General features: G+C 62.7%; 4 protein-coding genes across 6 annotated transcripts; 3 read left to right on the forward strand and 1 right to left on the reverse strand.

Moving 5' to 3' along the window:
• Nucleotides 1–252: 252 nt before the first annotated feature.
• LOC144273254 (Fc receptor-like protein 5) lies at nt 253–19,791 on the forward strand. Its single transcript, XM_077831758.1, has 14 exons — nt 253–321; nt 4,222–4,287; nt 8,339–8,635; nt 9,258–9,554; nt 9,952–10,239; nt 10,617–10,913; nt 12,634–13,212; nt 14,735–15,064; nt 15,400–15,501; nt 16,122–16,140; nt 16,455–16,502; nt 18,354–18,382; nt 18,832–19,007; nt 19,664–19,791. The coding sequence occupies exons 1-14, from the start codon at nt 291–293 to the stop codon at nt 19,769–19,771; spliced, it is 2,667 nt and encodes an 888-aa protein (XP_077687884.1). The 5' UTR covers nt 253–290; the 3' UTR covers nt 19,772–19,791.
• A 984-nt stretch (nt 19,792–20,775) lies between these two features.
• On the forward strand, nt 20,776–24,075 carry CIDEB (cell death inducing DFFA like effector b). Of its 2 annotated transcripts, none has more exons than XM_077832206.1 (5): nt 20,776–20,956; nt 21,395–21,539; nt 22,160–22,340; nt 23,378–23,568; nt 23,892–24,075. In XM_077832206.1, the coding sequence occupies exons 1-5, from the start codon at nt 20,916–20,918 to the stop codon at nt 24,021–24,023; spliced, it is 690 nt and encodes a 229-aa protein (XP_077688332.1). In that variant the 5' UTR covers nt 20,776–20,915; the 3' UTR covers nt 24,024–24,075. The 2 variants fall into 2 exon arrangements, with proteins under 2 accessions (XP_077688332.1, XP_077688333.1); XM_077832207.1 differs by having other exon boundaries at nt 22,191–22,340.
• Nucleotides 24,076–24,282: 207 nt separating this feature from the next.
• Nucleotides 24,283–29,135, reverse strand: NOP9 (NOP9 nucleolar protein). Its single transcript, XM_077832379.1, has 10 exons — nt 28,904–29,135; nt 28,338–28,739; nt 27,614–27,739; nt 27,304–27,445; nt 26,376–26,565; nt 26,059–26,199; nt 25,848–25,976; nt 25,411–25,641; nt 25,223–25,328; nt 24,283–25,025 (listed from the first exon to the last, which is right to left on the reverse strand). The coding sequence occupies exons 1-10, from the start codon at nt 29,067–29,069 to the stop codon at nt 24,868–24,870; spliced, it is 1,791 nt and encodes a 596-aa protein (XP_077688505.1). The 5' UTR covers nt 29,070–29,135; the 3' UTR covers nt 24,283–24,867.
• A 1,931-nt stretch (nt 29,136–31,066) lies between these two features.
• On the forward strand, nt 31,067–43,705 carry RABGGTA (Rab geranylgeranyltransferase subunit alpha). 2 transcript variants are annotated; one of them, XM_077832295.1, is made up of 17 exons: nt 31,067–31,316; nt 31,752–31,823; nt 32,222–32,332; nt 33,352–33,476; nt 33,960–34,147; nt 35,041–35,238; nt 35,887–35,970; nt 40,609–40,691; nt 40,762–40,863; nt 41,274–41,379; nt 41,462–41,513; nt 42,026–42,114; nt 42,233–42,321; nt 42,422–42,538; nt 42,927–43,040; nt 43,254–43,341; nt 43,471–43,705. In XM_077832295.1, exons 2-17 carry the CDS (start codon nt 31,821–31,823, stop codon nt 43,617–43,619), a joined length of 1,698 nt encoding a protein of 565 aa, XP_077688421.1. In that variant the 5' UTR covers nt 31,067–31,316; nt 31,752–31,820; the 3' UTR covers nt 43,620–43,705. The 2 variants fall into 2 exon arrangements, with proteins under 2 accessions (XP_077688421.1, XP_077688420.1); XM_077832294.1 differs by lacking the exons at nt 31,067–31,316; nt 31,752–31,823 and having other exon boundaries at nt 31,894–32,332.
• The last annotated feature ends 10,384 nt before the right edge of the window (nt 43,706–54,089 follow it).

Here is a 54,089-nt window from a genome sequence, read left to right on the forward strand (position 1 = left end):
GGGACAGCCTGTCCGGCGTTCTGTGTGGCTGGAGCTGTCAGCCCGGGCGGTGCAAAGCGGCTGGTCGCTGCAAGGCATGCTGGGATCCCCGAGGCTGGGCCGTGGTCAGCCTGGCTCTGAGCCCGCAGCGCTTGACGCCTCGGTGCCGGGGCAGGGCGGTGGCTGCATCCCTCGGACAACACTTCCTCTCGCTGCATCGAGAGCGGCCCCGGGGCCCCGGCTGCTGTCAGCAGAGAGCCAGGGCCGGGCGCAGGGGATGCAGCTCCCAGCCTCAGCCAGTTCAACCCAGTATGGAGCTAACTGGCCTTCTCCCAGTGCTGGGTGAGTGACCCCCCGACCCGGCTTCAGCCCCTGTCTCATTCCCCCTTCCCCTCTGCCCCCTCTTCAGCCCCTGCCTCGTTCCCCCTTCCCCTCTGCCCCCTCCTTCTGCCTCTGCCTCGTTCCCCCCTTCCCCTCTGCCTCCGTCCTTCAGCCCCTGCCTCGTTCCCCCTTCCCCTCTGCCCCACTCCTTCTGCCTCTGCCTCGTTCCCCTCTGCCCCCCTCCTTCAGCCCTGCCTCGTTCCCCCTTCCCTTCTGCCCCCTCCTTCAGCCCCTGCCTCGTTTCCCCTTCCCCTCTGCCCCCCTCCTTTTGCCTCTGCCTCGTTTCCCCTTCCCTCTGCCCCCCTCCTTCTGCCTCTGCCTCGTTCCCCCCTTCCCCTCTGCCCCCTCCTTCTGCCTCTGCCTCGTTCCCCCCTTCCCCTCTGCCCCCCTCCTTCAGCCCTGCCTCGTTCCCCCTTCCTTTCTGCCCCCTCCTTCAGCCCCTGCCTCGTTCCCCCTTCCCTTCTGCCCCCTCCTTCAGCCCCTGCCTCGTTCCCCCTTCCCCTCTGCCCCCCTCCTTGTGCCTCTGCCTCGTTCCCCCCTTCCCCTCTGCCCCCCTCCTTGTGCCTCTGCCTCGTTCCCCCCTTCCCCTCTGCCCCCTCCTTCAGCCCCTGCCTCGTTCCACCTTCCCCTCTGCCCCCTCCTTCAGCCCCTGCCTCATTCACTCTCTGCTCTTTGTCGCACTCTACAATTTGTTTCTGTCTTTCTCCTCCTTCACCCACTTTCATTCTCTCTCCATCTCTTCCTCCCACTCACACCCCTCACCCCTCTTCCCACTCCGGCCTGTTCACTCTTGTCTCCTTCTTCCTTCCACTCTGGTTCCATCCCCCAAACCAGGATACACTTCGGTGAGGGCTGTAAAATGACTCCGTTTCCTGCGAGTCTTTGCACCTTAAGCATCGCTGATAAGACGCTGTGGTTTGGCTGGACCCGATTGTGTCCACAAAACAATCAATAAATCCCACGCGACCTCCGCAGTCCTCCTCTTTCCTGTCTCACCCTCTCTGTGTCTGTTCTTTCTCTCGTCACCTTTGTTACCAGTTTTGCCTGTTACTTTGCGGTACACTCATTTATTAGGGTTACTTTTTTTGGGGGGGGGGCGTTCTGTATATCTATACAAAGTTCTGCTTCTCCCTGCTGCAAGTCCGCTCCCAATGGAGCCATCCTGCAGGACCGAGGTTCCCCAGGGCTGGGTTCTTCCAGCCCCAGAATCAGATAAACACACACAAACACACTAACAGAGCGCATCTGAGAGGACCCGGTTAATCAGCACTCCCGAGCTGACCCCTTATATGTCCCTGGACTCAGCAGGCTGGGTCGAGCAGCACTTCCAAGCTGCCACCCTCATACGTCCCAGGCTCAGCACGTTCCTATCTCCACTTTCACGTTACAATCGTTCTGGCAGGAACCCACTTGATGAGCAAACCCCCAGGATTTGTGGGCGCTGCAGGGATCTTTCAGCTTAGGTACGAGGAGCGTTGCTGCAGAGCAAATGAGGAAACCAAAAAAAAAAAAGCCACCCATGAGGGGAGAGAGAGACAGAAAGAGAGAGAAGCAACGAGCTTAATCATGAGAGTTATTTACTGCCAGGTAATAACCATCGGGGAGCCAAACAAACAAAACCGGGAAAAAAATAATATTAAATCTAACTTAAACTTGATTATAAAAATCATGTTTAGAAAACTATAACTGATCACACAAGTCAGGGTCAGAAGGCTACACCTCGAGAGAGAGAGAGAGAGAGCTGGGGTCTCACCACTCCATGAAGCTGGAATGGATCAGGGGTCCCAGGTGTTGGTGGTAGCTGAGGGTCCGGAGGGCTGGAGACAGGCAGAGCCCCCAGCACGATCAGTCCGGAGAAGATGAAGTCCCAGTGGAACTGCTGCAGAGTTTGGATCCAGGCATCAGAACACTTACTTGAGCGTGGGTAGGGGGGTTTCTAGGGAAAGAACAGTGGTTCAAGGGAGAAGACTAGATTTGTTTGTGTGTAAACTCATGGCTCAAGGGAGGATACCAAAGTTGTTTTGTTCAGGCTAGACAATGGGAGCTGATCATTCCTTGCTATGGGCGGTGTTCCTCGGAGGGAGCTCACAATGCAATTAGGGAGCTTTGCTATTTTGGATACCAATAAAGGATTGATTACTAGAATTGGTCTGATAACCACTGAGCTGGGTGTGTGCAGACATGGGTCCATTAACATCTGGAGCAGAGATTCCCCATCATGCAGTGCACTTCCCTGGTTTTCTGGTCCCAGCGTTCAGTGCGGTTCTTGCCTTGGAATCTCTGTTCTCCATTCTGTCGGCTAATGGAGATGCCTCCCTGTCCCATCTTCCACGCAAATGAGCCTAGGGGAGTTTCCCTAATATTGTCACCCTTTCCCCCGGGGTTTAGGTGTGTCTCCCACTGCCTTTTCATTGCTTTTTGTAAGCCTTTCTTCTGATGCACATTTGGTTCAAGCAGAGGCTGGGGGGTGGTCATTCGTGTGTCAGACAGGCTGGGTACTGCGCCCCAGTTCCCCAAGAACACAGAGCTGCTAGGTAACACCTTCTGCACCCCTCCTTCGGCACCTGTTTGATTCCCTCTTGTGTCTGTTCTTTCTCCCCTAGTCACCTTCTGCTCCCCTCCTTCGGCACCTGTTTGATTCCCTCTTGTGTCTGTTCTTTCTCCTCTAGTCACCTTCTGCTCCCCTCCTTCGGCCCCTGTCTCATTCCCTCTCTCCCTCCGTCAGCTCTCCGCACCTCGGACGCCTGGGTTCCTCAGAGATTAAGAGGACTGGAGCCTGTTTTCAGCATGTTCAATTCCCCACAGGCAGACTCTGGATGGTGCCCCTCACACCCACCTGGGTCCCCCTCCCCAGGGCTTTTCCCTGCTCCCCAAAGGCAGTGGTCCCTTCCTTGAGCTCATGGGGGCTGGCACCCCCTTCTGCAGTTGGTTATTCTCCACTGGGTGAGGCCCTGCCTCAGTTTCCCCATTGCCCTGCAGCACAGTGTGTGCTGCTGTGCAGGGAGCTGCAGCATGGAGCCTAAGTGTGTTGTTTGATGGGGAGTTTCCTAGAGCAACAGACCCCGTCAGACCAGGCTCTGCCCAGACCCTGGCCACAATCAGGGACCCCACCTTGTGCTGCGCTCTGCACAGACATGGATCAGGGCCCCCCTTGTGAATACACATAGTGAAACTGACAAAAATTGTGTCAGTTTCACACAGCAGGTCAGGAGGCCCTGCCAAGCAGGGGGCTCTTCCCCCAGAGCTCCTGGGCTTCAGGGCCGGCTGGTTCCCCGGCAGGCAGCGGGAAGGCCGGGCCTGGCAGGGCTGCCCCACATCTGCGGGCCTGGGAGCCCAGGATCCCCTGCAGCCTGCCAGGAGCCCGGCCTGCAACCCCCTGACAGGCTGTTGAACCTGAGACTTTCCCAGGACCAGCTCTTGTGGGACCAGAACCCAGGTGTCCTGACGTCCAGCCCCAGCCCCAGCCCCATCCACCGACACTCGTCTGTGTCCAGCCCTGGCCCCTTCTGCTGACCCTCCTCCGTGTCCAGCCCCAGCCCATCCACCGACCTTCCTCCATAACCAGCCCCAGACCGTCGGCCGACCTTCCTCCGTATCCAGCCCCAGCCCCTTCCGCCGACCCTCCTCCATGTCCAGCCTCTGCCCATCCACCGACCTTCTTCCATATCCAGCCCCAGACCATCCGCCAGCCCCATTCACTGAATCAATCAATCTTTCTTTCTTTCCCCTCCTCCCCATAACATACCGGGATGGACTGTAAATCTGGTACCCAGAGTCCTATGCCCCGCACCCCTCGATCCTGCCCCTTATTACCCATCCCACCCCAGAGCTCTCACCCCCCTCTTGTCTATTCTCTTACAGCCTGGCTGCAGATCCTCACCCGGCTGGTGTCATCCGAGGGGACCGAGGAACCCAGTTCATCACCTGGTCTGTGCATGGGGGTCTGTGGGTGTCATTGTTGGACTGGCTGGCTCGGGGGGGGGTGGGGGGAGAGGGCATGGGGCCTTTCCCCTTTAGGGGGTGTCATGGAGTCCCCAGGCGATGCTCTGGAACTGCTCCCTATGAAGCCAGTCAGGACTCTGGGGAAGTCTCCTTTCTGGGAGCAGACTGTCTGCAGGACACACGGCTCACACAGCTTCCACCTTCCTGGGTCTGACCTCGGAGCGTTCAGCATCCTCTCTGCTCCTCCGTGCGCTTCCCACAGCGAGTCCGCCCAGGCGGGGTCCTGGGGGGGCCACAGAGTCCTGCCCCCCAACTCCGCAGTCAGACGTGACTCTCACCCAGCCAGTAAAACAGAAGGTTTATTAGACGACAGGAACATGGTCTAACACAGAGCTTGTAGGTGCAGAGAACAGGACCCCTCAGCTGGGTCCATTTTGGGGGGCAGTGAGCCAGACAACCACGTCTGCCCTTCACTCCATGTCCCAGCCAGCCCCCAAACTGACTCCCCCTCCAGCCCCTCCTCCCCTGGGCTTTGTCCCTTTCCCGGGCCAGGAGGTCACCGGATTCCTTTGTTCTCCAACCCTTTAGCTATCCCCTTGCAGGGGGGAAGGGCCCAGGCCATCAGTGGCCAGGAAACAGGGTGTTGGCCATTGTCTGTGTCCAGACCCCTGCACACACCTGCCCTCTAGGGCTCTGCAAGGATCACACACCCTGACCCCACCCCCCAGATACTTAAGAACTGCACAGGGGAAACTGAGGCACCCCCACACGATTCAGAGGAAACATTAAGAGCAGTCCCGCTTCGTCCCATCGAGCACCAACTCCCATATGACCCCATGGGGGGAACTGGCTGGCTGGGGGAGTGCCATCTCTTGTCCCCTCCCCCATTTCTCGTGTCTCTCTCTTGAGCTGTCTGTTCTGACCACAACCACAACGGCTCCTTCTCTGGGACTCCCAGGTCATGGGGTGGGGTGGGGTGGGGTGGGGAGTGGGGGAGGGGGGCTGGGGCCCTCCCAGCAGAGCCAGGCCCGGGATGAGCAGACTCTCTCCTGGGGATGCTGGACACAGACAGACCCTGGGGGTCTCACCGTCCCCCAGCCAGCAAACGGCTGGGACCCCTGTCCTGGGGGAGCCGTACCAGGACTGCAGGCTGCGGCACTAACTGGGTGGCGGCCTCTCGCCATTGGACCTGGCACCACCCACAGGTCGTGAGTTCAAGGCCCGTCCGGGAGGAAGGATCCCCTAGGAGCAGGGTGGGGGGCCAGGGCAGAGAGCTCAGACACCGGGTGGAGATCCGAGGTGATCCTGCCAGCTGGACTTGAGGTGTCTGCCTTGGATTTACCTCCACCCACACCCGCCCTGTGCCCACAGATCTAACCGCATGTAACCCTTCTGCCCATCAGAGTTGGCAGCAACAAGGGCCGGGTTCAATATCTAGGGGATCCATTCCAATAACACAATGCAAACCGGCTCGAGCCCCCACCCAGTGACCTGGGACAAATATATACCACCCCCGCTGGGCGCCTCCAAGAGGCAATACTTCCCCTCTCCCAAGCACAGAGTCTGAGGGTAGCAAAAGCCTTTTAATAACAGAGAGAAACAATGTGGCATTATGTTGGGGAAACACCACCAACAGGATTCATAACACAACCCATGAGCAAAAAACCCACCCCAAGCAAATTGGGGCGTGTCCTTTCCCTTTGGTTCTTGAGTCCAGCAACCCCAAATCACCCAAAGTCCCAAAAGTCCAATGACCCAAAAGTCTCTGTCCCTGGTCAGGGCAGCCCCAGAGTTCGAAAGTTTATCTGCAGAGCTTTACCTCCCAACCTGGGTGGAGATGGGACGGGGGTAAGAGGCACCTTACATGATCTGAAGCTGAGCGCCCCATAGCTGCGCTCCGCCAGCCGCCCCACAAACTCCTTCGCTCAGCGGCCCACAAGCAGCTCCTGCCATCCACGAACTGCTCCGCACCAAACTGCTTCACCAGCCGGTCTGCAAGGCACTCCAGCCGGCTGCAAACTGCTCCACAATATATCTTCAGGTTCCCCCACTACTTAACACAACACTCAGTGATTTCAGCTCTTAGGTGAATTCAGCTTGTAGTAGGGGAGCCCCAGTGCTGGTGCACCCTTAGCCCCAAGTGAGCTCAGCAGCCTATAACTAGACTCCTAATGGAATCAAAATTAGCTCTGATATTCCACAGTGGAGAGAGGAGGAAGTGCAATTAGCATGTAATGCCCTCACCAAGGGGCCCATACCACCAAGTATTAATGCTTCTCCCCAGCCTCTTTCCATTCACAGAGTTTTGGAACCCATGCCCTTGCCTAGCGAGTGCTACTTAGTTGATGGTGAGTCCCTCCATCAGAACAAAAGGCCACGTACAGTTCCAAGCACAGTTCCCATAATCAGGGTAATAACAATTTATTCTTCCTGCCCCAATAACAGAGACACTGGGGATCCCACAGCAGCCAAAGTGACCATTTGGGCAGCTATGGCCTCATTCTAGGCGGGGTGGGTGTGCCTATGCAAATGAGATCAGCCCCTGAAATTCTTTTCCACAACTTGCCACACCTCACCACCAGATGTCAGGGTGGAGCTCATCCTGACACTGCTTACACGCACATGCCAGGTCCCCCCACCCCACCCCCCAGACTCCTCTGTTTCTGAGGAAACCTTACAGCCAACTCTGCGGCTGCACCCACCGGGTCCCTGGTACCTGACAGGATCCTCCGTCACCCTGACGTGCTCGGCCCCCCTGTAGGCCGGGCGGCTGGGATTCTGGTTCTTCTATCATATAATGTCCGTGTCCGTGTGTGATCTAAGGGCCACCCCTCAGGCCTCCCGCAGATACCAGATCCCCGGCTCGGCCTGGAGCAGGCCGGCACCTACACCTGCAAGTACTGGGCAGAGAAGGACGGCCAGGAGAGCCCATCCCCCGAGAGCCACCCTGTCTCCATCACAGTGACCGGTGACGCCCTGTTCTCCTGGCATGTGGAGTGTGAGGGCTGGGAGGTCTCCGCTCAGGTCTCTCATGCCCACAAGCACCACCTGGTGCCCTAGATAAATGGTGGGGCTGCAGATGACAGACACCCCCCAAAACCCACCAATACCCTCCCTTCCACCCCAGCCCCCAGTGGCAGCAGGCAGTAATGCAGCCCCATCCCCCCCCAGGACTCCCCAGTGGCAGCAGGCAGTAATGCAGCCCCATCCCCACCAGGACCCCCCAGTGGCCGCAGGCTGTAATGCAGCCCCATCCCCACCAGGACCCCCCCAGTGGCAGCAGGCAGTAATGCAGCCCCATCCCCACCAGGACCCCCCAGTGGCCGCAGGCAGTAATGCAGCCCCATCCCCACCAGGACCCCCCAGTGGCAGCAGGCAGTAATGCAGCCCCATCCCCACCAGGACCCCCCAGTGGCAGCAGGTAGTAATGCAGCCCCAACCCCACCAGGACCCCCCAGTGGCCGCAGGCTGTAATGCAGCCCCATCCCCACCAGGACCCCCCAGTGGCCGCAGGCAGTAATGCAGCCCCATCCCCCCCAGGACTCCCCAGTGGCAGCAGGCAGTAATGCAGCCCCATCCCCACCAGGACCCCCCAGTGGCAGTAGGCTGTAATGCAGCCCTATCCCCACCAGGACCCCCCAGTGGCCGCAGGCAGTAATGCAGCCCCATCCCCACCAGGACCCCCCAGTGGCAGCAGGCAGTAATGCAGCCCCATCCCCACCAGGACCCCCCAGTGGCCGCAGGCAGTAATGCAGCCCCATCCCCACCAGGACCCCCCCAGTGGCCGCAGGCAGTAATGCAGCCCCATCCCCACCAGGACCCCCCAGTGGCAGCAGGCTGTAATGCAGCCCCCAGCAGCAGTGGGATGTCAGGGTGGGGAGGGATGATCTCTTCTGTGAGTTACCTGCCATGTGCTGTCTCCTAGGCTGGGAGAGCGCAGCGGGCAGGGAAATGTGGCTGGTTTTTATCAGTTTTCAGGATCTCACCAGCCCCTTTTTCCCTCCCCCAGCTCTCTCCCCCTCTGCCTCTGTTCCACACCCCCTGCCGCCCCCCACACTCTCTCTGGGCTCCCAGGACCCTGTGTATTACCAGGGGGAGCGTGTTAGCCTGACCTGCTCAGCTCCCAGCGGCGAGGCAGTGACGGGATACAGATTCTACAGGAGAAGAGGGGACCAGACCCCAGAGGAGCTCCAATCTGCCCCCGGAGCATCCCGGCTGGAGCTCAGGGCCGAGACGGGGAACCAGGGGCCCTACACCTGCCAGTACTGGAGAAAGGAGTCTGGGTTGGAGATCCCATCCACGGAGAGTAACAAGGTCTATATAACCGTGCAGGGTGAGTGCCCTTTGGCCAGGTATATAAAGGGCTGTTTGTTACCCGCGCCCAGGGGAGATAGGGCTGGCGGGGCTGATCCAAGGGGAAGGAAGAGAGGGGGCCAGACCGGCTGAGCAAGGCTGATCTGGATTATGGTGGGGCCCAGTGTTTATACCAGAAGGTGCCTCATGCCAGTCTTAGACCTGGGAACCGGGACCTGGGCCCCACAGCCTGGGCCCCACAGCCTGGGCCCCACAGCCTGCCCCAATGATCCCCAGGTTCCAAGGTCTCCCGCACAATTCACTTCTGAGCAACGTTCAGCCCCCACCAGCTATTGCTCTCCACCAGCCCCTCAGCTCTGCATCCTGCTGCCCCCCAGCATGGCTGGCACCCACAGCCCAGTGGGATGCTGCACCCCAAGTGCAGTGACTGAGTGCTTATGTCAGGTACATGTGGGGGGCCGGGTGTGAAGGGGGTTACGGGACGGTCAGTTGGAGGCACAGGGGGTGGGGGGGGCAGACTCACTGTGGGAGGGGGCAGCTCCCTCAATGGGGGGGACCATTGGCTCTTCAGCTAGGTATTTCTCACTCCGAACTCTTCCTCATTTCCCCTCCCCCTGTCATCTCCTCTCTCCCTATCTCAGCCCCCCTGGCAGCCCCCACACTCTCCCTGCACCCCCGACACCCGTTCTATCTCCATGGGGAGCGTGTGACCCTCAGGTGCTCAGCTCCAGGGGGCAAGAGGCTGCAGGGATACAGGTTCTACGGCGAACAGGAGAGGCTGATCCATGAAGAGGTCCCCGCCCCAGATGGGGGTGCCAGGCTGGAGATCGTGGCCGAGATGGGGAAAGCCGGGGTGTATACCTGTGCGTACTGGACCCTGCGATCTGGGAGACATATCCTGTCAGAAGGAAGCCGGCCAGTGTCCCTGTCAGTGCAAGGTGAGGCCTCTTTCCCCGGGAGGGATGTAATGGGATATGGGGGGTATCCTCTCCCCTGGGGTCTCTCCCCACCTCCCTAGCCCCATTCCCTACAAACCTCACCCCCAACTAGCCACCTGGCTCCCTCTGCCCCCCATATGCTTGGCAAGATGTCCCCCTTTCCCCAAGGCAGCAGCCCCCCCCAGCAGGAGCCACTTTCTCTGCTGGACCCTCTCTTTGTGCTTCCCTTTCTGGCAGAAGTGCTGCCTAGTGGTTAGACTGGGATCTGCTCCACTCTCGGCTGCATCACATCCCCCCCACCCCCCAGAATCGGGACAACGCCCCAATCTCCTGTGTCCAGTGCTGAGAGCTCTGAGGCTGGACGCTGAGGGCAAGGGATTGTTCCTCTCTCTTTCAGCCCCCCCGGCAGCCCCGTCCCTCTCCCTGAGCCCCCTGCACCCCGTGTACCTCCCTGGGGAGTCCGTCATGCTCACATGCTCCCCTCCGTGGGGGACGCCGGTGGCTGCCGGATTCCGGTTCTCCAGGGATGGGGGACGGAGGATCTCATCCGGAGGCAGCGATGCCCAAGCCCTGAGCATCACGGGGCCGGAGGACTCCGGATTGTACACCTGTGCATACTGGATACGCCCGTCTGGGCGGGAGATCCAGTCCCCGGACAGTCGCCTCGTCTCCATCACTGTAACAGGTGAGCTCCATGTCCCCCTCTGACTCCTGGGACATGTGTTATGGGGAGACCCCTTTCCAGCAGGGACTCCAGTTCCTCCAGCTCCTGGGAGGGATATTGACCCCCATACAGCCCCCTAGGGAGCCCCAGTGATCTAAAACTGAGCCGGTTGGGGGTGGGAGCTCTGGGCCGGGAGTCAGAAGGGTCCTCACATCTGCACAGGGAGCTCCCCAAACTAGTCCCTGGGGGACTAGAGCAGATGCCCTCAGAAACCCACCAGGCTGGATCGAAACATGGCCAGGGATGGAGAAGCCCCTGCACCCCTCGATCAAACCCCAGCCCTAAAACCTGCACCGTGGTTCCACCCTAAACTCCTGCCTCTTCGACCTCTCTTCCAGCCCCCCCGCCGGCTCCCACGCTCTGGCTGGACCCCCCGAACAGCGTGTATCTCCCAGGGGAACGGGTCAACCTCAGCTGCTCGGCTCCCAGGGCCCAGGAAGTGACAGGCTACAGATTGTACAAGCGACAGCCAGAGCAGGGCTCTGAGGAGCTGCCAGCGTCCCGGGGGGGACCCCGGTGGGAGATCCCGGCTGCGGTGGGGCACGAAGGACCATACACCTGCCGGTACTGGAGGAGGGGGCCCGGACGAGAGCTCCCCTCAGGGCTCAGCCAGCCCATCGCCATACGCGTGACGGGTGAGGCTCTCCTGCTGGGTGCTGTCGGGGAGAGCGGGTGGTACCCAGGGTCTGCATGGGTCCCCCCTCGTGAGCTCTCCATCTGTCCTTCCATCAGGCCATGGCTGATCCCCACAAATCAGTGGTGGGGCTGTAGCACCAGAGACCCCCCCTTGAGCCACAGCCCTTCCTTCTCCCCCCCGCTCCGACGTGACAGGGTGGGCACCCAGCTCTCGCGAGCCCCCCCTGTGGTAGGGTGTGTCTGTGCCCTTTCAGTTCTGGTAACCCCTTTCGGTGGTTCTCGGGAGGTGTTTTCAGCCACCCAGCCCTCTGGCCACGTCATGCACACGGTCTGCATGTTTACCAGAACAGATCCCTTCCGGGGTCCACCGTCCACCAGGGCCTGTCCCCGTACCCGTCTGGTGGTGTCTCTCTAGCCCTCCCTGGGCTCAGTCTTTAAGTCCCAGCCCTGGTATGGGGCTGTAGCCCCAGGGCTTCCTCCCTGGAGACACGATCTTCCTGCGGCCCTCCCCAGGCTCATTCCCCACTCAGGCCCCGCAGCCAGCCAGGAGCTCCTTCTAGGGCTGCCAACTTTCTAATCGCATAAAACCGAAAACCCCTGCCCCACCCCCTGCCCCGCCCATTCTGCTAGGCCCCGCCCCCTGTTCGCTCCATTCCCCCCCCCTCCGTCACTCGCTCTCCCCTACCCTCACTCACCTTCACCAGGCTGGGGTGGGGGTTGGGGTGCGGGAGGGAGGGAGGTGAGGGCTAGGGCTGGGGGGCTGGGCTCTGGGGCGGAGACAGGGATGAGGGGTTTGGGGTGCAGGAGGGGGCTCAGGGCTGGCGAGCAGGAGGGGGGTGAGGGCTCGGGCTGGGGGTCCGCATCCCAACTCCTATCACCCCTGCACCCCATGGCCCCTGCACACCTGTGTCCCTGCACCCTGTCCCCAGGCTCCCCTGCACGCTGTCCCACTGGGCCCCATATCCCATACCCCTGCACCTCTGTGCCCTGTCCCCCATCCCCCCTACATCTCATCTCCCATCACTTCTACACCCCATCCCCCATGCCCCCACACCCCAACACCAGTCACCCCTGCACCCCATCCCCCATTATCCCTGCACCTGTTGCCCTGTACCCCCTGGGTTCCTGCATCCCATCCCTGGCTCCCCTGCACCCCATCCCCCTGCACCCCTACACACTGAACCCCAGAGAGGCTGGGACGAACCGCCCCCCCCCCCCACCGAGCTCCACCGAGCCAGGTCTGGGGGGAAGGTGACCCCATTGGGCTCCCAGGGGCTGGCCAAGCTCAGCTGGAAGCCTGACTCCTGTTCTGGGCACCAATGTTGGGAGACGTGGATCCCGGCTGGAGCTGGGATAGGGAAGGGCTGGGGGGGGCACCCAGGGGCACGGAGAGCCGGTCCCAGCAGAGGGGACTGGGGGAGCTGAGCTGGTTCACCCCAATCGCCGGCCGAGCGGGGTCTGATGGTGCTGTAACCATGGGGGGGAGGGGGCGAGCGATGGTGGCCAAAGGAGGCAAGAGAACAAAGGGAATGAGATGAGCCGGGCTGGGATCGCTGGAGGCCGGCCATGGGGAGAAGGTTTCTGACCATTGAGGGTGGGATGCCCTAGATCGGCCTCCAGTAGGAGCAAGCAGGGCAAAGACCCACTGTCCTCAGCTCCCCCCTGGGCTGCTCAGAGGCTGGGGCAGGAGGCCGAGATTGAGGTACGTTTTCCCCTCAGATCCCCCCAGGAGGCCCTCGGTGTCCCTGTCTCCGGGCTATCTGACCTATGTGGCTGGAGAACGGGTGGAAATTAACTGCTTGGCTCCCCCCGGAGCCTCCCCGGTGGAGTACGGGCTCTACAAGAATGGGGAGCCGGTAGGATCCCTGCTGGGAGACGCTGGGACTTGGCTGACGGATCTTCAAGTCAATGGCACCAGAAACGCCACCCGCTCCTTCTCCTGCACCTACACGGAGCTGATCCAGGGGAGGGCAGTGCCCTCCTATGCCAGCGACCCCGTCTCTGTCTCCGTGTTCCTGGCGCTGGCCTCCCCGTCCCTCCGGCTCATCCCGTCCCTGCCGCTCTACGTGACGGGGGAGACGGTGTCAGCCGAGTGCATCATCCCCAATGGGACCTATGTCCCCTCGGCCCACTGGGTGCTGCGAGACGGGGAGCCCCTTCCAGAACCGCCAGAGCCCCAGCTCCCCCTGAACGTCACCCCCAGCGACAGCGGGACCTACCAGTGTGGGTACAGCACAGAGCTCCATGGGCGCCACCTCCGCTCACCGCCCAGCAACCCGGTGCCACTGAGCGTGACTGGTACGGACCCCCACAGTGCCCGTTCTACATTATACTCAGCCCTCCCCTGCACCCTGCTGCCTTACTGCCCATTATACAGTACAGCCGCCCCTTCCCCACCCCCGCCCTCTGCTGCCCCTAGTGCCCATTATACAGTACAGCCGCCCCTTCCCCTTCCCCACCCCCACCCTCTGCTGCCCCCTAGTGCCCATTACACAGTATAGCCGCCCCTTCCCACCCCCACCCTCTGCTGCCCCCTGGTGTCCATTATACAGTATAGCCGCCCCTTCCCCACCCCCACCCTCTGCTGCCCCTAGTGCCCATTATACAGTACAGCCGCCCCTTCCCCGCCCCCACCCTCTGCTGCCCCCTAGTACCCATTATACAGTATAGCCGCCCCTTCCCCTTCCCCACCCCCACCCTCTGCTGCCCCCTAGTGCCCATTACACAGTATAGCCGCCCCTTCCCCTTCCCCACCCCCGCCCTCTGCTGCCCCCTGGTGTCCATTATACAGTATAGCCGCCCCTTCCCCTTCCCCACCCTCTGCTGCCCCCTAGTGCCCATTATACAGTACAGCCGCCCCTTCCGCACCCTCACCCTCTGCTGCCCCCTGGTGCCCATTATACAGTACAAAAAGAACAGGAGGACTTGTGGCACCTTAGAGACTAACCAATTTGTTTGAGCGTAAGCTTTCATGAGCTACAGCTCACTCTATCGGATGCATCGGATGTAGCTCACGAAAGCTCATGCTCAAATAAATTGGTTAGTCTCTAAGGTGCCACAAGTCCTCCTGTTCTTTCTGCGAATACAGACTAACATGGCTGTTACTCTGAAACCTTACACAGTACAGCTGCGGCTTCCCCACCCCACCCTCTGCTGCCCCCTGGTGCCCATTATACAGTACAGCCGCCCCTTTCCCACCCCACCCTCTGCTGTCCCCTGGTGCCCATTATACAGTACAGCCGCCGCTTCCCTACCCCACCCTCTGCTGCCCCCTGGTGCCCATTATACAGTATAGCCGCCCCTTCCCCACCCCCACCCTCTGCTGCCCCCTGGTGCCCATTATACAGTATAGCCGCCCCTTCCCCACCCCCACCCTCTGCTGCCCCCTGGTGCCCATTATACAGTATAGCCGCCCCTTCCCCACCCCCGCCCTCTGCTGCCCCCTAGTGCCCATTATACAGTATAGCCGCCCCTTCCCCGCCCCCACCCTCTGCTGCCCCCTGGTGCCCATTATACAGTATAGCCACCCCTTCCCCCCCCCCCACCCTCTGCTGCCCCCTGGTGCCCATTATACAGTACAGCCGCCCCTTCCCCGCCCCCACCCTCTGCTGCCCCCTAGTGCCCATTATACAGTACAGCCGCCCCTTCCCCGCCCCCACCCTCTGCTGCCCCCTGGTGCCCATTATACAGTATAGCCACCCCTTCCCCCCCCCCCCACCCTCTGCTGCCCCCTGGTGCCCATTATACAGTACAGCTGCCCCTTCCCACACTCAGCACTGTGGTTTCTCTGTTGACCTCTCCCCTGTCCTGCTTCCCTCAGATCCCCCTCCCCAGCCAGTGCTGAGCATGTTTCCCCCGTCCAGAGTCGTGAGCGAAGGGCTCCCCCTGCTCATCACCTGCATGGCCCCCGGAAACACCAGCGAGAGGAGGTTTCACTTCTACAAGGACAGAGCTGAGATCATCCCTGGGGACACAGGGTCTGAGATCAGCACCATGGAGCCCAGCACCGGCTCCATGAACTTCTCTGTGCTCAGCATCCCACGGGCCGGTCCCAATAACGCTGGGGAATTCAGCTGCGGGTATGAGGCGAACATGGGCGGGAGGTGGATCCCATCCCCCAGGAGCCAGGCTGTGAACGTCACTGTGACAAGTGAGGCCTGTAATCGCACCCCGCAATAACCCCTGGACCCCAACACCTGCTACCCCTCAGGGAGACCCTGGAGCCAAGACACTGCATGTGTTAGCGGGGGGGGTGGCGACAGAATCACATGCGGCCCCAAGGGTGCAGTACCTGAGCCTGACACCAGGTGGCAGCATTTCACCACGGGCAGTACCAGGAGCATCTGGCAGGCAAAAAAATTCCCTCCTTAAAGGGGAGGGCCCAAATTGTCCCCTGCCCTAGCTGGGGTCTGGAGCAGTTAGTGGGTCCCCAGACGCTGCCCTTCCCTTGTTCCTGGCTGTTAACTCATCCCCTCCTTTTACCAGCCTGGTCTCTGCCCATCCCCACGGTGGCTGGGAGTGGGGGGGCTGCCACGGCTCTGGCTCTGCTGCTGCTGCTCATCTGCCTCTGCAGGAAGAAGAAGGCAGGTGCGTGAGGCGTAGGGTGGGGAATGGGACCCAAGCGTCCGGGACGGCAGCACAGGGCGTTCACCCCTAGGGGGCACCGCAGCTCTCAGTGCCTGTGGGGGAATGGGACCCAGGCATCCGGGACGGCAGTGGTCTCACCTTGGGGGCGCCTTCAGCGCTCTCAGCCCCCACAAGGAGTGACGTGGGATAGCAAGAGCCAGCTGCAAAGGACTGTGGGTATCTGGCTAGAGCAGGGATCATGGGTAGTTGGGTACCACAGGACTCTGGTGCAAAGGACTGTGGGTAACTTGGCACAGCAGACTCCTGATACAAAGGACTGTGAGTGATTTGGCTTTTGGGGGAGGGAATCCCAGGATGGGGCTGAGACCCAGCCAACTTCGGGTGGGGGCAGGATGGGGGATGGGACCCAGGCATCCAAGAAGCAGGACAGGCACCTGACCCCTGGGGGAGCCATTCACCTCCCAGACCCGGGGGTGGAGAAACTGGGAGGGGGGCTGGGACCCAGGCGTCCGGGATGGCAGGGTGCTCCCCCTTAAGGGGCACTGCAGCTGGGGAGAGATGGGGACGAGAGACTCTGTGGAATCTGGCTTTAATTCAGTCTCTTTCCCTTCCTTCTCCAGCTACCCGCCAGCTCTCCACGTAAGTTCCTCCGGGTCCCCAGGCCCCTCCGTGGGGCCGGGAGCCATTTGTCCCTGGAAGGGCAAATCTGTTCCAACAGGTCCCTCCATCCCCTGAGATAGAACTCAGGAGTCCTGGCTTCCCCCCCACCCTCCGCCCCATAGGGCAAAATTCTCCAATTCCCCCCATTCTCTCCTCCTGTCCCTCGCAGCCCCCTGGTGGTCACATTGGGAATTGCAGCCACCACCCCCTGCGCCCAGCTAATCCCAGCAGTGACCCCCCCTCCAGGCCAAGCTCCATATTGACCCCCCCACACACCCCCATTTCCCTTCCAGGTCCTACTGGAAGAGCCAGGAGCTGCGCCGGTCACGGATAATGAGACGGTATGTAAGGGTCACACAGCCTGGATGGGAGCTGGGTGTTGAACTCAAGTGATAGGGGCTCCGGTCCATGGATCCAGGTGGCCGGGGGGTCAATCTATGGGGGTACATGGCCCATAGAAAATAAAAGGGGGGATTTCTGTGGCTGGGACACTGTGAATGATAAGTGGGGGCTGGGGCCCATGTGGGGCATTGGATCTGGGCCGGGTTTTGTTCAATATCTTCATAAATGATCTCGAGGATGGTGTGGATTGCACCCTCAGCAAGTTTGCAGATGACACTAAACTGAGGGCAGAGGTAGATATGCTGGAGGGTAGCGATAGGATACAGAGGGCCCTAGACAAATTGGAGGATTGGGCCAAAATAAATCTGATGAGGATCAACAAGGACAAGTGCAGAGTCCTGCACTTAGGACGGAAGAACCCAATGCACCGCTACAGGCTGGGGACCGAATGACTAAGCAGCAGTTCTGCGGAAAAGGACCTAGGGGTTACAGTGGACGAGAAGCTGGATATGAGTCGGCAGCGTGCCCTTATGCCAAGAAGGCCAATGGCATTTTGGGCTGTATAAGTAGGGGCATTGCCAGCAGATCGAGGGACGTGATCGTCCCCCTCTATTCGACACTGAGGTGAGGCCTCATCTGGAGTATTGTGTCCAGTTTTGGGGCCCACATGACAAGAAGGATGTGGAAAAATTGGAAAACGTCCAGCGGAGGGCAACAAAAATGATTAGGGGACTGGAACACGTGGGATAGCTCAGTGGTTTGAGCATTGGCCTGCTAAACCCAGGGTTGTGAGTTAAATTTTTGATGGGGCCATTTAGGGATCTGGGGCAAAAATTGGGGACTGGTCCTGCTTTGAGCAGGGGGTTGGACTAGATGACCTCCTGAGGTCCCCTCCAACCCTGATATTCTATGATTCTATGACTTATGAGGAGAGGCTGAGGGAACTGGGATTGTTTAGTCTGCAGAAGAGAAGAAATGAGGGGGGATTTGATAGCTGCTTTCAACTACCTGAAAGGGGGTTCCAAAGAGGATGGATCTAGACTGTTCTCAGTGGTGGCAGGTGACGAACAAGGAGTAATGGTCTCAAGTTGCAGTGGGGGAGGTCTAGGTGGGATATTAGGAAACCCTATTTCACTAGGAGGGTGGTGAAGCACTGGACTGGGTTCCCTAGGGAGGTGGTGGAATCTCCTTCCTTAGAGGTTTTTAAGGTCAGGCTTGACAGAGCCCTGGCTGGGATGATTTAATTGGGTATGGGTCCTGCTTTGAGCAGAGGGTTGGGACCTCCTGAGGTCCCTTCCAACCCTGAGATTCTAGGATTCTGTGGCTACAGACACCAAGGGGCTGATCTCAGTGGGGAACATCAAGGGGAGCAGGGATCATTTGGAGGGTGGGGGAGACCGGGGTGGATCTCAGGGGAAGATGGGGGGCAGGGAGACCAGGCTGGGGCAGAAGGGGGTCAAATAATGCACAGGACAAGAGGGAGGTTGGGGGGGAAATCGGGGGGAGGATAAGGAAAAGAGAACGAAGGAGGGAACTGGAGTGTGACCAGAGGGAACGAGAGAAGGGAATGGAGCGAAGACAGGAGAAATCGATGGAGGAAATAGAGAGGAAAAGGAGGAGAGGAGGAAAAGGGGGACAGAGGCAGGAGAGAGAATGAAGGAGACGGAGGAGGACAAAAAGGATGAATGGCTAGGAAAGGAGGACAGAAGAGAAAGTAGTGACCCAGAATCCTTTGCAGCAGCGTGGGGCATTGGGGGTTGTATGGGCTGACCTGTCCCCACCCCCATAGAGGACAGGGGCCCCCAGCAGCCTCCCGCCCCACCACTGACCCTCCGCTTCTGCCTTTGCAGGTCGACCGACATCTCCGGAGTCAATATATGTGAGTAACGACTGCCCCACCCTCACTGAGGGCAGCCCCCTCACCTCTGGGCCTGGTGCCAGGGCGTCGGGTGCCCATCCCAGCATCGACGGGCACGGTGGGGGAGGGAAAGAGGCACCGCCAGCCTCTCCTTTAAGAGGGGAATTTCTGACAGCCACGCCCTGGCTTCAGTGGGATATGATGTTGCCACCTAGAGGTGAAATGTGAGAACTGCACCCAGAGGAGGGAACATGGTGTCACATCCATGGGGAGACCCCAGGGTAAGGGGGGGACCAAGCTGGCTGGGCCAAGGGACCGATATGGGGGGGAGGGGAGAGACAGGGCCAAGAGGCCGAGCCATGGGGCAGAGACGGAGCTGAGGGGCTGATATGGGGAGGCAGAGATGGGCCCAAGGGGGCGATATGGGGGTGGGCAGGGGGGAGCTCACTCTGGCCCCCCCTTGTGATTAGGTCTCCAGCAGACGACCAAGGGGGGCTGGCCCCAGGCAGCGTCCCAGGACTGGGGGCTGCTCCCCAAGCTCCCAGCGGAGCGGCCCAGGCCGGGGCGAGCAGCTGGGGGGGCAGTGCCCCTTAAAGGCCAGAAGGAGGAAGACGACGCAGACTCCGGGGCTGAGTTTGAATTCCCAGTAAGGACCACCCCCACCACCCCTCTGCCCAGCCCCTCACTCCCTGCTCCTTGTCCCATGGCACCCCTTGGCCAGACTCCCACTCCCCAGCACCCCTCTCCTCAGCCCTGCTCCCTGCCCCATGGCATCCCCTGTCCAGCCCCACACTCCCTGCCCGATGGCACAGCCCTGCTCAGTGCCCCACACTCAGCCTGCTCACCACCACACAGCGCCCCCTACCCACTGCCCCACCTCCAGCCATGCTCTCTGCCCCACAGCACCCCCCTGTCCAGCCCCCCACACCACTCCCCACCACACAGCACTCCCTGCCCAGCCCCCACCACAGAGCGACCCCTGCCCAGGGCCCAACCCCCCACCCTGCTCCCCATCTCATGGTGCCCCATGCCCAGCCCCCCAACCCCTACCCCTCTTCCCATCCCACAATGCCCCTGGCCAGTCCCCACTCCCACCCCACAGAACTCCCTGCTCAGCCTCCCACCCTGTCCCGCTCCCTGCCCTGCGGCACCCTCTGCCCACACTGCCCAGTGCCCCACCCCGCTCCCTGCCCCATTCCCCACCCCCTGGTGCCCCCTGCCTAGCCCCCCACTCCTGCCTCCCCCCACCCCACAGCGCCCCCTGGCTGCCATAACAGATCCACCTTCTCTCCACCCTTCCAGGACATCGATCCAACGTACACGCAACTCACGTTCTCCTGCTCCACCTTCCGCCAGGGCCAGAGGCTCTCGGCCTCCCTGGAGCACGTGTGCAGCACCCCTGACCTGTGACCACGGCACCCCCCAGCCCCGACCCCTGCCACTGGGGATCACTCTCCAGCAACCTTCCTTCTGCACCCCCACCGGCCGCCTAGAGGTTACAGCAGCTGGGGGCCAGGACTCCTGGGTTCTATCCCCGGCTCTGCAAGGGGAGTGGGGTCTAGTGATTAGAGCAGGGGGGGCGCTGGGAGTCAGGACTCCTGGGTTCTATTCCCAGCTCGGGGACTGGGGTCTAGTGGTTAGAGCAGGGCAGGTGGAGGGGCCAGGACTCCTGGGTTCTATTCCCAGCTTGGGGAGAGGGATCTAGTGGGGGGGGGGAGGGGAGACGTCTGAACTGTTGGGGTCTCTTCATCCACCAAAGGGGGCATAACTGAGTTGTTATCCCCACCCCCTGCCTTTCCTGGGGGAGCCGTTCATACTCCACAGGCCCCTTGTAACTGAGGAAGGAGCCCAGAGATCCGACGATGGTTCGGGAGCAGACTAAACGGCTACGCCACCAGCTGCCCCGGAAGCCGGCCTGGGGGGCCACTAATAAAAGTGTCTTTGCAATTTGATCTGGTTCCTTCCGCAGCTCAATGAAAGGGGGGGGGGCAGCGCACGGGGCACACCCAGCCTGTCCCGGCACTGGGGGATAGAGCTGCCTGCTTGCAGTCCAGAGAGCAGGGGGTTGGGGCTGGGAGCCAGGATGCCTGGGTTGCATCCCTAGTTTGGGGAGGGAAGCGGGGTCTAGTGGTTAGAGTGGCAGGGACTGGGAGGACTGGATGCCAGGACTCCTGGGTTCTCTCCCTGGCTCTGGGAGGGGAGTGGGGGCTGGTGGTTAAAGGGGGGGCGGGTCTGGGAGCCAGGACGCCCCTGTTCCATCCCCAGCTGTGCCTCAGTTTCTCCCCTTACAGCACAAGGGGGAGCTGTGGGGTCTAACAGATCACTGGTGGTGGTGACCTCACTTCCTGTCCCAGTACCCACCTCCCTCCCCGCTCTGCCCTGGGGGACCTTGGAGTTTGCCCCCCTCCCCGCGATGTGTCACCCTCCCCCCTCCCCGCCTCTGAGCTGTGGAGTCCAGAGTCCAGGCTGGCTGGCGGCGGATGGACGGGGAGCCTAACGCCGGACAGACGCCCTGACCCCTAGGACAAGGACCCCCCCAAACCCTGCTAACGCCATGGACTACATCAGCGCCCTGGCCCCCTCCTCCCTGCTGCAGTGAGTGGGCTCAGACCCCCCCAAACTGGAGGGCCCCTCCCCCACGACATAGGGTGTCAACTCCACCTACCCCGAGGAATGGGCCATTCCACCCTGACACCCCCCATTGGTGTGTCCCCGCCTGACCCACCCCCACAGAAGAAGGCCCCCAGCAAGGGAATGGTTTCTCCCCCCTCCCTCCATGGGGGTGAGCTCTCGCCTCCTGCCCCCCCAAGGAGAATGGTTTCTAGGACCCCGAGAGGTAGCCTGTGCCCCCCAGGAATGGTACCCCAGAACAGGACATTGGACCCCACCCACCCCCTCCATATCCCACCAGTAGGACAGTGGGTCCCCCACGCCCTCAACCATGACAGTTGTCAGCCCCACCCCAAGCACCCCCTCACCCCACATGTTGTCCCCCCCAGGACAGTGCCCCCCACTCACCCCCTCATCCCCCAGGTCGGTGTCCAGCGCTGGCTCGGAGCTGACCCGTCGGGTCTTGGCCCCCCGTGCCCCCCCACAGCGGCCCTTCCGTGTCTGTGACCACCGGCGGGGGGGCCGTACAGGGTTGATGGCCGGGACCCTGCAGGAGCTGCTGGCCAAGGTGAGCCCCCCCCATGCTCCCCCTAGTACCCCTGACTACATCCCTCCCTCTCCCCCCCCGACCTCCCCATACTCCCTCCACTCCCAACTCCCCCACCCTGCCACCCCGACCTGCCATATTACCCCCACTGATACCCCCTGCTTCCCCTCCCCCAACTATCCCACACTGCTACCCCTGACTGCCTCGCTCCCCCAGACCCTCACCACTCCCCCTGACCCCACCTAACTCCTTGTTACCCCAACTCCCCCACCCTGCTACCCCCAGACCTCCTCGCTCCCCTCACTACCCCAACCCCCACTCGCTCACCCTCAGCCCCCCATGCTCCCCTAACCCCACTCCCCCAGCCCCCCCATACCACCCCCCAGGCCCACCCTGCTGCAGCTCACCCAGCCCTGCCCCACTGTCCCCCAACAGCCAACCTGCTCCTCCTCCCGCCCCCCCCACTCAGCAACCCCCACCTCCCTGCTCCCCTCCCCCCACCTGCTCCCCCCTACAGCTCCTTGCTCCCCCATCCCCTGCTCCCCACACTGACTCCTCACTGCTCCCCCCCCTTTCCTGCTCCCCCATCCACCAGCTGCTCCTGTGCCCTACACCCCTCATTGCTTCCCCCCCACACTCAGGGTGCCCCCCCTCACCGCTCTGCCCCCCCAGGCAATGGAGGCGCTGCTGGTGGCGGGGCTGGCGGGGCTGGTGCTGGAGGAGGACGGGACGGCAGTGGAGAGCGAGGCCTTTTTCCAGGCGCTGCCCCCCGACACGGCCCTGATGCTGCTGGGCCCCGGGCAGAGCTGGAGCCCCCCACGGGTGAGTGAGCCCAGCCCTGCACTCCAGACCCTGCAGGGGAGACCCCACAAACACACCCCAACCCCCACAATGGAGACCCCATAAGCCCCCACACACACCCTGGCCCCCCATCCCCCTACGGGGGAGATGCTCAACACACCAACCCAGTACGTCCCCTAAGGAGACACCCCCCCACATACACCTCCAGGGGAGACCCCCACGTGCCCTGACCACACACCACACACACACAGACCCACCCACCCATCCTGCCCCCCGTACAGCTCTGCAGGGGAACCCCCAATTCACCCTCTCCATGGAGAGACCCCCCCCATACAGAGCACACAGGAGAGACACCCCCCTCCCAAAGTGAGATCCCCCACATCCCTACAAAGAGAAACTCCCTATGCACATACACACCCCCAGGAGACCCCCCCCGGCCCTCCTCCACCCCATGAGACACACATCACACCTGCCCAAGATGATACCCCACCCACAGGACACCTGAGCCCCCCCACCCACAATGCCCTTCCCCAAGATCCTCCCCATATACCCCCAAGCCCTAGATACAGCACCCTAGGGATACCCAACCCCATAGCGCACCCATCTGCCCCCACAGGTGAGACACCCCATATGCACACCCCCACCCAACTTCCCTCCCATACACCCCCACGTGAGATCCTCCCCACCCCAGGATCCTGCCCCAGGGGCAGCAAAGGGGGATGGGCACCGCTCACCCCCCTGGGGCAGGGGAGCCCCACAGAGGGACGTGGACAAAGGGGGGGGAGGGATCCTGGGAATGGAGTGGACTTTGCGGGGGGGGGGAGTGAAAGGGCATGGCCAGAGCTGGAGGGGGGATTCTGACATCACTACCCCAAGGGGTGTGGCCAGAACTCAGGGGGTGACATCACTACAGCTAAGGGGTGGAGCTAATGGAAGTGGCCCACCCAGGGTGCAGGGAGTGCTGACATCACTAGCCCCACCCCCACAGTACCAGTGGCTGGCCGGGAGTTGGGGGGCCGCCGGGTGTCCCCTCGCCCCCTGACTCCGCTGTGCCACAGGGAAGGGCCCAGGCCTACAGGTGGAGCCGGGAGCGGCCGCGCCAGGGGCAGGACATCGCCCGCATCACCTTCGACGTCTACAAGCTGGGCCCCCGCGACCTCTTCGGGAGCCTCAACGTGAAGGCCACGTTCTACGGGCTCTACTCCATGAGCTGCGACTTCAAATGCCTGGGCCCCAAGAAGGTGCTGAGGTGGGTGAGAGCCCCCCTCCAGCCCGATCTCCCCAGCACCCCCCACTGCTCCCCCTGCACTCCCCACTGGCAGGGCACCTGCCCCTCCTCCCTCCCCCACCAGCAGCCCCCCCCACAAACAGGGCCCCCTTGCCTCTGCCCCCCCCAACCCTCTGCTGGCAGGGCAGGCCACCCACCCCACCGCGCCTCCCACCCTGTGAGGTCGCTCCCCATTCCCACCCCAGGACATCCCCCATTGGGCAAGGCAGGGGCTGCACAAATTTGGAGCCGCCCACCCCCCCCCCAGGCAGCACCACCTCTCACCCCCTTCTCCCCCCCCACAGGGAGGTGTTGCGAGTGGCCTCAGCTGTGATGCAGGGAATGGGGCAGCTGCTGCTGGGAGCCTCCAGTTACATCCGGCGCCTCCTGGAGGGGGTGGAGACCTGGCACCAGCCCGCCCGGCTCAGCCACTATGAAGACTGAGGCCTGGGCCCGGCCCCATCCCTACCCCGTCCCGCTGAACTCAGTGCACCCGCGGAGCTGCTGCTATTACAATAAAAAGGCGATTTTAGTCCATTTCTAGTCCCCCTCTCTTTCCAGGCATCAACAGGAGCCGAAGAGGGGGCAGCTAAGGGGATAGGAGGGTTACCGTGGGGCGAAGGGGGCTGTCTCGGGCATGAGAGTCCCCCTACTGACTAACCGCCCCCACCCACACTGAACACGCAGCAGAGCATGTAGGGAAAGAGAAACCTTTCTAGAAAATCAGGGCTGTACCCCCCTCCGTGCAGTTGGGAGCAGACAAGAGGGAGAAAGGGAGTCCAGAGCAGCCCCCAGTGGGGGTGAGTCCTCCAGGATCTCTATGGTTCAGAACAAATGGTGGGTAGGGGCAAGGACCCCAACACAAACACCCCCCCCAGTCAGTCCTCCAATCTCTCTATGGTTAAGCACCAACAGGGACATCTGGCATTCAGTGCTCCAGGATCTCTATGGTTAGGAGTCAACAGGGACATAAAGAAGCCTACAGCATCCCCTCTGGTATTCAGTCCTCCAGCCCCTCTTGTCAGAAGCAGATGAGAGCATAACACCCCCACACAGCACTCCTTCTGGTATTCAGTCCCCCCCAGTCTCTATGGTTAGGAGCCAAGAAAGGCATAAAAACGCCACAGCACCCACTCATCTTCCACAATCTCTGTGGGTAGAAGTAGATGGGGGCAGCACCCACTCTGGTATTCAGTCCTCCAGGATCTCTATGGTTGGAAGGCGAGTCTCTCCGGGAGCCAGAAGGGTTCCTTCAGCAATCCCATTGCCACCCTCCAGCGTTCAGTCCTCCAGAATCTCAGCGAACAGCTCCTTGCGTTTGGTCTCCGCCTCTTGGTGCCGGTCCCAGTCTCGCCGGCGCTTCAGGAAATGGGTCAGGGCGAAGTTCCGCACCAAATGGTGCCCAAAGGGGTCATTACGCAGTTGCTTCTCCTGCTCGGCTGGGGGAACAGATGGATTGGGGTGAGAGATGGGTGGGGCACGGGTGCTTTTAACAGGACAGGAAGAGATCAAGGATCCTGTATCCAGTCCAGGGATTAGGATGGACTGGCCTAAACTGGGATTCAACCGGGACGCCAGGGTGGGGAGAGAAGCTAGGGTTGGAACTGGGGTGATGGGAGGGAAAGGGAGCTCCTACCCAGTTCCTGAGCAATCTGTCTCTTGGCTGGCAGGGTGGCCCGGCTCCAGATGGCGTCCAGGACTCTACTCCCGTGTTTGTTGCAAGCCAGAGACACGTAGTGACCCTGAGGACAAGGGAGGAGAGTCAAATGCGTAGCCCGGGTGCTGCAAGCTTCCCCACAACAGTGCCCCCAGCCCTGCACTCACCTGGAGCCCACGCAGCACCTTGCGCCTGGGCTTGCGGGGCACGGAAGGGCTGGCCAGGAGGGCGTCATAGACATGGCTACCGGCAGGGCTGCAGGCCAGGGTCACCAGGTCACCGGGGGGGAGGGCGGCCAGGCTTCGCAGCACGGGGGAGGGGTCGTCGAAGTACAGCAGGTGCTGGAGCAGCAGGGAGCCATGGAGGGAAACCGAGGCCAGGGCAGGTGGGGGATCCGGCTGAGAGAGAAGGGGGGAGAGCATTCCAGCCAGCCCCCGCCCTCCAGTCACTGCTCCAGCAGTAATCCACCCCCTCCCCGGTTTCCCTCCTCCCCCTTATAATCCAGTCCCTCCGAGAGCCAGCCCAGCCCCCCACAACTCCACCACTGCTGCTTGATCACTGCCCAGGGGAGTGACCCCTGCCCCCCATCTTTCCCCATACTCACCTGCTCTTCCAGGGGGGGCTGTACCTCCTGCCCCTCCCCCAGGGCATAGTACACCTCGTAGGGCAGCAGGGAAGCCAAGAGGGGGGCGCAGGCCACCCGCCGGGTGGGGGGCTCCCAGCAGTGGAAGGCCTGTGGGCAGGAAGGGGGAGCCTGAGATGAGAACCAGGCAAGGGAGGAGAGGAGCAGGAGTGGGGGGAGGGCGGCCACTCACCTCCATGAGCAGCTGCAGCACCTCCTGCTGGCCGGCCCCACACCGCCGACAGGCTCCCAGCAGCGCCGTGGCCACGCCCGTGTGCCCCTGGGCCAGCACCTCCTCCAGCCCCGGGCCCAACTCCGCCAGCACCTTCCCTAGCTGGGAGGGAACAGAGGGGGCATCAGGGGGCGTGGTCAAGCCCCACCCACTGGCTGCCCCCCATCAGGTCCAACCTCCCTCCATATGACCCCCCATTCACTCCCCTCTACCCCTCCCTACCCGAGGCCCCCCACCGCTCCACCCCACTCCCCACCAGCCCCTGTGGCCCCACTGACCAGCTTGGGGGGCGCAGCCCCGATGAGGCGCTGGAGGGTGAAGTTGGCCACGCCGTGGGCCGCCAGCGCCCGCAGCTGGCCCCGGAAGTGCTGGCGGTACAGCACCCGCAGCGCCCGCCGCTCCGACACCTCCAGCACCTTGTCCAGCACTCGGCTGCAGACCGGGTCCTTCAGGAACACCAGCAGGGGGCTGCAGGGATCGAGGGGGCGTTAGCCAATCAGACAGCCCAGTGAGAACACACCCCCAACCACCTCACAACCAATTAGAGTACTGCCATCCAACGCACAGCCAATCACCAGCCATCCGGCTCAGTTTCTGGCGAATGTGAAAGCAGCTGCTCACAGCCTCAGCCAATCATGATCCAGGTAGGCACAATTACAAACCAGAACCGGATCACCAATCACAGCCCACTTGCCCTTCTCCTGACCAAACAAAAAACTACACAGCCAGCTTCTAGCCATCCACAACCCACCTAAGACAGCTGCTGACCAATGAGAAAGCAGCCTGTGTGCCCCATCGTGACACACCTTGTAGCCAATCACAACTTGCTGGACTCCATTCCTGACCAATCAAAAAGCACCTGACCTCAACTCAGCCCTTAATCACAACCCACCGACCCAAGTAGAAAGCAGCCACCTTACCAAGCCACACACCATTCCCCCATGGCCAATCAAAATGGGTCCAACCCACAGCCAATCGCATGTCCCCAAGCCTACCATCCAGCCAATCAGGAAGTACCCACTACTCTGAGGAGGGGAGGACATACTCATCCCACAGCCAATCACAAGCCACCTGCCCAACCCCCCCCCCCCGACCACACTAAGCACCCCCCAGAACCATCCCCACCTCCACACCCAATCAGAGCCTACCCAAATAGTCCCATAGCCAATCAGAGCCCTCATGGCCATAGCCAATCAGAAGGCTCACCTGCATCCAGCAGAGGGATTCCGCGAGCTCAAGTAGCCAATCACAGAGCTGCACAGCTCAGCGCAGGCCTCGGGCAGCTTCCTGTGCAAAACCTCCAGCGCCACCTGCAGGCAGAGGCTGGCGACTCTGTGGGTGATGAACTCTGGGCAGGGGACAGATGGACGGGGTGAGTGGGGGGGTGGGGGGGAAACGCCTCCAGCAACTGTAGCCCTGGCCTCTCCCAGCAGGGGGCACTGTGGGGAGCGGGGCAGGAGTGCCAGCGGTGGCAGGGGTGCTCCCAATCCCATGGGGGACGCTGGGGTCAGCTCACCTGCAATGTTCTCCTGGAAAGCAGCAATGAACTCCTGCAGGAGGACCAGGAACGAGTCCGGGACCTCAAACTCCACCGGCCCCTCGCTCTCTGCTTCGGCCCGTTTCTTCCGTGGAGCAGGGAGCCCTGGAGGGGCAAGATAGGAAGAGCAGGATGAATGGGAGCATCAGGCAGCGAAGGGGACGATACAGTGAGTCGTTAACCCGTGGAACTCACGACCACTGGATATTCAGAGGGCAGAAACAATGAAAGGCCAGGGATGCGGAGGATCAGTTCCCCCATTCTTTCTACACCCCCTTGTGCTGGACCCTCATACCCCTCACATCTCTGTGGGGCATCCTGCCACCCCTCTTCTCAGTCTCGAACCCCCACACACATAACAGGTCCCATCTTACCTTCCCCCTCACAACCTCCCCTTCCCACCTGGACTCCACTGTCCCCCGCAGCTGCTGTACATCTCCCCGCTACTGAGTCCCTTGTCGCCTGCCCCATCATAATGTGCCCCCCCCACGTTTGTTCTCTCTCCCTGCCCCCCAGGTCCTTTCCCCCACAATCCCCCAATCTGTTTCCTACAGTCTCTACCTCCTCTTGATTCTCCACCTGCCTCCTCATCCTCCCTGCCCAGTGCCTCCATCCTGCTGCCCAGTGCCTCAGTCCTGTCCCCCCCAACAGTACCCGCCACTGGTAGTGTGTGGAAATGACACCGGCCCTGATCAATACTCACCTGTCCCCGAGAGCCCCCGGGCCGCATCAGAGCCGACACGGACCCCCCCAAGTACCTGCAGCAGGGTCCTCACCACAAAGCTGGCATGGGGGTCCCGGGCAAAGGTCCCCAGCTCCTCTCTCACAGCCCGCCCCAGCTGCAGCACCAGCTCCTCCAGCGTCCCAGCATCCTCCCGTCCCAGCAGCCGGGGAGCCCGGAGCAGGGCAGCCTCCAGAACGTGGGCTCCACAGGGGTGGCAGGTGGCCTGGCGCAGAGCGGGCAGCAGGGGGCACAGGAGCTGGGCCAGCTGGGTGGGCGAGGCCTCGGGCAGCAGGGCCTGGAGCAGCAGGGAGCCAGAGGGGTCCAGAGCCAGGGGCAGCGCGGAGCCCACTGCCTCCTCCAACACGTTGGTGACGAACAGATCTGGGAAGCAGGTGGGGAAGAATAAAGTGAGACGTACAGCGCCGCGCACCCCGCAGCGACCCCACTACCCCCGTCGCCTCCTCCAGCGCCTTGGTGACGAACAGACCGGGGGGGGCACAGTGAGACACGTGCAGCGCCGCGCACGCCGCAGGGACCCCACTCACCCCGCTCGCTGCCCGGCCCCAGCCCGGCACGGAGGCTCTCAGCGGCCCGGCGGAAGTAGCCCGCGGCGTCGGGATCCAGGCGGGGCCGCGCCCCCAGCCCGGAGGGGTCCGACCCGGCCCGCCGCCGCTTGCGCCCATCGCCGCCGCCTCGGGGCGGGTCCGCCATAGCCGAGCCCGGAGCGCACGTGGATCCCGCGAGAGGGGCTCGGCTACCCCGGCATGCCCCGCGCCCAGCCCCAGCCCCACCCCCGTCCCGGCATACCCCGCGCCCAGCCCCGCCCCTGTCCCGGCATGCCCCGCACGCTAGACCCATGTCCTATGGCTCGGGGCGGGGCCTGAGCTCCGCTTGTCAACTTTCTGGTGAGACAAACCAGAAAGCGCTGCCCCGCCCCCTGCCCTAGGCCCCGCCCCCCGCCCCGCCCCTTTCCTGCCACCCCGCCCCCGCCCGCTCCATCGCCCTCCCTCTAGCCTTCGCTCTCCCCCCACCCTCGCCCAGTTTCACCGGGCTGGGGCAGGGGTGCGGGATCTGGGCTCGGGCCAGAGACGACGGGGCTAGGGTGCAGGAGGGGGCGCTGGGCTGGGGGGGCGCTGGGTTGGAGAGCCGGGGGTGAGGGCTCCGGCTGCAGGTGCAGGCTCTGGAGTCGGGCCGGGGATGAGGGGGTTGGGATGCAGGGGGCGGGTGTTGGGTGTGCAGGGTGGAGGGAGTTTGGGTGCAGGAGGGAGCTATGGACTGAGGCAGGGGGTTGGGGTGCCGGGGGTGAGGGCTTCGGCTGTGGGTGCAGGCTCTGGAGTCGGGCCGGGGATGAGGGGGTTGGGATGCAGGGGGCGGGTGTTGGGCGTGCAGGGTGGAGGGAGTTTGGGTGCAGGAGGGAGCTATGGACTGAGGCAGGGGGTTGGGGTGCCGGGGGTGAGGGCTTCGGCTGTGGGTGCAGGCTCTGGGGTTGGGCCAGGGATGAGGGGGTTGGGGTGCAGGAGGGGCACTGGGGTGCAGGGGGCAGGTGTTGGGCGTGAAGGGTGTTTGGGTGCAGGAGGGAGCTATGGACTGGGGCAGGGGGTTGGGGGGCAGGGGGTGAGGGCTCCGGCTGCAGGCTCTGGGGTTGGCGTGCAGGGGGCGGGTGTTGGGCATGCAGGGTGGAGGGAGTTTGGGTGCAGGAGGGAGCTATGGACTGGGGCAGGAGGGGGTTCAGGGTCCAGGCAACGCTTACCGCGGCTCCCAGAAGTGGCCGCCAGGGAGGCTCCACATGCTGCCCTCGCACCCACAGGCACCGCCCCCACAGCTCCCATTGGTCACGGTTCCCGGCCAATGGGAGCTGTGGAGCGAGCCCTTGGGGAGGGGGCAGCATATGGAGCCTCCCTGGCCGCTGGGACCTGACAGCCGCTTCCAGGAGCCACGTGGAGCTAGGGACCCTGCCTTAGCCCCGGGGCCCCCTTTGGAGCCACCTGGGTCCCTTTTCGACCAGGCGTTCCGGTCAAAAACTGGACGCCTGGCAACCCTAGCCTCATCCTGGCACAGTGCCCCCTGTGGCCAGGCCGAGAGGCGGGACAGGGCCGGGACCCCGAGCCCCACAGGGACCCACAGCCACGCCCCGTGCCCTGGGAGCACCTGAATGACTCTGGTCTCTGACATCACCCAGCCCTTACTGCATTGGCTGTGCAAAGCTAATGCGTCACATCTACATACCTACCTGGGCAACCAACACTGACTGTGCGTGGGGAGTCGGCATTCCCCGGGGCAGACGGGGAGGAACCCAGGTGTCCGGGTATGAGAGGATACTGGGGAATGCTGGGCTGGTGCCAACGGGACAGGCTTCCCGGCCGTGCGTGACTCACAATTCCCCTCCCAGCTGGGACGCCAACACCCACCGAAAGCAATTAGGGTGCATTCCGCCTGAACACTCAGCCTGGCTCAGAGTGACAGGGCCAGACGGGGAGCAGAACCCAGGACCCCAACCCACTGGCCCCCACTCCCCTCCCCAAGCTGGCATTGAACCAAGGAGTCCTGGCTCCCAGCCCTCTGCTCTAACCACTAGACCCCACTCCCCTCCCAGAACTGGGGATAGAACCCAGAAGTCCTGGGCCCTAGTTTCATGCACCAACCAACTAGACCCCATGAAAGTTTTGAAACTTTCTCCCCGCCCAACATTTACTCAAAACCGGCCCCTTTAAGAGTGAAGCAGCCCCTTTAAGAATGGAGACATTCTCTCCCGCTTGGCGGGCTGTTCTCTATGCTCTGTGCAGGGAAAGAGGGATGGTAGAGTCCCAGCTGGCTCTCCCCTCTCTGTGAGCGGTGGTTGGTATTGCCCGCAGGAGCCCTGCGCGCAGCCCACCGGACGGTTCCATCTCACTCCTGCCCCTCGCCCGCACTTTCGGGGCATCTTGGTGCAGCCCGCGCGGCCCCCGTGGCCCTCCGCAGGTTGGTATCGCCGCATTGGGAGCCTGGCCAGTTTCCCTGGGAGAGACCATTCCATGTACTGGGCGGGGGAGACCTCAGAATCCGTATCAAGGGGGGGACGCCTCCGGGTTCAGCGCCCCTGGGGCGGGGCTAAGCAGGCGGGTGGGGGCAGGAGGTGGGGGGCATGCAATGGCCTGGCCCAGTGGCTACTCTGACTCAATCCCAGAATGCACCTGGGGACATGATCTGGGGTTAGCATGAGTGGTAGTGTGAACCCACTGCCCCCCCGCCTCCCCGGACACCTGGGTCCTTGTGCACGCAGCCTCGGACGCCTGGGTCCTCCTTGTGCACGCGGCCCTGGGGGCCTGGGTTCCCTGAGTTTGGGATGGGCACCACGGGGCTGTCTCAGTGCTGGGTCGGGGATCCCCCCTAACCCTCACCTCTCCTCTCCTTTAGATCCAGTAGGTTCAGAGTCGGGACCCTGATTCCTGCCTTTGGCCCCCTCCCCCCCACAGCTGAGTCGCCATGGTGAGTGGGGTCCCGTCGGCTACCCCAGCCCCCACCCGTTGCCCCCTCGGGGGGTGATCCGAGTCCCCACTCCCCAGTTACTGGGGTAACCGGACTTCTTGTGCACACAACCCCAGGGGCGCTGCATGCCTGGGTTCCTGGCCCCGTGCCCAATAGAGGGGCAGTCCCCAGTGACCTCCCAGGGGATTACTGCTACCCCCCCAGGGGTGTCCCTGCCCCCTAGAATTGCCCCACGGGATCTGGTTTACATATTCAGGGTTGTGGGTGAAAACGCGTGGCCCCGACACCTGCCCTTGCTCAATCCCATAATGCACCTGGGTGGGGAGCATGGCGTGAAGGCCTGGGGCAGCAGCCACCCCTCCCCATTTACACAGTCGTCCCCCCCGGACCCCCCCCAGCACGGCCGTCTGAAGGTGAAGACAACGGAGGAGCAGGCTGAGGCCAAGCGCCTGGAGCGGGAGAAGAAGCTACGTCAATATGTAGCCGCCACGACTGCCATCTTTGAGAAGGTGAGATGGGTCGGGAGCATGCCCTGTGCCCCAAAGGCTGGGCACGAGTGGGGGGAGCCGGCTTCCTGCTGACCTTTCACCCCTGACCCTTGCGCTCAGCCTTGCTTCCTGGAGTGCAGTATGAGCTTTGACCCTTGACCGTTATGATCGGTCACTACACATTGACCTCTGATCCCATGGCCTTTCCCTCACTCTGCGTGGTCAGTGCTGTAACCTTTGACCCCTTATGCTATGCCTTATTTGGATTGGTTGCACAGTGATCCTTGAACCCTGGCCTTCCCCATCATGGGTGATTGGGGAGCATGCTGACCTTTGAACCTTGACCTTTTTCCCAATGGGTGGGGTGCGTGATACCCTTGACCCAGTGCCCCCTTAGCCTGGATCCCTCCTGGTCAGAGTGAACTTTGACCTGACATCTTCCTCCCTGGTTTGTGGGGTGTCTCTGACCTTTGTCCTTGGCTCATTGATATTGTTTGTCACCCCCAAAACTCTTCCCCTCAGAGGCATGAGTAGTTAAGGTGCATGGCAACCTTTGACCTCTGTTGGAAATGGTTGGATGAGTGTATGACTCTTGGCCCCTGACTGTTCCCCTCTGGGCCAGAAGCAGTTGTGTGCTTGGTGGCCTTTAACCTTTCTAGGATGACTTTTGACACTGCTGTACTCCAATTGGGTGACTGGAGATAGCTGAGGTTGAAGAATTGGGTCAATGCTGACCCTTGACCTTCTTCTGGCTCATGAGCAGTCATGACGTTACGCCCTTTGGCTCCTGGCCTTTGACCCTTGATCAGAGGCAGATGTGATCAGGTGACCCTTGACCCCGTCTGTTGGTCAATTGTTGGCATGGGTGGGTAGACTAGTTGCCCTTTGACCTCTGACCTCAGCACTTCTGACATTTCCCCCCACTGCGGGAGGGACATTGAATGGTGACCCCGACCTCTTGATCCTTTGCTGGGCGAGATACAGTGGCTCCAGACAGGGTCGTGGCATGACCTTTGACCCCTGACCTTTCTTCTCCCCAGAGGAAGATGGGGCAGCTGGACAAAGAGGCACTGGAGCTGACCAATCAGATCTTGGGGGTCAACCCCGACTTCGCCACTCTCTGGAACTTCCGCCGGGAGATCATCCTCCGCCTGGAGGGGGAGGGGTGAGGGGAGGATGGAGGGGGGGAGGGTCTGGAGGGGAGTCTAGGGGGAGGGGGCCAGAGGGGCAGGGAAGGGAGGTATGAAGGGGAAGGGATGGGGGAGTTGGGGAAGGGGGGTATAGAGAATATGGGGTAGAGCGGGGGTTGGAGGTGGGGGGAAAGGTGAGGAGAAGGGGGGTAGTTCAGGGGGTCACAAAGAACCTGGAAGAGGGGGAGTCTTGGGGTCCATATGGGAGTGAGCGTGGTTTGGGGGGTCCCTGGCTTTGACCCTCCCCATGGCAGGTCCCCAGGGGGGTTGGGTTGGGGTTGCGGGTGGCTCCCCGGCTCTGATCCCACAGTGGTAAGTCCCTGGGGGGTCGGGTTGGGGGGGATCCTTGACTCAGACCCCCCCCAGTGGCAGGTCCCCGGGGGAGTCCCTGGCTCTGACCCACCCCCTGTGGCAGGTCCCCAGGGGAGTCCCTGGCTCTGACCCACCCCCTGTGGCAGGTCCCCAGAGGAGACGCAGTCACTGTGCCGTGGGGAGCTCTCGTTCCTGGAGACCTGCCTGCGGGTGAACCCCAAGTCATACGGGACGTGGCACCACCGCTGCTGGGTGATGGGGCACGTCCCCCACCCCGACTGGGCCCGCGAGCTGGAGCTGTGCGCCAAGTTCCTGGAGAGTGACGAGCGCAACTGTGAGCTGGAGCCCTGACCCCAGATCCCCACCAAATCCCTTCACCCCGGTCCGACCCCAAAAACCCGACCTCTGCCCCTGGATCCTCCTGATGTCTATCCCAGGATCCATCCCGGGTCCGCCCCCAAACCTCTGACCATAGATTGACCCTCAAACCCCCGACCTCTGCCCCCAGATCCCCCTGAAACTCCCAGACCTCTGACCCCAGATCCCGCCCAAATCCCTCGACCTTTGACCCCAAATCCACCCTGAACCCACAGCCACTGACCCCAGATCCACACCTGAGCCTCTTACCCCAGGTCCACCTCTGACCCCGGATCCTCCTGAACCCCAGATCCATCCCGGACCCTCCTGCCCTGACCACAGATCCACTTCTGATATCTGACCCCGGACCCACCCTGCTGCCCTGACCCCGGATCAACCCCAAACCCCGTTGCCCTCACCCCAGATCCACTCCAGCCTTTGACCCCAGATCCACCCCCTGAAAACCCCCAGACTTCTGACCCCGGATCCACCCCTGAACCCTACCACCCTGGCCTCTGACCCCCGATCCACCCCCGAACCCCACTGCTCTGACCCCCGATCCACCCCCGAACCTCACCTGACCTCTGACCCCAGATCCACGCACATATCCTCCAACCCCAGATCCACTCCCAACCCCCCTGACTTCTGACCCCAGATCAATCCCCAGACCCTGTTGCCTTTACCTCTAATCCCGGATCCACCCCTGAACCCCCAGAATCCCACTGCCCCAACCTCTGAACTCTAGCCCCACCTTGACCCCCAAACCCCAATCCCTGGCATCCCCCCAGCTCACACCCACGGGTGCTGGGGTGGTGGGTGGCATGGGGGCATGCGGCATCTCTCACCCCCCGCTCTCTGGTGTCCCCGCAGTTCACTGCTGGGATTACCGGCGCTTCGTGGTGCAGCGCGCCCAGGTGCCAGCCGCGGACGAGCTGCACTTCACCGACCACCTCATCACCCGCAACTTCTCCAACTATTCATCCTGGCACTACCGCAGCCGCCTACTGCCCCAGCTGCACCCTGACCCCCGGCAGCCGGGCCGCCCCACTGAGGCCGTGCTGCTCAAAGGTCAGGGCGCCGGGCGGGGGCTGGGAGCCAGGACTCCTGGGTGCTCTCTCCATCTCGGCGTGGGGCCTGGGAGCAAGGACTACTAGGTCCTCTGCCGTCTTGGGGTGGAGGCTGGGAGGCAGAACTCCTGGTTTCTCTCCTGGCTCTGGGAGGGGAGTGGGGCTAGTAGGTAGAGTGAGGCGGGCTGCGAGCCAGGACTTCCTTGCCAGTCAGTGACCCAGCCCAGGGGTGGATTCATTTATGGCGAAGGCCCTCACCTGCTCAGAGAGATCAGTGAGCCCTGCCCTGAACTTGGCGGAGATGCCGTTCCTGGAAGCTTGACCCAGTTGGGACATCACTGACAGGTTCCGCATGCCAGAGGAGGCACTGGCCCCACCTGGCTCCCTGCTGCCCTGGGCACGACTTCCCCAGCTGAGCGCCGCCAGCCGGAGAGACAGGGACGGCACCTGGGAACCCGCCCTGCAGCAACTGTGCCTCAGACAGCTCATGGGGAGGGCCAGCACCCTCGATGGGGGACAGGCCCCATGTCCCATTCTGGGCCCCCCTGAGCCAGCCTGTCCCTGCCCTGGGCCCGGACCGGGGCCGGCGCCTCCCAGAGGAGAAAGGCCCCACGCCCCATCCCCCACCTTTCTTCTCTTGCCCTGCCAGAGCTGGAGCTGGTGCAAAATGCTTTCTTCACCGACCCCAATGACCAGAGCGCCTGGTTCTACCATCGCTGGCTGCTGGGCAGAGGTAGGCGCCTCCTTGCTGGCCAGAACGGTACTGGAGGGGGCAGGGATGCATTCCATAATACCTGGGCGCTTTCTGGCCAGCCGAGGGTTGAGTGATGCTGCCGGAGTACTTGAGAGATCCCATCTGGAGCATCATCCAGGGTACCTGGCTGTAGAGACCAACTCTGGACTATACTCAATTGGTACCCAAGTACTGTGAGCAACAATAGCAGTCTGGGGTATAGCCCAGTGGTACCTCACACTGTGGGCACAGCCCGCAACTACGCACCCAAAGTAATTGGTGCCCAATTACTGCGTGCTGGAGGATAACGCCCCCCCTGGAGTGTAGTCCAGTGGTGCCTGAGTATTCTTTTGTGCTAGGGGTATGATTGCATGATGCCTGAGTACTGCATGGGGCAAGGAAGCCATATCCCTTAGGGAATGGGCCAGCAGGACACAACTCCTGTTTAGCGAGGAGAGAGTATTGTCTGATGATAGGAGATCCACTAGGCTGTACTCCGGATGATACCTGAGTATACTATTCTGTGGTATACATCTCCTATTGTTACCCAGGTACTGGGTGCATTGGGGCAATACCACCTGGGAGTATAGTACAGCAGTACTCAAGTAGTTTGTAATACTAAATTCCTCACTGGATTACAATCGGCTAATGCCCGAGTATTGTATGGGGTAAGGAAATATCCTTGTGAAGGGTAGACCGCTGATACCCAAGTACTGCTTAATGAGGGAGAATTGTCCCATGGTGCCTGAGTACTTGGGAGACCCCTCCCTGGCGTATTGTCCAGTGGTATCCAGGTACAGGAACTCCTCCCTTAACGTCGTCCCGGTTAACAATGTTTCGTTGTCACGTTGCTGATCAATTAGGGAACAGGCTCGTTTAAAGTTGCACAATGCTCCTGTATAACCTTCTTTGGCAGCCGCCGGCATTCTCCACTGCTTGCAGGGAGAGCAGCCATTGGAGCTGGTGGGAGCTTGGAGCCGGGGGGGCCGGCAGCCCCCCCATCAGCTCCCCTAAGTTCCCTGTGCTGCAGCCGCCCAGCAAGCTACCAATTGCCAGCAGTTCAGGTGTCCCTCCCCCCATTTCCCTGAGCTGCTCCTGCCCTCTGCCTTGGAGCTGCTCCCCGGAGCCTCCTGCTTGCTGTGCGGGGTGGGGGGGGCTAATGTCAGGGTGTCATAAATATAAAGGGAAGGGTAACAACCTTCCTGTATACAGTACTATAAAATCCCTCCTGGCCAGAGGCACAATATCCTTTTACCTGTAAAGTGTTAAGAAGCTCGGGTAACGTGGGGGGCACCTGACCAAAAGGACCAATGAGGGACAAAATACTTTCAAATCTGAGGAGGGGGGAGAAGGCTTTTTTCTGTCTGTTCTGTGTGCTTGCCGGAGAGAGATCAAGAAAACAAGCAATCCAACTCCATTAGAATTAGTAAGTACTAGCAAGGAAATGCGTTGGTTTACTTTTGTTTTGGCTTGTGATTTTCTCTGTGCTGAGAGCAAGGTATATTAGAATCATAGAATATCAGGGTTGGAAGGGACCTCAGGAGGTCATCTAGTCCAACCCCCTGCTCAAAAGCAGGACCCATACCCAATTAAATCATCCCAGCCAGGGCTTTGTCAAGCCTGACCTTAAAAACTTCTAAGGAAGGAGATTCTACCACCTCCCTAGGGAAGGCATTCCAGTGTTTCATCACCCTCCTAGTGAAAAAGTTTTTCCTAATATCCAACCTAAACCTCCCCCACTGCAACTTGAGACCATTACTCCTTGTCCTGTCCTCTTCCACCACTGAGAATAGTCTAGAACCATCCTCTCTGGAACCACCTTTCAGGTAGTTGAAAGCAGCTATCAAATCCCCCCTCATTCTTCTCTTCTGCAGACTAAACAATCCCAGTTCCCTCAGCCTCTCCTCATAACTCATGTGTTCCAGACCCCTAATCATTTTTGTTGCCCTTCTCTGGACTCTCTCCAATTTATCCACATCCTTCTTGTAGTGTGGGGCCCAAAACTGGACACAGTACTCCAGATGAGGCCTCACCAATGTCGAATAGAGGGGGACGATCACGTCCCTCGATCTGCTCCCTATGCCCCTACTTATACATCCCAAAATGCCATTGGCCTTCTTGGCAACAAGGGCACACTGCTGGCTCATATCCAGCTTCTCGTCCACTGTCACCCCTAGGTCCTTTTCCGCAGAACTGCTGCCTAGCCATTCGGTCCCTAGTCTGTAGCTGTGCATTGGGTTCTTCCGTCCTAAGTGCAGGACCCTGCACTTATCCTTATTGAACCTCATCAGATTTCTTTTGGCCCAATCCTCCGATTTGTCTAGGTCCCTCTGTATCCTATCCCTGCCCTCCAGCGTATCTACCACTCCTCCCAGTTTAGTATCATCCGCAAATTTGCTGAGAGTGCAATCCACACCATCCTCCAGATCGTTTATGAAGATATTGAACAAAACCGGCCCCAGGACCGACCCCTGGGGCACTCCACTTGACACCGGCTGCCAACTAGACATGGAGCCATTGATCACTACCCGTTGAGCCCGACAATCTAGCCAACTTTCTACCCACCTTATAGTGCATTCATCCAGCCCATACTTCTTTAACTTGCTGACAAGAATACTGTGGGAGACCATGTCAAAAGCTTTGCTAAAGTCAAGATACAATACATCCACTGTATTCCTAGTTTTCTTTTTGTAACTTTAAAGTTTTTGCCCAAAGGGAAATCCTCTGTGTTTTAAATTTGATTGCCCTGTGAGATTAGCTTCCCTTCTAATTTTACAGAGGTGCTTCTTTTACATTTTTTCTTTCTAATAAAGTTCTGTTTCTTTTAGGAGCCTAACTGATTTCTCTATTGTCCTAAGACCCAGGCGTTTGGGTCTGTGATCACTTTGTAACCAATTGGTTAGGATATTATTCTCAAGCCTCCCCAGAAAAGGGGTATAAGGGCTTTGGGGGATATTTTGGGGGAATAGGAACTCCAAGTGGTCCTTTCCCTGATTCTTTGTTAAATCACTTGATGGTGGCAGCGTACCCTCCAAGGGCAAAGAGTTTGTGCCTTGGGGAAGTTTTACCCTAAGCTGGTAGAAATAAGCTTAGGGGGTCTTTCTTGGGGGTCCCCACATCTGTACCCTAGAGTTCAGAGTCAGGAGGGAACCCTGACATTGTCCCCCTCCCCCCTGCTCCTGTATCCCATCTCCACAGAGCAGGGGGGTGGGGATGCGACAGGGCTCAGGAGAGAGGGAGCTTGCAGGCAGCAGTTGCTGTCTGAACTTGCTGATCTACTTAAAAAGGCAATGTACTTACTTAAAGGGGCAATGCGCATCTCTCTCACACACACATACATACTCTGTCTCTCTCCACCATGCTGTCTCACCTCCCTCCATTTGTGCCGCCTTGTAGAGTGTGAGGCTACGTTAACAACATGTTAACCCTTGACGGCTCAGCCGAGTGCTAGTTCATCATTTAGCAGCAAGGCATCTCCTGGGAAATATCCCACCCTCTGACTTCACCACCTCAACCAAGCTTCACAATCAGCACTGCTGTGGATAGTATTCAGTTGTTTGTTTAAAACTTATATTGTGTATGTATGTGTGTGTGTATATATATATAGACTTTTGTCTGCAAAAAAAATGTCCGTGGAACCTAAGCCCCCCTATTTACATTAATTCTTATGGGAAAATTGGATTCGCTTAACATCATTTCGCTTAAAGTCGCATTTTTCAGGAACATAACTACAGCGTTAAGCGAGGAGTTACTGTATAGTAGAGTGTTACTACATTGTCCAGGGCTGGTATACTGCATTGATACCGCAGTACTTCGTGCAGAATAGTAATACCAGCCTGGGGGAGAATGCAGCTATTACACAAGTATTGTATGAAATCTGCTACGTCCCCAGAGTTCAATGAGATACCTGAGTACTATGTAGTATTGTCCTAGAGCGTAGGTGAGTGTTCGCTGTGATGTATTTGAATGCTGCTTGGTACAGCAGGGCTGCTTCCTCAAAACGCCCCTTGATGTTATCTGAGTACTGTGTGGTACTGGTTTTACTCAAGTGCTGAGTAATATTGCTCCAGAGTTTGCTCTAGTGGTACTCGAGTACCGCTTGATCCATGAAAATGTCTCCTGATGGTACCAGAGTACTGTTTAGTACTGGCGAGCAACGTCACTGCAGGGTGTAGTCTGTTTGACCCAAGTGCTGTGTGATGCATGCAGATTCCTCCCCCAAAGTATACCAAGATGGTACCTGAGTAACCTGAGAGCACTGGTGACATTGTAACCCTGAGTTACTCCAGGGCATTGTGCAATGATACTGGAGTATTATACGAGTCTTTAAGATCTCCCCGAGCATACCCTAACAGTGCCCCACGGCCCGGATAGCACGGAGGATACTCAAGTTCTCAGTAACGTTACTGTAGGGAATTGGCCAATGGCACTAGACTCCTATGCTATCTCCCCCAGATGGCACCCAAGTACTGCTGCTACTCAAGCACTGAGTAACGTTACTTCAGGATATGATCCAGTGATGCATGGGGATCCCCCCCACTCAAGCATACCCTGAAGGTACCTGAGTACCTCACTGCACTGAGTAATGTGACTCCAGGAGTTGGTCCCATGACACTAACCCCCCTTCTCTCCCTGCAGCTGAGCCGGAGCCAACCATCCTGTGTGTCTACGTGAGCCGAGAGGACTCCTCGCTGGCGGTGGCTTTCTCCCAGCCCGTGGTGGTGAGTACCCACGAGCCGGGGCGGAGGGAGGCAGTGCTAATCCGAGGCTTACAAGCTTCTCCTCCGGCAGGTGACACCAGGATCCTGCGACCTGCTGCTCTTCGCAGACGAGGCCCCCCTGGCAGTGAATTGGCGCACACCCGACGGGAGAAACCGCCCCGGCCTCATGTGGGTATCCTCCCAGATGCCTGGGTTCTCGTCCCACTCAAGGAGAGGAGTGGAGTCAAGTGGGTTAGAGCCGGGGGAGGAGGGGCTGGGAGTCAGGACTCCTGGGTTCTCCGGGGAGTGGGATCTAGTGGGTTAGAGCAAGAGGATGGTGGCCGGGAACCTGGGCTCTCTGGGTGGAGAGTGGGGTCTAGTGGGTTAGAGCAGTGGGGGCTGGGAGCCAGGACTCCTGGGTTCTCCGGGGAGTGGGATCTAGTGGGTTAGAGCAAGAGGATGGTGGCCGGGAACCTGGGCTCTCTGGGTGGAGAGTGGGGTCTAGTGGGTTAGAGCAGTGGGGGCTGGGAGCCAGGACTCCTGGGTTCTCTGGCAGGGGAGGGAGGCTAGAACCTTTTTCCTTGACCCCCCCACCCCACCCAGCTGTGCGACCTGCCGGCCTCGGCCCTCAACGAGCACTGGCCCCAGCACACCTTCCGGGTGCAGTGGGCGGGCGGGGAGTCCCAGAAGGAGTGTGTCCTCTTCAAAGGTAACCATACACCACCCCAACAGCTGCCCCCCCCCCCGAAAATCCTCCCCCCAGCTCCCTGACACTCTGCCTCTGCCCCAAGGCCGCAGCGACGGCTGGTGCCGGGACTCCGTCACCGAGGAGCAGGTGTTCAGGTAGGAGACCCCTCCCCCCACCCTGGGTCATCTGCCTCTGAGAGGGCCCGCCCCCTGGCAGGAAGTCCCGCCTACTCCCCCAGAAGCTCCTCCCCTCGCAGGGTAGCCCCTTTCCCTAGTGTGCATATTCTAGACAGGCCCTCCCCACTCAGAAGGGCCCTACCCCAGGCTGTCTAAGTAGCCCTGCCTCCCTGTTACGTTCCCTACAGAGCAGCTCTGTCCCTTTCCATTCAAGACTAGACCCGCCCCTCAGATAAGCCACGCCTCCTGATTATGTGTAGGCGGATAGGCTCCTCCCCCTGGGGGGTTGCCTCCCCCCTTTAAGTGCCTGTTTCGCAGTATCCCCCATCCCTTGAGTATCTTGAATAAAACATCCCCCCCAGGTGTGTAGTCAGAGCTAGCTCTGCCTCCCCCATTTGAGTGCAGAGCAGCCCCCCCGCCCCCAGGATGGGCCCTGCCCCCACCCATCTCAGGTGCTGGCTGGCCCCCTAACCTCCCCCCCACCCCCCCAGGTGCGAGCTCTCCGTGGAGAAGTCGACCGTGCTGCAGTCAGAACTGGAGTCCTGTAAGGAGCTGCAGGCCCTGGAGCCGGAGAACAAGTGTAGGTACCTCCCGGACGCCTGGGTTCTCTCCTGGCTCTGGGAGGGGAGCAGGATCTGGTGGTTAGTGTGGGGGGAGGGCTGGATGCCAGGACTCCTGGGTTCTCTCTGTCTCGACAGGGTGTCTCCTCACCATCATCCTCCTCATGCGGGCCCTGGACCCCTTGGTGTACGAACGAGAGACCCTCAGCTACTTCGACACCTTGAAGGTGAGGGGCGGGGGGAGGAGAAAGGGGAATCTTGGGGGGAGGGGGCTCTGAGCTGCTCTTCCCAGCCCCCTCCACCCTGTCCCTCTGTCCCCACCCCCAGGCCGCTGACCCCATGCGCTCGGCCTATCTGGACGACCTGCGCAGCAGATTCCTTGTGGAGAACAGCATCCTGCGGATGGAGTACGCCGAGGCCAGGGTGGTGGACCTGTCCGGCCGGGTACGGGAGAACAAAGCATGGGGTCAAGAGAGGACTAGTGGGCGGAGCTGAGAAGAGGGAGAGGCAGGGGGTGGAGCTAGAGGATTGATGGAGGGGTAAACACGAATGGGTGAGGCCAAGTGGGAAGTGGGCAGGACGAGAGGGAGCAGGGGGCGTGGCTAATACAAGAGGTGGAGCTAGGGGAGGAGAAGGAGCAGGGGATGGGGTGGAGCTAGGAGAAGGGGCGGGGCCAGAAATGTAGGGAGTGGAGCCAGGAGGCTGAATGTGCAGGAGGGGGCAGCAGGGGTGGGTGGAGCCAGATGAGGTGGAGGAAGAGAGGGCGGGGCCACGTAGGTGGGTGGCGCTGAGGAGCAGAGACCCCCTCCCTCCAGCTCTCTCTGCCCCCCAGGGACTGACCGTCCTCTGCCACCTGGAGCAGCTGCCGCTCATCACCCACCTGAACCTGGCGGGGAACCGGCTGCGCCGCCTCCCTCCCACCCTGGCCATGCTGCGCTGCCTTGAGGTGAGAGATCCCGGAGCGGGGAGGGACCCAGGCGTCCGGGCGTCCAACCCCCTCCACCAGCCTAACTACTATCCCCGCCCCCGGAACCATGAGGGCCCCAGCCCCCCTACCCCAGTCTCACTGCTAGCCCCCCCCTACGGCCCTGGAGCAGGTGGAGGGACCCAGGCGTCCGGGCCAGGGGCGGCCCATGTCACTGACTCTCTCTGTCCCCAGGTGCTGGAGCTGGAGGGGAACCAGATCGAGACCCTGGAGGGGCTGCCTCCCCTCCCCCGCCTGGAGGAGCTCTCAGCCCGCAGCAACCGTATCCTCCAGCCGCCCGCATGGGGCAGGGAGCCCCCGCGGGCAGCGGGCAGGGGCGGGGCAGAGGAGGGCTGGGGCGGGGGGTTGGGCCCCTCCAGCCATTGCACCCTCCTTGACTCCCCACCCCCAGGCATCCAGCGACCTTCCGACCTCCGACCTTTGGCCTCCTTCCCCAGGCTCCGCCTGCTGGCCCTGCAGGGGAACCCCCTGGGCGCCCTCCCCGACGCCCAATCCCAGCTGGCTGCACTGCTGCCCCGGGTGGAGATCACCCTCGCCTGATTGGCTAGCAGGGGCTGGCCCCGCCCCTTCCCCTCCCCTGCCCGCCAATAATTTATTGGACCTGAGGAAATAAAAGGTTAAAAACGCCCTGGTGTGAATTGAGTCATTGTGCGCCCCTCACTCCCGACCTGCAGCCCCCCCATGCCCAGCCCTGCCCCCCCGTGCCCTGCCGGTGCCCCTCACTCCCGACCCGCAGCCCCCCCCCATGCCCAGCTGGTGCCCCTCACTCCCGACCCGCAGTCCCCCCCATGCCCAGTCCTGCCCCCCCTGCCCTGCCGGTGCCCCTCACTCCCGACCTGCAGTCCCCCCCATGCCCAGCCCTGCCCCCCCGTGCCCTGCCGGTGCCCCTCACTCCCGACCTGCAGCCCCCCCATGCCCAGCCCTGCCCCCCCGTGCCCTGCCGGTGCCCCTCACTCCCGACCCGCAGTCCCCCCCATGCCCAGCCCTGCCCCCCCGTGCCCTGCCGGTGCCCCTCACTCCCGACCCGCAGCCCCCCCCCATGCCCAGCTGGTGCCCCTCACTCCCGACCCGCAGTCCCCCCCATGCCCAGTCCTGCCCCCCCTGCCCTGCCGGTGCCCCTCACTCCCGACCTGCAGTCCCCCCCATGCCCAGCCCTGCCCCCCCGTGCCCTGCCGGTGCCCCTCACTCCCGACCTGCAGCCCCCCCATGCCCAGCCCTGCCCCCCCTGCCCTGCCGGTGCCCCTCACTCCCGACCTGCAGCCCCCCCCCATGCCCAGCTGGTGCCCCTCACTCCCGACCCGCAGTCCCCCCCATGCCCAGCCCTGCCCCCCCGTGCCCTGCCGGTGCCCCTCACTCCCGACCTGCAGCCCCCCCATGCCCAGCCCTGCCCCCCCTGCCCTGCCGGTGCCCCTCACTCCCGACCCGCAGCCCCCCCCCATGCCCAGCTGGTGCCCCTCACTCCCGACCCGCAGTCCCCCCCATGCCCAGTCCTGCCCCCCCTGCCCTGCCGGTGCCCCTACCGACCCGCAGTCCCCCCCATGCCCAGCCCTGCCCCCCCGCCCTGCCGGTGCCCCTCACTCCTGACCCGCAGCCCCTGCTAGCCCAGCCCTGGGCTGTGCCCCCCCCCCCAGGCCCTGCCGGTGCCCCTCACTCCCGACCCGCAGCCCCCCCCCATGCCCAGCTGGTGCCCCTCACTCCCGACCCGCAGTCCCCCCAATGCCCAGCCCTGCCCCCGCGCCCTGCCGGTGCCCCTCACTCCTGACCCGCAGCCCCCCCTGCCCAGCTGGTGCCCCTCACTCCCGACCCCCAGCCCCCCCATGCCCAGTCCTGCCCCCCCAGCCCTGCCGGTGCCCCTCACTCCCAACCCGCAGCCCCCCCTGCCCAGCTGGTGCCCCTCACTCCTGACCCCCAGCCCCCCCATGCCCAGTCCTGCCCCCCCCGCCCTGCCGGTGCCCCTCACTCCCGACCCGCAGCCCCCCCATGCCCAGCCCTGCCCCCCCGCCCTGCCGGTGCCCCTACCGACCCGCAGCCCCCCCATGCCCAGCCCTGTCCCCCCCGCCCTGCCGGTGCCCCTCACTCCTGACCCGCAGTCCCCCCCATGCCCAGCCCTGCCCCCCCACGCCCTGCCGGTGCCCCTCACTCCCGACCCGCAGCCTCCCCCCATGCCCAGCTGGTGCCCCTCACTCCCGACCCGCAGTCCCCCCCATGCCCAGCCCTGCCCCCCCGCGCCCTGCCGGTGCCCCTCACTCCCGACCCACAGCCCCCCCTGCCCAGCTGGTGCCCCTCACTCCCGACCCCCAGTCCCCCCCATGCCCAGTCCTGCCCCCCCGCCCTGCCGGTGCCCCTCACTCCCGACCTGCAGCCCCCCCGATGCCCAGCCCTGCCCCCCCGCGCCCTGCCGGTGCCCCTCACTCCCGACCCGCAGCCCCCCCTGCCCAGCTGGTGCCCCTCACTCCCGACCCCCAGTCCCCCCCATGCCCAGCCCTGCCCCCCCTGCCCTGCCGGTGCCCCTACCGACCCACAGCCCCCCCATGCCCAGCCCTGTCCCCCCCTGCCCTGCCGGTGCCCCTCACTCCCGACCCGCAGTCCCCCCCATGCCCAGCCCTGCCCCCCCCGCGCCCTGCCGGTGCCCCTCACTCCCGACCCGCAGCCCCCACGAGCCCGGCCCCTCAGGCTGCCGGCCCGCTCCCTGGGCAGAAGGAATTTGCTCTGACATCCCCTCTCTGGGGTGGGGCCCTGGCTGTTGCACCGAATTCCTCGCACTCCTAGCTCCGCTGGGCTGCTGCACCCCAGCGGAAGCCACGACGTCCGCCACTCGCCCGCGGTTGCTTCATGGTCTTTGTGGGAACGGTGACACCCCGGTACGCAACTGGAGCCACTGCAGAGGTTACCACATCCCGGGTGTTTCCTGGCACATCAGGCCTTGAGTGATATGGGGCAACACCCGGCCAGCCCCTCCTCCCACTCCACTCCCCAGCCCCACAGTGCCACGAACCCTGGGATGGGAGCCAGGTTCAAGGGGGAGACACTTCAGAGCCTCCTCCCAAATTCCTGACTGGGTGGAGGGGGAGCCCAGGGCTGGGCTAGCAGGGGCTGTGGGTGGGGAGCGAGGGGCATGGGCAGGGCTGGGCTAGCACGGGCTGCAGGTCAGGAATGAGGGGCACCGGTCGAGCTGGGGCGGAGGCCCTGTGTCCCATTCTGTGCCCCCCTGAGCCAGCCAGGCCCCCACCCTGGGGCTGGCTCTGAGCCCTCCCCGCAGGGGGAGAATCCCTGGGCTCCATGGGGCAGGTTGGGCAGGTTTTTCTGTTCCAGCGTTGGCCCGAATGCACCAGGGAGGGGGACGTTTGGGGCCCTAATGAGCATCTCTGGGGCTTCTGGAGGAGGGGCAGGCTGGGGGGTTCCAGGTGGGGGAGATGCCCCAAGCCCCTCTGCCCCCAGCTGAGACAATGCCCGCCCTCCAGCCTCACTCTCTTCCCAGGGCCTGTCCCAATGCAGCCCCATCAGCTCCGTCCTGGATGCCTGGGTTCTGTCCCTGCTCTGGGAGGGGAGGGAGGTCCAGTGGTGAGAGCAGGGAGCCTGGCAGGCTGGACTCCTGGGTTCTCTCACAGCTCTCTTGGCAATGTGGGGAATGGTTACTGGGGGCCATTTACCTGCCCGGCAGCTTTGGGGGAGCAGGAGAAACTGCCTCGCCCTCAGGGAGCTGGTTACAGCAGGGAAGCCAAGGGCTTGGGGGTCCCCCCAGCCACCAGGGGACTGGGGGGCTCCCTACAGCACATCCTCTGCGGAGTGGAGTGGGGTGGATGCACAGAGGGGGGAGGAATGGAGCTAGATTAGCTGGTGTCCATCGGGAGAGAGAGACTGGGGGGGGGGGGGGAGAACAGAGGTAGGTGATAGGCGGGGAGGTGGGGCTGGGGAGGGAGTGCGGGGATGAACGGGGGTGTGGGGTATGTAGGGGGTGGGGATGAACCGGGGGTGTCTCGGGGCAGGGGTGGGGAGATGGATGGGGCTGCAGGGTGGGGATGGGGGTGCAGCGTGGGGAGGGGGTGTCTTGGGGGAGGGGGGATGGACAGGGTATTCCCCTGCTAGAGGAAGCGCCTGGGGGCAGCTGAGGTCACCCGGCTCCTCCCGCCCCTTCCCGGGTGACTCGCGGGTCGCTAGGTGTGGACCCTCCCGGACCCTCCCGCCCCCCTGCGGCCCCGCCCCCGGCCCCGCCCCCTCCCCCCGGCTCCCAGCTCCGGAGCGCGCAGCGCCTGGCCCCAGAGCTCAGCGAGCGCCCGGCCAGTGAGTGCGGGCTCCGGGGCTGGGAGTTAGAGGGGCTGGGATATTCGGGGGGCTGGGGGTTTGGAGGGCTGGGGAAGAGGTGCTGGGATATTCGGGGGGCTGGGGGTTTGGAGGGCTGGGGAAGAGGTGCTGGGATATTCGGGGGGCTGGGGGTTTGGAGGGCTGGGGAAGAGGTGCTGGGATATTCGGGGGACTGGGGGAAGAGGTGTTGAGAGTTTAGGGGGCTGGGGGAAGAGATGTTGGGAGTTTGGGGGGCTGGGAGTTAGAGGGGCTGAGAGTTTAGGGGGCTGGGGAAGAGATGTTGGGAGTTTAGGGGGCTGGGGGAAGAGATGTTGGGAGTTTGGGGGGCTGGGAGTTAGAGGGGCTGAGAGTTTAGGGGGCTGGGGAAGAGATGTTGGGAGTTTAGGGGGCTGGGGGAAGAGATGTTGGGAGTTTGGGGGGCTGGCGGGGAGTTAGAAGGGCTGAGAATTTAGGGGGCTGGGGAAGAGATGTTGGGAGTTTAGGGGGCTGGGGGAAGAGATGTTGGGAGTTTGGGGGGCTGGGAGTTAGAGGGGCTGGGATATTCGGGGGGCTGGGGGAAGAGGTGCTGAGAGTTTAGGGGGCTGGGGGAAGAGATGTTGGGAGTTTGGGGTGCTGGGGGTGAGGTGCTGGGATATTCGGGTGCTGGGAGAAGAGGTGCTGGGGGCTTGGGGGGCTGGGAAAAGAGGGGCTGGGAAGTTTGGGGTGCTGGGGGTGAGGTGCTGGGATATTCGGGTGCTGCGGGAACAGTTGCTGAGAAGTTTGGGGTGCTGGGGGAAGAGGTGTTGGGTTATTTGGGGGCAGGGGGACGAGGGGCTGGGGATTTTGGGGGGCTGGGATGTTTGCGGACTGGGGAAGGAATGGGGTGGAATTTGGGAGCTGGGCGTTTTGGGGAGCTGGGGTTGTGGGGTGCTTAGCCTGGGGGTGAGTTGGGCCCTGGCAGACTCTCCCGGGTCCTGTCCCCAGAGCCCTGGTCCTCAGCCACTGAAGGGGGGGAGGGGTGTGCAGTGCCTTAGATGGAAGTCGAGCAAGGGGGTGGCTGGGTGTCAGGACTCCTGGGTTCTATCTCCAGCTCTGGGAGGGGAGGGGGACTAGTGGCTAGATGCGGGGGCAGGACTCCTGGGTTCTCTCCCCGGGTCGGAGAGGGGAGGGGGACTAGTGGTTAGAGCACAGTGTGGGGGGCAGGACTCCTGGGTTCCAGAGTCGTCATCGAATTCCTCGAATCCCCGTTAAATTTCCACTCCGTGAGGAGGTGGGACTGGAGCCCCGCCCCCCGCCATGACATCACTGGGACCGGCTCCCATTGGGCGTGGTGGGGTTCCTGGGGCAGAGGGTAACCCCTTCCGACCCCTCTGCCCCAACCCTGCCCTGCGCTCCCATTGGCTTCCCTGGGCCCTGGCCACGCCCCCACATCACAGCCCCCCCCAGTGCCCGAGCCGGGTACTGCAGCCTGGCTGCCTCTGGGCTCTCCTCGCACCCAGCACCACTGCCATGCCTGCCCCCCGGCTGCGGGGGGACCCCCCGAACCCTCCCAGGGCCACCACGACATCACCTCCCCGGCTGTCTGTCCGTCCCCTTACACGTCCGTCCATCCATCCATCCCCCCCACCGCCCTGTCTATCTGTCCCTCCTTCCATCTCCATACCCGTCCCTCCATCCATCCGTCTCCCCCACCCCCCTGTCTGTCCGTCCCCATACACGTCACTCCGTCCGTCCATCCATCCATCCATCCCCCACACCGCCCTGTCTGTCCGTCCCCATACCCGTCCCTCCGTCCATCCATCCCCCCCACCGCCCTGTCTGTCCGTCCCCATACCCGTCCATCCGTCCCCCCCACCGCCCTGTCTGTCCGTCCCCATACACGTCACTCCGTCCGTCCATCCATCCATCCCCCCCACCGCCCTGTCTGTCCGTCCCCATACACGTCACTCCATCCATCCATCCCCCCCACCGCCCTGTCTGTCCGTCCCCATACCCGTCCATCCGTCCCCCCCACCGCCCTGTCTGTCCGTCCCCATACACGTCACTCCGTCCGTCCGTCCATCCATCCCCCACACCGCCCTGTCTGTCCGTCCCCATACCCGTCCCTCCGTCCATCCATCCCCCCCACCGCCCTGTCTGTCCGTCCCCATACCCGTCCATCCGTCCCCCCCCACCGCCCTGTCTGTCCGTCCCCATACACGTCACTCCGTCCGTCCATCCATCCATCCCCCCCACCGCCCTGTCTGTCCGTCCCCATACACGTCACTCCATCCATCCATACCCCCCACAGCCCTGTCTGTCTGTCCCTCCTTCCGTCCCCATACCCGTCCCTCCATCCATTCGTCCACCCACGCCCCCCACAGCCCTGTCTGTCTGTCCCTTCGTCTGTCTGTCTCCATGCACATCTCTCCATCCGGTCATCCATCCCTCCCACAGCCTTCCGTCTGTCCATCCATCCGTCCTCCTACAGCCTTCTGTCTGTCCATCCGTCTGTCCCCTTACATGCCCCTCTATCCATCCATCTCCCCCACAGCCCTGCATCTGTCCATCCATCCATCCATCCATCCCCATGCACATCCCTCTTTCTGTCCGTCCACCCATCCATCCATCCATTGCCATACAAACCCTTATGTCCGTCTGTCCATCCATCCATCCCCATGCACATACCTCTGCCTGTCCGTCCTTCCCCATCCCCACACCCTCGCTGACTGCCTGTCCATCCCCACACCCCCATCTCTCTATCTGTCCCCACATCCGTCCATCTCTCTAGTCCTCACACACATCCCTCCGTCTGTCTGTCCATCCACGCCCCCGTCTGGCCCCCTGTCCGGCCATCCATCCATCCCTCCCCATGCCCCCCTCCCCCACTCTTGTGTTCCCAGCCCTGGCCCTCCCAGCAGCTGTTCACATCTGGACTCTCTCCAGCTAGGGCCAGGGGCAGGGTGCACGCCAGGGAAGGAAACTGATATTTGGCTCCAGGAACCATCCTCCCGCTCCCAAAGGCCAGGCGAGCACCCAGCTCTGCATGCCCCACTCAGGATGCCTGGGTTCTCTGCACGAGGAGTGCAGTCTAGTGGTTACAGCAGGGCTGGAAGTGGGGGAGTCATGACTCCTGGGTTCCCTCCCCAGCTCAGACTCGGCATCTGACGCAAAGAACGAGGGTGAAGCATCTCTGACCTAGTTCCTCACTGTCCCGAGGCCGATTTCCCCATCGCTCGGTTTGTGCGGTCCGCCAGCCAGGCAGCTCTCCCCCTGACACATGTCAAGAAGTGATGTGCCCAGTGCTGAAACGCAGCCACCTCTGGGGCGCAGCTGGGGAACAGCCGTATATAACAGCGCCGGGGAACTGTGTTCACTGCTTGTCTCTCTTCCACCCCAGGCAGGATGCCGGAGCCCAATACCCGGATGGATGTGGGGAGGTGGGCGAGTGCCAGCTACCGGGTGCGCCAGCCCGGCCCCCCTGATCCCCAGCCCGAAAGGAGGAAGCGATCCTTTTTCAGCAAATTCTGCAGATGCTGCAAATGCTGCGCGGGGCCCAGGGATGACACAGACTGGGGGCCGGCGCCGGGGGAGGTGCCGGGGTCCCGGCCGGCCCAGCCAGTCGTCCGGGGTGAGGGGGGTTCCCTGGGGGTGGGAGGGGTCCCCCATGCTGCTGAACCAGTGCTGGGCTTGATCCAGGCACCGCTGCAGGGAAGCTCGCAGCCCCTGGAGCAGGAGGTCCCCCAGGTGGGTGTTGAGTGCAGCAGGGAGTGGAGGAGAAACTGGATGCTACTCCCCACTGGAGTCCACCTGGGGCCCCCCATGTCCCCTCATGGCACCCCAATTCCCCACCAGGAACCCCAGCCTCCATGTGGGACCCCCTCACTCCTCTTTCCCCCCCCGAGCAACCTGCCCCACTCTGATCCCCTGTCCCAGGGTCCCCCTTCCAACCAGAACAGTCCTCCTGCTCCGGGGGGCCCCTGCTGATGCTCCCCCCTCATACAACTTCTGGGCATCTGGCCCCTTCCCCTCCCCCCACTGCCACGGGGGTTCCCCCTGCATTTCCAGTGGTCCACATTCTGGACTTGGGGTGTCCCCTGCCCCTCCACCTTCTGGAGTTCCCCTTTAAGGGTCTCAGGGGTCCTCTGCTGACCCTACCCCTCCCCCACTGGGGTTCCCTTTTCTGGGTCTGGGGGATCCCCTGCTGACCCCCCCCCCCCACTGGGGCTCCCCGCTGACCGGCGCCCTGTCCCGCAGAGGGGATGCTGGTGGTGAGCGGCGTGGACCTGATGGGGCAGCGCTCGGGGGCAACGCGCCGAGCCCACCATACGGACGAGTTCGAGTACGACGAGCTGATCGTGCGCCGGGGGCAGCCCTTCGACATCCGCCTGCAGCTGCAGCAGCCCTACGACCCCGAGCTGCACCGCGTCTGCCTGGAGCTGCTCGTCGGTGAGAGACGCCCCCCCATGCTCCCCCCGCTGCCCCCTGCAGCGCCCCCTACTGCTCCCACCCCCTACTGCTCCCACCCCCCACTGCTCCCACCCCCCACTGCTCCCCCTACGACCCCGAGCTGCACCGCGTCTGCCTGGAGCTGCTCGTCGGTGAGAGACGCCCCCCATGCTCCCCCCGCTGCCCCCTGCAGCACCCCCTACTGCTCCCACCCCCCACTGCTCCCCCTACGACCCCGAGCTGCACCGCGTCTGCCTGGAGCTGCTCGTCGGTGAGAGACGCCCCCCATGCTCCCCCCGCTGCCCCCTGCAGCACCCCCCACTGCTCCCACCCCCCACTGCTCCCCCTACGACCCCGAGCTGCACCGCGTCTGCCTGGAGCTGCTCGTCGGTGAGAGACGCCCCCCCATGCTCCCCCCGCTGCTCCCCAGCGCCCCCTACTGCTCCCACCCCCCACTGCTCCCACCCCCCACTGCTCCCCCTACGACCCCGAGCTGCACCGCGTCTGCCTGGAGCTGCTCGTCGGTGAGAGACGCCCCCCCATGCTCCCCCCGCTGCTCCCCAGCGCCCCCCACTGCTCCCACCCCGCACTGCTCCCCCTACGACCCCGAGCTGCACCGCGTCTGCCTGGAGCTGCTCGTCGGTGAGAGACGCCCCCCATGCTCCCCCCGCTGCCCCCTGCAGCACCCCCTACTGCTCCCACCCCCCCACTGCTCCCCCTACGACCCCGAGCTGCACCGCGTCTGCCTGGAGCTGCTCGTCGGTGAGAGACGCCCCCCCATGCTCCCCCCGCTGCTCCCCAGCGCCCCCCACTGCTCCCCCTACGACCCCGAGCTGCACCGCGTCTGCCTGGAGCTGCTCATCGGTGAGAGACGCCCCCCCATGCTCCCCCCACTGCTCCCCAGCGCCCCCTACTGCTCCCACCCCCCCACTGCTCCCCCTACGACCCCGAGCTGCACCGCGTCTGCCTGGAGCTGCTCCTCGATGAGAGACGTCCCCCCATGCTCCCCCCGCTGCTCCCCAGCGCCCCCCACTGCTCCCACCCCCCACTGCTCCCCCTACGACCCCGAGCTGCACCGCGTCTGCCTGGAGCTGCTCGTCGGTGAGAGACGCCCCCCCATGCTCCCCCTGCTGCTCCCCAGCGCCCCCTACTGCTCCCACCCCGCACTGCTCCCCCTACGACCCCGAGCTGCACCGCGTCTGCCTGGAGCTGCTCGTCGGTGAGAGACGCCCCCCATGCTCCCCCCGCTGCTCCCCAGCGCCCCCTACTGCTCCCACCCCCCACTGCTCCCCCTACGACCCCGAGCTGCACCGCGTCTGCCTGGAGCTGCTCGTCGGTGAGAGACGCCCCCCATGCTCCCCCCGCTGCTCCGCAGCGCCCCCCACTGCTCCCACCCCCCACTGCTCCCCCTACGACCCCGAGCTGCACCGCGTCTGCCTGGAGCTGCTCGTCGGTGAGAGACGCCCCCCATGCTCCCCCCGCTGCTCCCCAGCGCCCCCCACTGCTCCCACCCCCCACTGCTCCCCCTACGACCCCGAGCTGCACCGCGTCTGCCTGGAGCTGCTCGTCGGTGAGAGACGCCCCCCCATGCTCCCCCCGCTGCTCCCCAGCGCCCCCTACTGCTCCCACCCCCCACTGCTCCCCCTACGACCCCGAGCTGCACCGCGTCTGCCTGGAGCTGCTCGTCGGTGAGAGACGCCCCCCCATGCTCCCCCCGCTGCCCCCTGCAGCACCCCCTACTGCTCCCACCCCCCACTGCTCCCCCTACGACCCCGAGCTGCACCGCGTCTGCCTGGAGCTGCTCGTCGGTGAGAGACGCCCCCCATGCTCCCCCCGCTGCCCCCTGCAGCACCCCCCACTGCTCCCACCCCCCACTGCTCCCCCTACGACCCCGAGCTGCACCGCGTCTGCCTGGAGCTGCTCGTCGGTGAGAGACGCCCCCCCATGCTCCCCCCACTGCTCCCCAGCGCCCCCTACTGCTCCCACCCCCACTGCCCCCACCCCCACTGCTCCCCCTACGACCCCGAGCTGCACCGCGTCTGCCTGGAGCTGCTCATCGGTGAGAGACGCCCCCCCATGCTCCCCCCACTGCTCCCCAGCGCCCCCCACTGCTCCCACCCCCCACTGCTCCCCCTACGACCCCGAGCTGCACCGCGTCTGCCTGGAGCTGCTTGTCGGTGAGAGACGCCCCCCCATGCTCCCCCGGGGCTCCCCCTGCAGCGCCCCCCTACTGCTCCCACCCCCCACTGCTCCCCCTACGACCCCGAGCTGCACCGCGTCTGCCTGGAGCTGCTTGTTGGA

The sequence above is a fragment of the Eretmochelys imbricata genome, chromosome 13, assembly GCF_965152235.1.
Source record: "Eretmochelys imbricata isolate rEreImb1 chromosome 13, rEreImb1.hap1, whole genome shotgun sequence".
Lineage (NCBI taxonomy): Eukaryota > Metazoa > Chordata > Testudines > Cheloniidae > Eretmochelys > Eretmochelys imbricata.

What these genes read in the sequence shown, in the direction of transcription:
- LOC144273254 (XM_077831758.1), top strand. Translation starts at nt 291, where the DNA reads ATGGAGCTAACTGGCCTTCTCCCAGTGCTGG. An exon ending in GGTCTATATAACCGTGCAGG is followed by an intron (nt 8,636 to 9,257) that starts GTGAGTGCCCTT and finishes TCCCTATCTCAG; the next exon opens with CCCCCCTGGCAGCCCCCACA. An exon ending in CATCTCCGGAGTCAATATAT is followed by an intron (nt 18,383 to 18,831) that starts GTGAGTAACGAC and finishes CCTTGTGATTAG; the next exon opens with GTCTCCAGCAGACGACCAAG.
- CIDEB (XM_077832206.1), top strand. Translation starts at nt 20,916, where the DNA reads ATGGACTACATCAGCGCCCTGGCCCCCTCCTCCCTGCTGCA. An exon ending in GCCCCCTCCTCCCTGCTGCA is followed by an intron (nt 20,957 to 21,394) that starts GTGAGTGGGCTC and finishes CTCATCCCCCAG; the next exon opens with GTCGGTGTCCAGCGCTGGCT. An exon ending in GGCCCCAAGAAGGTGCTGAG is followed by an intron (nt 23,569 to 23,891) that starts GTGGGTGAGAGC and finishes CCCCCCCCACAG; the next exon opens with GGAGGTGTTGCGAGTGGCCT.
- NOP9 (XM_077832379.1), bottom strand. Translation starts at nt 29,069, where the DNA reads ATGGCGGACCCGCCCCGAGGCGGCGGCGATGGGCGCAAGCGGCGGCGG. An exon ending in AATCCCTCTGCTGGATGCAG is followed by an intron (nt 26,566 to 27,303) that starts GTGAGCCTTCTG and finishes CGATCCCTGCAG; the next exon opens with CCCCCTGCTGGTGTTCCTGA. An exon ending in GGGCTGCGCCCCCCAAGCTG is followed by an intron (nt 26,200 to 26,375) that starts GTCAGTGGGGCC and finishes GTTCCCTCCCAG; the next exon opens with CTAGGGAAGGTGCTGGCGGA.
- RABGGTA (XM_077832294.1), top strand. Translation starts at nt 31,949, where the DNA reads ATGCCTGGGTTCCTGGCCCCGTGCCCAATAGAGGGGCAGTCCCCAGTG. An exon ending in ACCGCCCCGGCCTCATGTGG is followed by an intron (nt 40,864 to 41,273) that starts GTATCCTCCCAG and finishes CACCCCACCCAG; the next exon opens with CTGTGCGACCTGCCGGCCTC. An exon ending in ACCGAGGAGCAGGTGTTCAG is followed by an intron (nt 41,514 to 42,025) that starts GTAGGAGACCCC and finishes CCACCCCCCCAG; the next exon opens with GTGCGAGCTCTCCGTGGAGA.